This window comes from Thalassophryne amazonica, chromosome 3, assembly GCF_902500255.1.
Source record: "Thalassophryne amazonica chromosome 3, fThaAma1.1, whole genome shotgun sequence".
Taxonomy (NCBI): domain Eukaryota; kingdom Metazoa; phylum Chordata; class Actinopteri; order Batrachoidiformes; family Batrachoididae; genus Thalassophryne; species Thalassophryne amazonica.
Genome location: NC_047105.1, coordinates 94,512,936 through 94,585,024, shown reverse-complemented (window position 1 = coordinate 94,585,024; position 72,089 = coordinate 94,512,936). Strand labels below are relative to the sequence as shown.

The 72,089-nt window shown below is 45.3% G+C and overlaps 1 protein-coding gene and 1 long non-coding RNA gene across 2 annotated transcripts in view; both read left to right on the top strand.

Annotated features, from left to right (window-relative positions):
- Nucleotides 1–27,921, top strand: part of LOC117507286 — a 31,861-nt gene extending 3,940 nt beyond the window's left edge. Inside the window, exons 2-3 of the long non-coding RNA XR_004559668.1 lie at nt 19,837–19,846; nt 27,909–27,921. This is a non-coding gene — a long non-coding RNA (uncharacterized LOC117507286). The remainder of the gene's footprint in view (nt 1–19,836; nt 19,847–27,908) is intronic.
- A 13,383-nt stretch (nt 27,922–41,304) lies between these two features.
- On the top strand, nt 41,305–71,222 carry pcsk1 (proprotein convertase subtilisin/kexin type 1). Its single transcript, XM_034167119.1, has 15 exons — nt 41,305–41,545; nt 45,875–45,979; nt 46,065–46,187; nt 55,797–55,943; nt 57,687–57,763; nt 60,139–60,227; nt 61,502–61,674; nt 61,984–62,196; nt 63,589–63,689; nt 63,774–64,007; nt 66,064–66,221; nt 66,414–66,547; nt 67,887–68,048; nt 70,368–70,885; nt 71,063–71,222. The coding sequence occupies exons 1-14, from the start codon at nt 41,372–41,374 to the stop codon at nt 70,785–70,787; spliced, it is 2,310 nt and encodes a 769-aa protein (XP_034023010.1). The 5' UTR covers nt 41,305–41,371; the 3' UTR covers nt 70,788–70,885; nt 71,063–71,222.
- Nucleotides 71,223–72,089: the final 867 nt, after the last annotated feature.

Genomic DNA, 72,089 nt, shown 5'->3' with positions numbered 1-72,089 from the left:
GTAACACTCACATCAACTATTTAAGATAACTTATTTCTGACTACATAAACTTAAATGTTTTGATGTAGTTATGTTAATTTTTTGAGTTCTGCCAACTTGTTCAGTTAACATTATCTTAAAACCATCTTTTCTGCACAATGGACCAATTTGAACATTTGTGTGAATTGCTGTGAAGTTGGTGCTGCAGGATGTGATCACTCAGAAGAGGTTTTTGAGCAGAAGCTTGTCTGATCAGGCCTATCAGTTCAAACACAAGCACACCCTCACATATAAATACAGTAACTGAGATAATGTGAGCAAACCCTTTTACTATCAAAGGTTATCTTGTGTGGCTGATGCCAAGTCTTTCTCTAATCAATTTGTAAGAGTGCAGATCAGGTGTTTTCAGACTAGTCGCACAGGTTTTCTACTATTAAAGTGCCTCTATTGACAAGTCTCATTGCCAGAGGGGGTCAAAAGAGAAGATCTACTCACAGACATCATGTTTAACCAGAACGCTGCGTACGCCATGGTGATGTTCACCCGTGAGGAACAAACACAAGCTGCCTCTCTCTCTCTCTGTCTCCCTCCTTGTCTCTCTCTCTCTCTCTCTCCTGTCCTCACCCTAAAACGCTGCGCCACTCCCAAATTCACATTATCACACACATGTCGAACCTCCTGACTCAGTCAGTCAGACCGCATTCTTCTCCACGACCCCGTGGCTCTTACGCAAACTGAAACAACAACAATCCTGCACTGTGGTGGTGTTCGTGGCGCGCCCACTCACCCCCACCCACTACACGCGCACGCTTCCGAAAAAGGAACTATGTGGCTTTTCGTCAACTTAAAAAACAAACAAAAAAAGTTTGCATGAGTGTTTGTCTGTCTTCTCTGACAGAAGCCCGCAACTGATCGCCTTTTTTTTGTGCGCAAGAGGTGACGCGCTTTTCCCCGTTGCGCTCTTCGCTTAAATAAAGTTGCGCGGCTCCACTTACCTCCTTTTTGGGGTGGCTGCTGCCACCGCGGCCTTTCCTTTTGTTCGGCATCTTTGACGGGCGAACTTTTTAAGCTTCCTTTCGGCGTCTTGCAGTCTCTCTGATGGGAAGCAGAGCGCGCACGCTGATGTTGCAGCCAAACGAGTTGCCCCTCCCGCTCCGCAGATCGTTTTTGTGTGCCAGATCGAAAGCGCGCAGGCAAAGAGGCCAAAATGTGCACCTCGGGTGCGTGTTTGACAGGGCGCAGCAGAAAGCGATCTTCGTTGACTTTCACGCGAGGCGCAGAAGACAATCAAAAGTTGGGAAGATAAACTTTCGACGAGTTTTACGCACGCAGCTCAGAGGGTTATAAAACCGGAAAAAATCTAAACCTGCCTTTATAAACGATACATCAGGGACAGACTGACGGGGTTTGTGTTTTTGAACATATGTGGGGGAGTTCCCCCCCCGTCATCTGGAGACAGGCAGTAGCCACACTCTGGATTTAGAGAACACACCCGTTTTAGGAAAAACTGACTCACCCCCTCACGTTTGAGCTGCACCGTGCTGCCCCCTGCAGGATGCAACTGCAACAGACGCAAGATGAAACCACAACAGTGACCTACCTCACAGCAAAGAGGGTTCCTCAAATTTTGTTTTGATCTATATCGTCGCCTTCCTAAAATAATGGCCTAAATCATGTTTTCATGTTTTTGAGAAAACACAAGAGCTTCAGTGGCTGAGTAGAGTTTAATTTTCCTGAAGAAGTTGCCATTTTGAAAAGCTTCTAAAATTGCATAAGTCACATACTCTTTTGACTTAGGCAACATAATATGACCTAAGTCACACTCTTGAGATAGGCCATTACACAACTGGAGTGGAACTGCATGATCTCCTCAAGTGAAGATTTAAGAGATTTTACCACAGGTGGCCAGCATCAGAGGGAGACAATTTAGGCAAAAAAAAAAATTACACTTTTGGAAAAAAAAAATGACTTAGACCATTATTTTAGGAAGGTGACAATGTAATACAGTTTGGTAACAGTGTTCCTGAGACATGATGACATTCATCAACTTTTGATACTTCAGTCCCGTTTGTCTTAAGTTAGTGCTGAATGCAGACAAATCAAAGACCACACTGTTTTCAAATGGCAAGCAGCTTCCATCTCACCTTCTGATGTGAACTGTTCATGGGGTTGAAACTGAAATGGTCACATCTTATACATACTTAGGGCATTCTGCTTGATGAGCACCTGTCCTTAAAATTGCACATAGATAAACTTCTTTATAAGGTGAAACTGAAATTGGGGTCGTTTTTTAGAACTAAATCACGTTTTTCATTGCAAGTCAGAAAACATTTGATCACCACAACTTTTTTTTTTTTTTTACCACTGAGTCCTGATCAGTTGTTAAAGAAACTGGATAGTGCACACCTCTGTGCTTTGGGTTTTATTAGGGGTTGCAGCTATCATGTACATCACTGTTCCATGCTGTCACACATTATCCATCTTTGTACGTTCATAGATTCTCTCATCTATTCTTGGACTTCTGTCCACATATTTGTGCTCATACATGTGTGTAGAAACCTCAGCCGATACGGCCTGTGCTCTCAGGACATCATACAGTTGCAGGTCTCGAGAGTCAGAACCGAACTGGGCAAAAATGATTTTAAATTTTCTGCCCCATCTACCTGGAATGGACACATCTTGTATCTCTGGGGAAATTTAAGACAATTATAAAAGACAGAGAAATAAATTCAATTGGATCTTGCAGTGTGTGTGAAGCTGAGACTGCATTTTATTTGTGTTTGTTGTAATCTGTTTTGTGCTGTCCTCTTGCTCAGGTCGCTCTTGAAAAAGAGGTTTTAAATCTCAATGAGTTTTTACCTGGTTAAATGAAGGACATTCATTCATTTATTTCAGTGCTTGCTTTGTTAAATCCTCAAGGGCCTAAAATATAAGGGGTGATTGAAAAGTTTTGAGGTTGACCAAAAAGAAACCACATCTAAATTAATGAAATCCTTTATCTTTCAACAAAATCCCCATGTAAAGACACACACTTTTTTCCAGTGCTGCTGCAGTGCCTTAATACCATTCTCAAAGAAGGTCTTTGTGTGGAAGGATGGTTGAGATGGTTGGTTGAGACCCCAATCCAGAGATGAACACAAAGTAATGCAAAAATACATGACTCACGCAGAGAGGTCAAAGGTCAGTACACAGGAGAGCAGGCCAAACCTGGCAACAGTGTCCATGAGGAGATTTGCAAGAGAGCGGTCAGAGAGGCAGCGAAAGGTCCAAATCACAAGAAGCAATAACAAGTAAAGTGTCCAAAACGGTTGCAAGTGCAGGTTTTCTTTGTAACCACCAACTGCAGCAGGTGATTTCATTGATGAACTCATCCCATCTGCTCAAAGTGATGATAATCAGTGGTGGAGTTGGTGGTTACAAATAAAACCTGCACCCTCTGGGCTCTTTCTAGAATTAGTTTGATACTTATGCTGTAGTGTGAAGCAGGTGAGAGTTTACACTCTAAAACTCAACTTTACAACGTTGTAAAGTTGAGTTCAACATCCAAAACTTGTAAGAGCTCTTTATGTTAAAGAGAGGTAGCAAGTAGACATAACTAAACACAGCTGCAATGTTTTAGAGTCTATGGCGCCTCCTGGAAGCCAGCCCAATGCAGCTTACTTCCTCATCCAAGACCGGTACCCATTTACAGCTGGATCGAGACAAATTCAGATGAAGTGTCTTGTGCAAAAACACAGACAGGCAGTTTTACCAGGACTCAACAACAGCAACAACAACTACACTAAAAACAAGCCACATCTCGGCTCTCCTGGCCTTAGGACAACTGTTCCCTATTAATTTCCCGATTCAAGTCATTATACTCCTGTTGGTTTTTCAAGCACTTAACAGTTGAGCTTCATTCCACATTTTTGACTTCCATACCACCACCTCTAACCACCTCTAACCCACACAACAGGACCCCCCCTCAACCAGGTTTGTCGGGGTGTCGGCGGTAGAAGTCGGCCAGGAGGGCCGGATCCAGGATGAAGCTCCTCTTCACCCAGGAGCGTTCTTCGGGTCCATACCCCTCCCAGTCCACCAAGTACTGGAACCCCCGACCCATCCGACGGACGTCCAGGAGCCGGCGCACCGTCCAAGCCGGCTCCCCGTCGATGATCCGAGCAGGAGGTGGCGCCGGTCCGGGAGCACAGAGGGGTGAGGTGTGGTGAGGTTTGATGCGGGACACGTGGAAAACCGGATGGATCCGCAGTGAAGCCGGGAGTTGGAGCTTCACTGCGGCAGGACTGAGGACTTTGAGGATCCTGAAGGGGCCAATGTACCTGTCCTGAAGTTTTGGGGAGTCCACCTGGAGGGGGATGTCCTTCGTGGAAAGCCACACCTCCTGCCTGGGCTGGTAAGCAGGGGCCGGGGATCGCCGGCGGTCTGCATGGGTCTTCGCCCTCATCCGGGCCTTCAACAAGGCAGAACGGGCGGAGCGCCACACCCGACGGCACTTCCGCAGGTGGGCCTGGACCGAGGGCACACCGACCTCTCCCTCCACCACGGAAAAACAACGGGGGCTGATACCCCAAACACACCTCAAATGGGGAGAGGCCGGTGGCAGAAGACACCTGGCTGTTATGCGCATACTCGATCCAGGCCAGATGGTTACTCCAGGCCGTCGGGTGTGCGGATGTGACGCAGCGGAGGGTCTGTTCCAAGTCCTGGTTGGCCCGCTCTGCCTGTCCGTTCGTCTGTGGATGGTACCCGGACGAGAGGCTCACGGTGGCCCCCAGTTCCCTGCAGAAGCTCCTCCAGACGTGTGAGGAGAACTGGGGACCACGATCAGAGACGATGTCGGAGGGTATCCCATGCAGACGGACGACGTGGTGGACCAGGAGGTCTGCTGTCTCCTGGGCTGTTGGGAGCTTCGGGAGGGCCACGAAGTGGGCCGCCTTGGAGAATCGGTCCACTATCGTGAAGATGGTGGTGTTGCCCTGGGACGGCGGGAGGCCCGTGACGAAATCCAGGCCGATGTGGGACCAGGGGCGATGAGGCACCGGCAGCGGCTGGAGGAGTCCTTGGGCCTTCTTATGTACTGCCTTGCCCCTGGCACAGGTGGTGCAGGCCTGGATATATTCCCGGACGTCGGCCCTCCATAGACGCCCACCAGAAGCGCTGCCGGACAACTGCCACGGTCCTTCGCACCCCTGGATGACAGGAGAGCTTGGAACCGTGACAGAAGTCCAAGACTGCAGCTTTGGCCTCTGGTGGGACGTACTGACGGTTCTTCGGACCGGTTCCAGGGTCCGGGCTCCGTGCCAGGGCCTCCCGGACGGTCTTCTCCACGTCCCAGGTGAGGGTGGCCACGATAGTGGACTCCGGAATGATGGGCTCCGGTGGATCCGACAGCTCTGTTTTGACTTCGTCTTCGTGTACCCGGGACAAGGCATCCGATCTCTGGTTCTTGGTCCCGGGGCGATAGGTGATCCGGAAGTCGAAACGCCCGAAGAACAGTGACCAGCGGGCTTGCCTGGGGTTCAGCCGCTTGGCGGTCCTGATATACTCCAGGTTCCGATGGTCAGTGAAAACCGTGAATGGCACAGACGCTCCCTCCAACAGGTGTCTCCACTCCTCAAGAGCCTCTTTCACCGCAAGGAGTTCTCGATTGCCGACGTCATAGTTCCGTTCAGCCGGGGTCAACCTGCGGGAAAAGTAGGCACACGGGTGAAGAACCTTATCGGTCTCTCCGCTCTGGGACAGCACGGCTCCTATCCCTGAGTCAGAGGCGTCCACTTCAACCATGAACTGGCGGCTAGGGTCGGGCTGCACCAAAACTGGCGCAGTAGAGAACCGTCGTTTCAACTCCTTGAACGCGGCTTCGCACCGATCCGACCAGGTGAAGGGGACTTTTGGAGAGGTCAGGGCTGTCAGGGGGCTAACTACCTGACTGTAGCCCTTAATGAACCTCCTATAGAAATTAGCAAAGCCGAGGAACTGTTGCAGCTTCCTACGGCTTGTTGGTTGGGGCCAGTCTCTCACCGCTGCAACCTTGGCCGGATCAGGGGCGACGGAGTTGGAGGAGATTATAAACCCCAGGAAGGACAAAGACGCGCGGTGAAACTCGCACTTCTCGCCCTTCACAAACAGTCGGTTCTCTAACAACCGCTGCAGGACCTGACGTACATGCTGGACACGGGTCTCAGGATCCGGAGAAAAGATGAGAATATCGTCCAGATATACGAAGACGAATCGGTGCAGGAAGTCCCGCAAGACGTCGTTAACCAAGGCATGGAATGTCGCGAGGGCGTTGGTGAGGCCGAACGGCATGACCAGGTACTCAAAGTGACCTAACGGGGTGTTAAATGCCGTCTTCCATTCATCTCCCTTCCGGATCCGAACCAGGTGATACGCATTCCTAAGATCCAGCTTAGTAAAGATTTTGGCTCCATGCAGGGGGGTGAACACGGAATCTAACAATGGCAACGGGTATCGGTTGCGAACCGTAATCTCATTCAGCCCCCTGTAATCAATACATGGACGAAGTCCACCATCTTTCTTGCCCACAAAAAAGAAACCTGCCCCCTCGGGGAGTGGAGTTCCGGATCAGCCCGGCAGCTAATGAGTCCCGGATGTAGGTCTCCATTGATTCGCGCTCAGGTCGTGAGAGGTTGTACAGCCTGCTGGACGGGAACTCAGCGCCTGGAACCAAATCAATGGCACAATCGTACGGACGGTGCGGGGGAAGGGTGAGTGCCAGATCCTTGCTGAAGACGTCAGCAAGATTGTGGTACTCAACCGGCACTGCCGTCAGATTGGGAGGGACTTTGACCTCCTCCTTAGCCTGTGAACTGGGAGGAACCGAGGATCCTAAACACCCCCGATGGCAGGTTTCGCTCCACTGAACCACCACCCCAGACGGCCAATCAATCCGGGGATTGTGCTTCAACATCCATGGGATGCCCAAAATCACGCGGGAGGTTGAAGGAGTCACAAAAAACTCAATCTCCTCCCGATGGTTTCCAGACACTACCAGAGTTACTGGTTGTGTCTTGTGTGTGAGTAAAGGGAGGAGGGTGCCATCTAGTGCCCGCACCTGCAATGGTGAAGGAAGCGCCACCAGAGGGAGCCCTACCTCCCTTGCCCATCTGCTGTCTAGCAGATTCCCTTCTGACCCCGTGTCCACCAGTGCTCGGGCTTGAAGGGTTAAATCCCCGCTCAGGATTGTGACTGGGAGTCGTGTGGCAATTTGTGTGTGTCTCACTTGGATGGTTTGACCCCTCCTTAGCCCAGTCTCTAAGGGCAGTTGTTGTCGTTTTGGCCGTTTGGGGCAGTTTCTCTGTGTGTGCTCAGTTGAGCTGCAGAGAAAACACTCTCCACGGATCAGCCTCCCCATTTTGGCCCTGTGCGTTTCCCTAACAACGTCAGCAGGGGGAGCTGTTGCCCCACAAAGCGCTCGCCGCCATCTGTGCGGAGAGAGCCTCCACCCTGCGGTTCAGGAGGATGTTTTGCTCAGTCATTTGATCCAACCGAGCCGTAAAGGCGGTGAGAATGTGCTGCAGCTCACCAATCACGTCTCCTGCAGACGCCTGCGCTCCCTGCTCTCCCATTGGTCGTTCAACAGCCAGGTGACGCCCCTCGGAGTCCATGACGCTGGCCGAGATATCCTGTTGGGAAAGTGTAGTGACACGGACCCACAACAGGGGGCGCAAATGAACGGTCAATAGATGAGCCAAAAAGTAACAATTTAATGTTGTGAATGTGCACAACGAACATACAGACAATCACAGAATATCATAACAGTCAATACACAGAGGTGACGTGTGGGCAGGCTCGAGGATAGAAGACGTCTGTCCTGAGAAGAGCCGGAACCACACGATTTCCGCCGCCCCAGAACCTGGTGAATACTGGAGCCGCCAAGTCCCGAATTCCCAGGTGATCACCGTCCCGGACTGTCGGATCTGGTACTGCTGGCGAAGAACAAAGACAGTCAAGTGTGGGTGTGTGTACACCCAGTAACAACAGCGGTGGGAATGCCACCTCCACCTCTCATTCAATATGTTGCAGCGGTCTCAGCTGAAAAGGAGCGCCGTCTTGCACAGCCTCCTCACAAACGACCGGTTCTCCTGCAAATTCTCACAATAACAGAGTTATAAATCTCACAAAAAGGCTGAGAGTATTACCTCCTATGAAGTATGATATCTCGGCAACGAGGTGGAGATGACGTCTGGTCTTTATGGAGTGAGATGATGTTGAGTAGATGGGTGACAGCTGTCAAGAGGTAATGAGCGACAGCTGTCACCCCCGGCTGTGTCCACGGCGGCAGCGCCCTCTCGTGCCTGAAGCCCGCACTTCAGGCAGGGCGCCCTCTGGTGGTGGGCCAGCAGTACCTCCTCTTCTGGCGGCCCACACAACAGATGATTGGATGTCTGTGGTACTACAAGTCTCTTCAGAGGATCCTTGAATACTGCAGGAATGACTATGTCAAAAAGTTACTTAGGACACTGAGTTGAGGCGTACTACTTACACTGTAAGGGAAAGCGTCCGCTTTTCGTAACAGGTTTTTTTATTTTGCTGTTTAGAATCTTCCCCTTCTCCTAACTCTAACCATAACCAGTGTAAGTGTGTACCAACCCCAAACAGTAACCATAACCCCCCAGACGCCCCCTTTCACCCTACATTTTGTGCCCTCTGTCACAAAATGAATTTGTGCCTACATTATGAAAAACACCCCATTTGTGTACCCCCATCACAAACCCATAGATTAATGTACTTTTCGTAACCCAATCTCATGGCAGTTTGTGAGATTGGGTTGTATTATGGTCATGTGACACTTTACTGTCAGCATTATCCATCAAAAATAAAAACAAAATATAAAAAAATTATGTCAGGTCAGGTGTTGAAACATACACCAGTGCCACGCTTTGTGTCCTGTATGGCAGCCACCCAGGCAGACGACCGGTCCATCTTTTTGTCTATTTTTTGAAAAAGATAGTGTCCTAACAGACTGAAAGAAAAGACATGCTGTCCCTCTCTGAATTATGGCATGAGAAATGACTACAATTTTCCTATGTAATAATGAATGTTGATATATTTTAATTAATTTTTCCCATCTGTTGTGGTTTATTCTTGTGTTTGTCAGCATACATATTTTTAACATGAAAATGAATGACTCTTTTGCAAGCATGCAGAAATGATGGCAACAGCATTTAAATTCATTTATTTTTACAACAGCTGGTTACAAAACTAAAAGCAGATAAATTAATTTGCTGTGTAGTTTCTCAGTGATCAGGCTTGTCCATTGACGAGTCCTGATGCCAGAGATGGCAGAGTGATCAGGTCTGAGTGACAGCAGTGTCCATCAAACTGATGCCTTTCAGAGTCTCTTTGACCTTCACACCTGCTGATAAGTATGAACTCAATCCCTCCACATGCAGTGAACCTTTTCCACAGCCTATCTGCAGTCCACTGTGATAACAACCAGGATGACATTTTTACTCCATCTTCTGATAACGTGACATTTTTGTCTCCTTCCATCTTTTGGTGACAGGAATGAATGAGACGGATACTTAACCTTTCCTTGTCAATTCTTCACTTCCACTGTTGCTCATGTTGCAGAAAATGAAATGTTTTATGTTCAGCTGTGATGAGTGTTGTACATCGTGTGAGAGTTTGTGACCTCCAGGGGAGGTGATGGTCAAATAGTTAAAGTCTTGGCCTTGTGACTAGACGATTCTTATTTCAAATACCCATCAGATCAGAAAATCACTTGGACAAGGTCTTGAGTTCCCACGTTGCACTCAGTGTGTATGACAGCACCCTGACATCTGTGTGAATGTGAGGCAACACTTTAAGCGTGAAAACACTGTAAATTTAGCCCATTCACCATCTGCACAATTGAAAGTAACTGAACACAATAAACCATTAACATAATTGCAGTGTTTTATGTTATTGTCAATATACATATTTCAAAGCTATTATTTGAATTAGTTTGGTTTAAAGCTACAGTGTGTAAGATTTAACACAGTTTATTTGCAGAAATGAAATATAGCATTCATAAGCATCTGACCATTAGTGTATAATTACTTGCAACCAGGAATCAATGTGTTTTCATGAGCTTAGAATGAACCCTTCATATCTTCAGGGGAGAGGGCCCCCTCATGGAGGCTGCCATGTTGCAGCGCCATGCTGATGCAATAGCTCAAAAAAGACATACTGTGCTTTCTCTACCTTACTCATTTTGCAGTGCAGGTGGTTTACTGAAGAAAAAAAAAAATAGAAGAGAAATCAGCGGTTGCTCTACCTTGCACACTGTCTAGTAGTTCCTAGTGCCAGCTAACAAGTTTGAGGACCATCATTTTTTGTGACATGGAGGATCATACATATTGTTTATGACAAGAGAAGAGAGTAGGATCACCAAAGAAGTGGAAACAAGAAGGGAAACAAAATCATCACTGGCAATGACATAATGCAATCTACAACCTCACCACTGGGTGACACTAAATCCCACACAGTACAGCGTGTAGGATTTAGTGTCACCCAGTGGCTTTAATCCGATTTCCCACATCTGTTTATTGGAGCATAAAATACATGATACCCCAATGAGTGAAAAGGTAAAGCCTCCAAACATCAGCTGGATATGTAGATGGATAACAAATTAAAGGAAAAATCTAGATAAATGAGTGAGGAAACACACATTTTGATGCAATTACTGTAAACACAACTAAACACATGGACATGTCAGGTTATTTCAGTTGGGGGAAATAGTTGTGAAAAGTACCTATTTCCATTTGCGGATTTTATCAAAAGTTAAAGGGCACTTGGCACGTAAGGATTTTGAGACTGTAATCCATGCTTTTGTCAGCACTCAATTGGATTACTGCAACTCATTGTATTTTGTCCTCGATCGGGCACTAATGTATCGCCTGCAGCTGGTACAAATTGCAGCTGCTTGTCTTCTCACTGGCAAATGTAAATATGACCATATATCCCCTCTCTTGGCTTTCCTGCACTGGCCTCCGGTTGCTTTGAGAATAGATTATAACATTTTATTATTTGTTTTTAAAGCTCTTAACGGTTTAGCCCCAGGGTATCGACTGGCCAACCCATTGTGCCTCCACCGCTGACATAGATTTGAGATCTGCAAATCAGCTGCTACAGGTCACCCCAAAAATGAGACTGAAAACAAAAGGTGACAGAGTCTTTACAGCAGCGGCCCCTAACCTCTAGAACAACCTGCCCTGGCACATTCGCTCTGTGGGATCAATTGAGGTTTTTATATCTTCACTGAAGACACACCTCTCCTCCTTGGCTTTTAATCTAAGCGGACTGTAATTTTAATTAATTTATTTTATTATTTTATTCATTTTATAGTATTGAGTTATGTGGCTTAGTTTTATTGTAATTGCTGCATTTTTGTTATTGTTTTATTGTGTACAGCACTTTGGTTGACTAAGGTTGTTTCAAATGTGCTTTATAAATAAAGTTTGAGTTGAGTTGAGTTGAGTTGAGTTGAGTTGAGGTCATGTCCTCATTGTTGCTCTCTGCCCAGCTAACTAGCTAGCAACTGCGGGGAGAAACATGATGCCAACTATGTGGGCAAATTCTGGACAAAATATAAAACAGAATGAGAAACTAAAATTCAAATTCAACTATAGATAGAATGTGTGGCTGGGGATGATGCCAAAACTTTTCACCAGTACTGCAAACTTGAAGCATTGCTCTGGGGTCACCTGTATTGTTCCCCACCAATTTACCTTACACTGTTTTTGGCACCCTAACTCTAACACCAACCCCAAACCACCTTCCCAGTATAGGCGAGAGAAGGCCACCCAAACCCCCTTCTTAATCATAATTTTTGTCGTGGGGAATAATACAGTCAGTCACTTCTCTGAATGTTTGAAACTTTTTTGAACACTGTTTCAGAGTCTGTATCAAAAAGGAGGATGTCACACGCTGGGCATTTGAAACAAAGCTTCAAAATGTTCCAGTTGATTGCGCCCTCTGGTGTTGAAACATATTAAAACAAGAGAATGATCTAGGATTACACTGTTTTTGAATTTCATATTTAAATTCTGCAGTCAGTGCAGAGTCTGTATGTGCACCAGCACATATATTGCTTGTTCTTTTAGAGAGGGGAAAAAAAGTAATACTTAATATTATATAATTTACCTACCTTTTATGTACAGTGTGCGATATTAACCAGAAACTAAATCCAGTTCAGTAAGTCTGAGCATTCATTCATTCATTTTCTGATACTTATCCTGGACTGTATTGTGGTGACAGCAAATTAAGTAGCTCATTCCACACTCCCCTATCCTTGGCCAAGTCCTCTGTGTCTTCCTGGGTCATCCTGGGGCATTCCCAAGCCATCTGGGACATACAATCTCTGATGGATATTAGAGGGGTTTGGGAGTATGCCCGAACAGTCTACATCTGTTTTGTGGACATATGGTCTCCTGTTCGTGATGTTCGTGGACAAGATTTCAAGACGCAGTCAGAGACTGTTGGGTGTCTAGTTTGGTGACCTCAGAGTTGCATATCTGCTGTTTGCAGATGATGTGGTTCTGCTGGCTTCATCAGACAGTCACCTCTGATGCACACTGGGCAGGTTTGAGACCGAGTGTGAAGCAACCAGGATGAGGATTAGCACTTCCAAATCTGAAACCATGGTCCTCTGTCGAAGAGTGGTGTATTGTCTCCTCTGGGTCAGGGGAGAGTTACTGCTCCACGTGCAGGAGTTCAAATATCTCAAGGTCTTGTTTGCAAGTGGGGGTGAGATGGAGCTGAGCCAGACGGCAAGGCTTTTGATTTACCAGTCAATTCATCCTCCTATGGTCATAAGTGTTGAGTAGTCCCTGAAAGATCGTTTGTGGATATCAACTGCGAAAATGAGGTTCCTCCATAGAGAATCAGGGCTAACACTCAGAGACAGGGTGAGAAGTTCAAATGTTCAGAGAGACTCAGAGTAGAGCTGCTGCTCCTTCATACTGAAAGGGCCCAGCTGAGGTGGTCTGGGCATCTTGTGAGGATGCCCTCTGGTCATTTCCCAATGTAGGTCTTCCACGCACATCCATCTGAGAGGAGGTCCTGGAAAAGACCCCAGGACACAACCTATTTTTCCTGTAGATTCCAAATTTGGTGAAAATATCCTTTCAGCTCAGCACTGGGCTGAAAAATCAAAATTAAACAGCACTGGTCTTCAGAGCAGTTCTTGTTGTTAACATGTTATGAAGATTCGACACACAGTTCTTACAGTCACCGTGGCAGCAAAGATGCGAAAAGGACAACTTGTACTTGTTGAACATCAGAGACAGGAAATGATTAATAGGTGATCAAAATTCGCACCTTTTTCGAGACATAAAATGAGTTATGCTTGTGATCATATTACAGTTTATAGATTACATTTAAAATGCCATTCTTCTTTATTTATTTTATTTCAAAATGAGCAGAAATGGACTTCATGTTTTCACATATTAATTGCACATAATTAACTTTGGCTGAGTTACTGGACATCAGCACTTACTGCAGCTTCATGTGCGTCATCCTTCAGCCGGGGGCTCTAATTCACCTTCTACCTCCCAACCTGCACAGAGCTGGAAAAATAATTAGCTGACGACAAATGGTTAGACCTCTGACCTCGTTTGACAAGCTGACGTATGCATGTTTGCGTGTGTGCACACACTCTTGGCGATAAAGGAAGGCTTTATAAGTGATCTCAGACCACTTTATTGAAATTCCATCAAGCAAACTCAGAGATGATATCAGAGAATCAATAATGACTCAGATTGAGTTTCCTGCCCTCCTGCCACATAAGATGCCCAGTTCACTGTTATTTCTACGTTTCTGGATGCTGCCTGCCTGAGTGAGTGCTCTGATCAGAGCAAACAGTTGTTGCTAGGTAGAGGTGGATTATACTGCACATCCACTGTAGGTCTGTTTACACATCGCCAAATGACCGCAAGTATCACTGCGGATCCATCAACTCTAATTTCACAGATTACAATCTCACTGTATTATAATAAGTAATATTTTTTCATATGCACCTTTCAGTTAAAGTAGAAGATATAATATTCTTAACTGTGGTCTTCTTATCAGGTGCCTTTGTTTTAAATGTACCGAATGTCTTTGTACATGCAAATGAGCTTGAACTGCATTAGTTGCACTTCTACAACGTGTATTACATCAAAGAGGGAAAAACTACTTCCGCTTTATGGTATCTCCATCTGTTGTCATTATACACTCTGCTTCTGAAAACTGAACTGCTTCCACCATGAACAAATGGATGAGATGAGAATGTCAGGAAATATGTAAAAAAAAAAAAAAATAGAAGTCACATGTGGATCCCAGGAAGGACATTTAATCAAGGATGAATAAAACTCATCTTTATTATAATAGCCAAGTGGCCTCAGTGTGACTGCATATGTGTGTGTGTGTGTGTGTGTGTGTGTGTGTGGCTTTGATCACGGAGAGACTAGGGAGAGCTGGCATTTGCCATTTGGTATGCTTATGTATTTTGGATCAAGGATGAATGCTGTGATAGGGAAAGCTTAAAAGAGTAATATTTTTGGAGAAATTTGAAATTTTAGCTAACCAATAAACATTGGATGTTATGCTGTAGTGCATGATGGGAGTTTGGGGTATTGGGGTTGTAAATGTTGTTATTGTGGTTCATATTAATTTAACAGTGATGTTAGTGTTATTGATTTATTGTGTTTTGTAGTTCAATAGGTTTATTCAGTTTAGCTAAGTGTCATGTTGCTGGCACCATGAGTGCAAAGTGTACTGCTTTTGATGTCTTCCGTCACCATCTCTGTTTGTGCATGTTTAAAAATAGAAGCACCTGCTTGTGGCAGAATGCAGAAAAGCCAAAAAGCTCTCTGTGAGTGTGTGTGTGTGTGTGTGTGTCTGTCTGTGCGTGCACATGCGTGTGCATGTGCGTGCACACGCGCGTGTGTAACTTTGATCATGGACAAACTGGGAAGGCTAACATTGCCGTTTGGTATGCTTAGCATTTTGGGTCTTGGATGAACGTTGCAAGAACGGAACGTTATAGGACTAATATTTTGGAGAAACTATGGGTATTATCTAATGTTGCTAATTACATTCTGGACTACGCCATTCCACAGGGTGCGGTAAATCATCTTTATGTTAAAAGCGTGAGTGTGTGCATGTGTGATTTTGTTTAGTAAGTTTAATCTAAGTACATAATATAATTGTAAATACATGGATGGCATAAGAAAATGAAAACACTTATTTCCATTGTGATCCATTTTAAAATCAAATGACAAAACAGAAGTAACAATAAAATATATGATAACAAGAACCTAAACAATTTCTACATACATTAAGACAGTAAATTAGCACAAAGAAAATTACGTAATTAACAGGAAATAAAAGGGTTGAGTTCTTCTTCTAAAAACTGTTGAGGTCCAAGGTCTAAGCTTCTAAAAACATTCTGGACTCACATGCCATTCCAAACTCATTATAGAAACACTGAAAAAATTTATTACGTCTTAGGGACAGCTTAAGAAGGAATCTAAAAAGATACTGGTGAATGAGGTTATTAAGATGCTTGATGTTCAATAAATTATGTCAATAGCAGCATCAGAGTGATGCTGAAAAACTAATTCATGCATTTATTTCCTCTAGGCTGGACTATTGTAATTCATTATTATCAGGTTGTCCTAAAAGTTCCCTAAAAAGCCTTCAGTTGGTTCAGATGCTGCAGCTAGAGTACTGACGGGGACTAGCAGGAGAGAGCATATCTCACCCGTGTTGGCCTCTCTTCATTGGCTTCCTGTTAATTCTAGAATAGAATTTAAAATTCTTCTTCTTACTTATAAGGTTTTGAATAATCAGGTCCCATCTTATCTTAGGGACCTTGTAGTACCATATTACCCCATTAGAGCGCTTCGCTCTCAGACTGCGGGCTTACTTGTGGTTCCTAGGGTTTGTAAGAGTAGAATGGGAGGCAGAGCCTTCAGCTTTCAGGCTCCTCTCTTGTGGAACCAGCTCCCAATTCAGATCAGGGAGACAGATACCCTCTCTACTTTTAAGATTAGGCTTAAAACTTTCCTTTTCACTAAGGCTTATAGTTAGGGCTGGATCGGGTGACCCTGGACCATCCCTTGGTTATGCTGCTTTAGACGTAGATTGTGGGGGGGTTCCCATGATGCACTGTTTCTTTCTCTTTTTGCTCCGTATGCATCACTCTGCATTTAATCATTAGTGATCGATCTCTGCCCCCCTTCACGGCATGTCTTTTTTTCCTGGTTTTTTCCCTCAGCCCCAACCAGTCTCAGCAGAAGACTGCCCCTCCCTGAGCCTGGTTCTGCTGGAGGTTTCTTCCTGTTAAAAGGGAGTTTTTCCTTCCCACTGTGGCCAAGTGCTTGCTCATAGGGGGTCGTTTTGACCGTTGGGGTTTTTCATGGTTGTTGTATGGCCTTGCCTTACAATGTGGAGCGCCTTGGGGCAACTGTTTGTTGTGATTTGGCGCTATATAAGAAAAAAGTTGATTGATTGATTGATATTAAACTATACACTCATGTTTTTATGGATATAATACTGTTATAGTACTATTCTGTTTGTTTTTGTGCTTGAATTTAGATATAATCATTTTTACATCGTAATGTGTTACATTATATATTTAATAATATTTTTAGTGTAATAAATGTATGTTTTAACATTGTAACAAACAAATATGTTTTTGTCTCAATTTCTTTTATTACACCATGCATGTATGGCAAATAATAAAATAATCCATCAGTCTGAACCTTTTTTTTTAGCATGTGTTACCTGCCTGAAGAGCAGGAATATTAATAAATTAAATAAAGTTGACTACACCCATCCATTTTCAATACCAGCTTACTCCAGTTAAGGGTCACAGGGGGTTGGAGTCTATCCCAGCAGTCACAGTACAAGAGGCGGGGTTACACCCTGGACAGGACGTCAGTCTATAGCAGGGCCACACACAGACAAACCTCACAATACATGAAATCAGTATTTTCCATACTGTCCTTGACTCAAAATATGTTATTCTCTTCATGAATATTTTCTCTTCCCTATGACTTTACATGACAAATCAATTTCAATTTCAATTTATTTTCATTTATATAGTGTTGTGTGGGCCGCTGAAGAGGAGGTACTGCTGGCCCACCACCACAAGAGGGCGCCCTGCCTGGAGTGCGGGCTCCAGGCACCAGAGGGCGCTGCCGCCTTACGGGAGCAGCCAGGGTGACAGCTGCCTCCCATCACTGGACACAGCTGTTCCACTCAACACAGAGGTATATCAGCAGAACAGCGTCTCCACCTCAGTGCCGAGATATCGCCTTGAGATTAAGGTAACCTTCTCTGCAAGCATATATTGAAGACTCTGATAACCTTGTTAAACCTTTTCAGGACAGCTGACTACAGAAAGCTACTTGCTTGGATAAGTACTCACCTTCCTGTTCATTGTGACAAGAGGTGGAGGCGGCTTCTCCCCTCTCCGTCTACTGGGTGCTGTCGCATCCATACCTGTGTGTTTGTGCTCTTTCCCGCCAGCAGTACCGGATCCGACGAGCGGAGGCAGTGGCCACCTGGGAATTCGGGACTTGGCGGTTCCAGTACTTCTGGGGTTCGGTGGCAGAGGAGATCTGGTGGTTCCGGTTCGACTAGGACGGACGTCTCCTACCTTCGAGCCTGCCCACACGACACCAGCAGATTTCGGCTTAAAAACTCCAAATTATTAATTGTTGTATTGGTTGTGCTCTTTTCACAACAGTAAAACTTGTTATTCACCTTTCTCCATTGTCCGTTCATTGCGCCCCCTGTTGTGGGTCCGTGTACCTACACTTTCACAACAGGATATCTCGGCCAGCGTCATGGATCCCGAGGGGCGTCAACCGGCTGTTGAACGGCCAATGGAAGAACAGGGCGCATCGGCGGCTTCGGGAGGGGTAATCGGTGAGTTGCAGCGGATCCTCACCGCTTTCACCACTCGGATCGATTTAATGACCGAGCAGCACGTTCTCCTAAACCGCAGGGTGGAGGCTCTCGTCGCACAAGTGGAAGCGCGCCCTCCGGGCGCCGCTGCGGCTCTCCCTCCCGAGGACCCTGCGCGTGAGAGTGACGTTCCACTGGTCGTTCAACGGTCCCTTCCTCCGTCCCCAGAAGCTTACATAAGCCCTCCAGAACCGTACGGAGGCTGTGTGGAGACATGCGCGGATTTTTTGATGCAATGTTCGCTCGTCTTCGCACAGCGTCCCGTGATGTACGCGACTGACGCTAGCAAAGTAGCTTATGTAATAAACCTGCTTCGCGGGGAGGCACGCGCTTGGGCTACAGCGCTCTGGGAGCAGAACTCACGGCTCCTTCATACATACGATGGGTTTGTGCGGGAGCTCAGAACGGTGTTCGATCATCCCAATAGAGGAGAGACCGCTTCAACCGCGCTACTGTCAATGAGACAGGGGCGTCGGAGCGCAGCTGCCTATGCAGTCGCCTTCCGCATCGCGGCGGCGAGATCCGGCTGGAATAGCACTGCCCTCCGCGCCGCCTTTGTAAACGGACTGTCACTGGTCCTAAAAGAGCACCTGGTGGCGAAGGACGAACCGCGGGACTTAGATGGGCTCATCGATCTAGTTCTACGACTCGACAACCGGCTAGAAGAACGCCGTCGGGAACGAGGCGAAGGGCGCGGCCAGGCACGCGTCGTCCCTCTCCCTTCCGGTTCCGACCGAGCTCCGCCCTCCCCACGCTCCTCTGTTCCTGCGCTCCGTGCGCCTACGGCTCCCCCTGCTGACAAAGCTATGGACACGAGCAGGGCAACATTTAGGGCACCTGGAGCACAAAGGAGGCGGGCCTACGGAGCTTGTTTTGTTTGTGGCTCGAGTGAGCATCTTGCAAACGACTGCCCCGAGCGGTTAAACTCCAACGCCCGCCCCTAGAGACTGGGCCAGGGGTGGGCCGAAACATTCACGTGGGACACACCCACATTGCCACACGACTCCCAGTCACGATCCTGTATGAGGATTCAACCCTGAAGGCCCCAGCACTGGTGGACACGGGCTCTGAGGGGAATCTGTTAGATAGCAGATGGGCCAGGGAGATAGGGCTCCCTCTGGTGGCTCTTACCTCGCCTGTACAGGTTCGGGCACTAGATGGCTCCCTACTCCCACCAATCACGCATAAGACACCTCCAGTAACTCTGGTGGTGTCAGGTAACCACCGGGAGGTGATCGAGTTCTTTGTGACTCAGGCCACCTCCCGTGTGGTTCTGGGTTTTCCCTGGATGCTAAAGCACAATCCCCGGATCGATTGGCCGTCCGGGGTAGTGGTTCAGTGGAGCGAAACCTGCCATCGGGAGTGTCTAGGTTCCTCGGTTCCTCCCGGCTCCCATGCTAAGGAGGAGGTCCGAGTCCCACCCAATCTGAAGGCGGTGCCGGCGGAGTACCATGACCTCGCGGACGTGTTCAGCAAGGATCTGGCTCTCACGCTTCCTCCCCACCGCCCGTATGATTGTGCCATTGATTTGGTTCCAGGCAGTGAGTTCCCGTCCAGTAGGCTGTACAACCTCTCACGGCCGGAACGCGAATCAATGGAGACCTACATCCGGGACTCATTAGCTGCCGGGTTGATCCGGAATTCCACCTCTCCGATGGGTGCTGGTTTCTTTTTTGTGGGTAAAAAGGATGGCGGGCTTCGTCCATGCATTGATTATAGGGGGTTGAACGAAATCACGGTTCGCAAACCGATACCCGTTGCCCTTGTTGGATTCAGTGTTCACCCCCTTGCATGGAGCCAGAATCTTCACCAAGCTTGATCTTAGGAATGCGTATCATTTGGTTCGGATCCGGAAGGGAGACGAATGGAAGACGGCATTTAACACCCCGTTAGGTCATTTTGAGTACCTGGTCATGCCGTTCGGGTCTCACTAATGCTCCCGCGACTTTCCAAGCGTTGGTAAACGATGTCTTGCGGGACTTCCTGCACCGGTTCGTCTTCGTGTATCTGGACGATATACTCATCTTTTCCCCGGATCCTGAGACTCATGTCCGGCATGTCCGTCAGGTCCTACAGCGGTTGTTGGAGAACCGCCTGTTTGTGAAGGGCGAGAAGTGTGAGTTCCACCGCACTTCTTTGTCCTTCTTGGGGTTCATCATCTCCTCCAACTCCGTCGCCCCTGATCCGGCCAAGGTTGCGGCGGTGAGAGACTGGCCCCAACCCACAAGCCGTAGGAAGCTGCAACAGTTCCTCGGCTTTGCAAATTTCTATAGGAGGTTCATTAAGGGCTACAGTCAGGTAGTTAGCCCCCTGACAGCCCTGACCTCACCAAAAGTCCCCTTCACCTGGTCGGATCGGTGCGAAGCCGCGTTCAAGGAGTTGAAACGGCGCTTCTCGTCTGCACCAGTTCTGGTGCAGCCCGATCCTAGCCGCCAGTTAGTGTTGAAGTGGACGCCTCGGACTCAGGGATAGGAGCGGTGCTCTCCCAGAGCGGGAAGACCGATAAGGTCCTTCACCCGTGTGCCTATTTTTCCCGCAGGTTGACCCCCGCCGAACGGAACTATGACGTCGGCAATCGAGAACTCCTTGCGGTGAAAGAGGCCCTCGAAGAGTGGAGACATCTGTTGGAGGGAACAGCCGTGCCATTCACGGTTTTCACTGACCATCGGAACCTGGAGTACATCAGGACCGCCAAGCGGCTGAACCCCAGGCAAGCCCGCTGGTCACTGTTCTTTGGCCGTTTTGACTTCCGGATCACCTACCGTCCCGGGACCAAGAATCAAAGATCGGATGCATTGTCCCGGGTACACGAAGACGAAGTCAAAACGGAACCGTCGGATCCCCCGGATCCCATCATCCCGGAGTCCGCTATCGTGGCCGCCCTCACCTGGGACGTGGAGAAGACCGTCCGGGAGGCCCTGACCCGTGACCCGGACCCCGGAACCGGACCAAAGAACAGACTCTACGTCCCACCGGAAGCCAGAGCTGCAGTACTGGACTTCTGTCACGGTTCTAAGCTCTCCTGTCACCCTGGGGTGCAAAGGACCGTGGCAGTCGTCCGGCAGCGCTTCTGGTGGGCGTCCCTGGAGGCCGACGTCCGGGACTACGTCCAGGCCTGCACCACCTGCGCCAGGGGCAAGGCCGACCACCGAAGGACCTCAGGGTTGCTACAGCCGCTGCCCGTCCCACATCGCCCCTGGTCCCACATCGGCCTGGACTTTGTCACGGGTCTCCCGCCGTCCCAGGGAAACACCGTCGTCTTCACGATAGTGGACCGTTTCTCCAAGGCGGCCCACTTCGTGGCCCTCCCGAAGCTACCAACGGCCCAGGAGACCGCGGACCTCTTGGTCCACCACGTCGTCTGTCTGCATGGGATACCATCAGACATCGTCTCCGATCGCGGTCCCCAGTTTACCTCGCACGTTTGGAGGAGCTTCTGCAGGGAACTGGGGGCCACGGTCAGCCTCTCGTCTGGGTATCACCCCCAGACCAACGGGCAGGCAGAGCGGGCCAATCAGGAACTGGAGCAGACACTACGCTGTGTGACAGCCGCGCACCCGACGGCCTGGAGTAACCACCTGGCCTGGATCGAGTACGCCCACAACAGTCAAGTGTCATCAGCCACCGGCCTCTCCCCTTTTGAGGTGTGCTTGGGGTATCAGCCCCCCCTGTTTCCGGTGGTTGAGGGAGAGGTCGGTGTGCCCTCGGTCCAGGCCCACCTGCGGAAGTGCCGTCGGGTGTGGCGTGCCGCCCGCTCTGCTTTATTGAAGGCCCGGACGAGGGCGAAGAAACATGCAGACCGGCGGCGGGCCCCGGCCCCCAAGTATCGTCCTGGGCAGGAGGTATGGTTGTCCACCAAAGACATTCCTCTGCAAGTGGACTCCCCAAAACTCCAGGACAGATACATCGGACCCTTCAGAATCCTTAAAGTCATCAACCCCACCGCAGTGAGGCTCCAGCTCCCGGCCTCGCTGCGGATCCATCCAGTTTTTCACGTGTCACGGATCAAGCCCCATCACACCTCACCCCTCTGCACCCCGGGTCCGGCACCACCTCCTGCCCGGATCATCGACGGGGAACCGGCTTGGACTGTGCGCCGGCTCCTCGACGTCCGTCGAATGGGCCGGGGTTTTCAGTATCTGGTGGACTGGGAGGGGTACGGTCCAGAGGAACGCTCCTGGGTGAAGAAGGGCTTCATCCTGGACCCGGCCCTCCTGGCCGACTTCTACCGTCGCCATCCGGACAAGCCTGGTCATGCGCCGGGAGGCGCCCGTTGAGGGGGGGGTCCTGTTGTGTGGGCCGCTGAAGAGGAGGTACTGCTGGCCCACCACCACAAGAGGGCGCCCTGCCTGGAGTGCGGGCTCCAGGCACCAGAGGGCGCTGCCGCCTTACGGGAGCAGCCAGGGTGACAGCTGCCTCCCATCACTGGACACAGCTGTTCCACTCAACACAGAGGTATATCAGCAGAACGGCGTCTCCACCTCAGTGCCGAGATATCGCCTTGAGATTAAGGTAACCTTCTCTGCAAGCATATATTGAAGACTCTGATAAACCTTGTTAAACCTTTTCAGGACAGCTGACTACAGAAAGCTACTTGCTTGGATAAGTACTCACCTTCCTGTTCATTGTGACAAGAGTGGAGGTGGCTTCTCCCCTCTCCGTCTACTGGGTGCTGTCGCATCCATACCTGTGTGTTTGTGCTCTTTCCCGCCAGCAGTACCGGATCCGACGAGCGGAGGCAATGGCCACCTGGGAATTCGGGACTTGGCGGTTCCAGTACTTCTGGGGTTCGGTGGCAGAGGAGATCTGGGTGGTTCCGGTTCGACTAGGACGGACGTCTCCTACCTTCGAGCCTGCCCACACGACACCAGCAGATTTCGGCTTAAAACTCCAAATTATTAATTGTTGTATTGGTTGTGCTCTTTTCACAACAGTAAAACTTGTTATTCACCTTTCTCCATTGTCCGTTCATTGCGCCCCCTGTTGTGGGTCCGTGTACCTACACTTTCACAACATATAGAGCCAAATCACAACAGAGTTGCCTCAAAGCCCTTCACACAGGTAAGGTCTAACTTTACCAACCCCCAGAGCAACAGTGGTAAGGAAAAACTCCCTTTGAGGAAGAACCTCAAGCAGACCAGACTCAAAGGGGTGACCCTCTGCTTGGGCCATGCTACAAACATAAATTACAGAACAATTCACAGAACAATTCACGGACGAATATACAAGAAATGCTATTGGCGCACAGGAGAGGAGGGTCGCCAACACGAATACAACTCCCATCTCTGGATGGAGCTGCACCTTAAACAGAGAGAAAAAAGCAGAATCAGGCATCAGAAAGACAAAAAATACTGTATAATTTGCCAGCATTAAACAACAAGAAAAACAGAGAAATACTAAGGTGGTCGCCGGCCACTAGCCCTAAACTTCACTAAAAGACCCAGAATTTAGGTAAAGTTGAGGCCGCGGCCCGCTCCAATTACTAATAAATGAATTAAAAGAGTAAAAAGCGTAAAACAAAACTGTACCAGTATGCTAGCCATATGAAAGGGAAAATAAGTGCGTCTTAAGTCTGGACATGAAAGTCTCTACAGAATCTGACTGTTTTATTGATGCAGGGAGATCATTCCACAGAACAGGGGCACGATAAGAGAAAGCTCTGTGACCCGCAGACTTCTTATTCACCTTAGGGACACAAAGTAGTCCTGCACCCTGAGAACGTAAAGCCCGGGCCGGTACGTAAGGTTTAATTAGGTCAGCTAGGTAGGGAGGTGCCAGTCTATGAATAATTTTATAGGTTAGTAGCAGAACCTTAAAATCTGGTCTCACTGAGACAGGAAGCCAGTGAAGGGATGCCAAAATGGGTGTAATGTGGTCGAACTTTCTGCTTCGTGTCAAAAGTCTGGCTGCAGCATTTTGAACCAACTGGAGACCCCTAATGCTAGACTGCGGTAAACCAGAAAAAAGAACATTGCAGTAGTCCAATCTAGAAGAGATAAATGCATGGATCAGGGTCTCAGCATCAGCCATAGACAGGATGGGATGAATCTTTGCTATATTTCGCAGGTGGAAGAAAGCAGTCCTAGTAATATTTCTAATATGGAGGCCAAAGGACAACGAAGGATCAAAAATTACCCCAAGGTTCCTCACTTTGTCAGTGTGATGTATGACACATGAGCCGAGGCTGAGCGATAACTGGTGAAATTGATGCCGATGTCTCACTGGACCAAGAACCATCATTTCAGTCTTATCAGAGTTTAAAAGTAGGAAGTTTCTAGACATCCAACTTCTCACTGCTGCAAGGCAATCTTCTAAGGATTTTATGTGAATGAGATTACCAGCAGTTATCGGCATGTATAACTGAGTATCATCTGCATAGCAGTGAAAGGTAATCCCAAAACACCGCAGTATGTGCCCAAGGGGTGCTATATAAAGGGCGAAAAGCAGGGGGCCTAAGCGGACCCCTGTGGAACCCCAAATTTCATGTCACTAAGGTTAGAGGTAGTGTTACTGTACAAAACACAATGAGAACGACTGGTCAAGTATGACGTCAGCCATGCAAGGGCACTCCCAGTAATCCCAAAATGATTTTCCAGCCTATCAAGTAGAATATTATGATCCACTGTATCAAATGCAGCACTGAGATCTAACTCAACAGAACCGTAGTGGTGTCCGAATCCATTGTAAGCAGAAGATCATTCACCACTTTAGTGAGAGCCGTCTCTGTGGAATGATATTTTCTAAAAGCAGACTGCAGTGGCTCAAAGAGATTATTCTCAGTAAGATAGTCTACGAGCTGCCGTGACACCACTTTTTCCAGAATTTTAGAGAAAATTATAGATTTGATATTGACCGATAGTTTGTCAATACACTAGGGTCAAGATTAGGTTTCTTAAGTAATGGTTTAATCACTGCAGATTTGAAACATTTAGGAACAGATCCAGAAGTTAAAGAAAGATTAATAATTTCCAGCACAGTCGGCCCAAGAGTGGGCCACAGGTCCTTAAACAGTTTTGTTGGTATAGGATCAAATAAACAGGTTGTGCTTTTTGTTTACATTACGAGTTTTGTCAGCATGCCTAGTGAGATACTGTCAAATTCTGTAAATCTAGGTAATACCTCAGTAGTGGCGCCCACATCAATAGCAGGGTGTAGTGCCTGGATTCAGGCATGCTGGGATATGTTTAACCTGATGTCTTCTATTTTCTTCCCAAAGTAATCCAGGAAATCTTGTGCTGTAAAAGGAGAGCGAACTACAGGTGGTTGTCCATGCAAAAGTGTTGCCACCATGTCGAACAAGAACTTTGAGTTATGCTTGTTTTTGTTGATCAAATCAGAGTAGCAAGTCCGCTTTGTAGCCAATAATGCATGCTTATAGTCTAAGATAGCATCACGCCACGCAAGGTGAAATACTTCTAATTTTGAATGACGCCATTTCCGTTCTAGACCTCTTGCTTTATGCTTGAGGTCACGCAGATAATCATTGAACCAAGGTGACTGTGATTTGGGGGAGCGCGGTTTTAACACAGGTGGTGAAATCATGTCAAGTGTAGTTTTGAGCACTGAGTTTAAACTATCCATAAGTCTGTCTACTGACTGGGTATTTGTCAAATGTGAAGCTAAGACATCAGGCAGTCTAGCTTCGAGTTCAGTCTTAGTTGAGGAGTTGATGCATCGCTGTAATGATATATAAGGTTGTTGTTCCACTAAACACGGCAGCAAAACTGTAAACTTAATAAGTGAGTGATCAGACACCACTGATGTAAGAGGCATGATGTCAATATTCGTGACACCAATACCACATGCGAGAACCAGATCCAGGGTATTTCCACTAATGTGCGTCGAATCCTGAATGCATTGCCGAAATCCTAATCATTAGGATTTCGGCAATGCATTCGGGATTCGACGCACATTTATGGAAATTGTGGATGCATTAGGACCTAATGCATCCACAATTTCCATAAATGATTTGCAGAGGGGATCAGAAGGCTTATTTATATGAATGTTAAAGTCACCAATGATCAGAATGTTATCTACACTAGCTGACAAGTTAGAGATGAACGCACCAAATTCATCTAAGAATTCAGAATATGGGCCAGGAGGCCTATATACAGTGACAAAATAATATGACTGATTTCTAGTCTTCTGACCTTGGCAATGTGTAATATCCTGAGCAGAGCGGAGAATCCAGTGCTCAAACGAGTGATATTTGTAACCCCCAACAGCTAATAAGGTAAACCTAGATTTATAAATAAGAGCAACACCCCCGCCTTGCTTCACATTACGAGGGACGTGACTAAATGTATATGTTGGTGGGCAGCCTCATTTAAGGGGAGGACAGCTGTAGGTTTAAGCCAGGTTTCACATAGCCCAACCATATCTAAGTGATGATCAATAATTAGATCATTGATCAACAATGATTTTGAGGACAGTGATCTTATGTTAATGAGACCCAGTCTAAGGACCTCAGTGGGGTTGACAGTTGAACTGTTTGGGTTTAGGGGTGGTTCCAGAGTAGCATATATAAGATGCCTAGAAGTAGGTTTAGGTTTAAGACATTCCACACGCGTTATAGGTAGCAGACACGAAATCTTTGCTATTGCTGGAACAACCACTGGGCCATCCTCAATTTCAACATCATCCAATATAGTAATGGGTATTAAGTTTGGAAAGCATATCCCTATATGATTTTTATGGACACGACTACGGAAGCAGGCCACAGTCTCATCTTGTTGAAATTCCCTCCTTGGCAAATAAACTGCACTATCACCATAGTAGATTTTCTGCACTAAATTCCCCGCTAAGCTAATGGATTCCACACCCACATTTGTCATAAGCCTTGCAGGGTCTCTAATCACCTGCTCCATGGCCTGCTGTAGATTCCTAATGTTACCCTCCCTGGTGGATTTTCTGTTTATAGTGTATGTAAAACACACACACACACACACACACACACACACACACACACACACACACACACACCACACACACACACACACACACACACACACACACACACACACACACACACACACACACACACACACACACACACTCATCTTCAACCGCTTAGTCCAATCAAGGGTCTGGAGCCTATCCCAGCAGTCATAGAGCGCAAGGTGGGGTACATCCAGGACAGGGCGCCAGTCTGTTGCAGGGCCACAAACAGACAAACAAATACAAGCACACCCACTCGCACACCTATGGACAATTTAAAGTTTCCAGTCCATCTAACCCGCATGTCTTTGGACGTGGGAGGAAACCGGAGCACCCGGAGGAAACCCACGCAAACACAGGGAGAACATGCAAACTCCACACAGATTGGCCACAGGCGGGAATTGAACCCATGACCTTCTTGCTGTGAGGCAACAGTGCTAACCACTAAGCCACTGTGTTGCCCCTGTATGTAAAACATTGATGCATAAATGAATCTACAGTATAAATGCTGTAAAAGTGTATATTCTTTTGTGTGTGTGTGTGTGTGTGTGTGTGTGTGTGTGTGTGTGTGTGTGTGTGTGTGTGTGTGTGTGTGTGTGTGTGTGCAGTACACCATTGTGCAAATTGCCCCATTCAACTTTAATTTTAATCATTTTAAAAGGTTGTTTACTAATAGGAAAATTCAATATTGTGTGACTCTATTTCTATTTGATGATCACTGCAGTAGTTTTGAGTGCCAAATGTTTAGAAGTATCTTTCTAACCCTTCATAACCCTTCATAACCCTTCCAAGGTTCATGTATTTTAGTCACATTCATCCTCATTCCTTTTGGATTTATCATTACATAGTGTGCTTCTGGGTGAGACTTTGCATGTTCACAGTGCTGAAACAGTTCTATTTAACTGATGGCTTAACTGATGGCTATAATGAGATCGTCCCAGGTTACCCACTGCTACTTTTATAAATGTGCATGTTTCAGAAGGAACCTTTACCTACTTTGTTCCAATTTTGTGGAACAAAGTAAAAAGTTATTATTAACTGTGACTAACTACAGTAACTATATTCATAAAATCACATAACTATTTTGTTCCTTCAGTCTTGTGAATATCTTACAATAAATTATTGAAATATGATGATGGCTAGACAAATATAGTGGGCATTAATTTGAACTGCCATACTTGCCAGTAGGGTCAGTCTAAAGCCCCATATACATTACAGCAATGCTGCACCTTAGCATCGCTTTTGCCCAATGTAGGAAAAGGAACTATGGATAATCAACCAGCATACAGCCTTTTGGAAGTTATAACTGACTGACTAATGTGACAGTTGCAGACAGCTGGTGTTCTTGAACCATGATCTTTGTTTTTATATATTATCACCGTGGGACAGATAAGATGTGGAGGAAAACAGTTTCCACACTGGACTTTTCCTACGCTGTGCTATCTGGTAAGGCAGACATGCACATGCGGGTCAACATCACACTATCATGTAGCATTTCTGCACTCTACCCAGGTCTTATCTCTTCATTCCTGGTGCAAATATACTGTGGCCATTTGTCCCTTTAGACAGTTCTATTCTTGCTGTCTGTCTGGATTATGAAATGGTACAAAAAGAAAGTAGGAAATAAAAAGACATCTTTGATGATGATGATCATTGATCAGACTAGTCACTACCAAGCCCAGGAGCTGAAAAGCTGACCGAAGACCAAGAGAATGTTTGCCTGTTGCTATGTGCATAACATCCTGCATGTTGTGAAGATACATGTATGTGTGAATCTGTGTCTGTATGTTTTTGGTCTTGTATATTACATTTGTGTAATTTTGTATTTTGTGTGCTGGAACTTGAGGAGGGTTTTGCTTTTATGTAAATTAAATTATCTTGTCTCTGTCTAGGCAATGCCTCTTCCCAGATTTCATTACGAGCCAGACAATGCCCACTTCAGATTGTGTCAAAATGTGGTTATAACTGTAACTCTGAGCTCACAGAAGACTTTATGGATCAGAATGACCATCTTGGATCTCTACAGACCAAGAACATCAAAGGAATTTTTGTTGGAGTAGGCAAAGTTTTAGCAATATACAACTCCAAATCACAAAAAGTTGAGATTGGATGGGAAATACAAATTAAAAAAAAGGCAGTGATTTTGGCATTTCAATTTATTAATTTACTTCATTTATATAGCGTCAAATCACAATAAAGCTGTCTGAAGGTGCTTCACACAAGTAAAGTCTAACCTTACAAACCCCTAGAGCAAGCACACAGGGGACAGTAGTAAGGAAAAACTTCCAATGATGACTGGAGGAAGAAACCTCAAGCAGACCAGACTGAAAGGGATGACCCTCTGCTTGGGCCATGCTAATGACACAACTGATAATGCAAATATACAGGAAATTTTGTTGTGTGGGCCGCTGAAGAGGAGGTACTGCTGGCCCACCACCACCAGGGGGCGCCCTGCTTGGAGTGCGGGCTCCAGCACCAGATCCCGAAGAAGTGACAGCTGTCATTCTCTCCCTGCACCAGCTGTCACTCGTTTATCATCATCAACATCACACCATAAAAGCCGGACTGCAACTCCACCTCCTTGCCGAGAATCGACTACCATTCCTGAGGTAATCCTTCTCTGCAGTATTTGGATTAATCCACATTTTGATCTCTGTTTGCAGCCGTTTATTCCTGTGGGACAGTTTTGTTGGAGCGGCGTGTTGTGGGAACCGCGACGTCTTCGCCTCCCACTCCCTCCAGACAAGTGACTGACAGGAGCTGCTTAAGTGTATGATTGGAGGTGGAGGTGCTCCCTCCCATCAGTGTTGGACTGTGTATTACTGAGTGTGCGGACTCACACTCACACATCCTGTTTTTGCTCTCTGCCAGCAGTACCAGGGTCGACAGCCGGGAACAGAGGCCACCTGGGGACTCGGGACTTGGCGGCTCCGGTGTTCTTCAGACCGTTGGTGGTGGAAGCCGTGTGGAGTACGGCTTCTCTCTCGTCGGGGGGGTCTCCTATCTTCGAGCCTGCCACACGTCACCTGGTGCTAATTGACTGTGCATATTTTCTGTATCTTTTCGTTGTGTAGTGTCACAACATTAAATTGTTACCGTTTGGTTTATTCATTGTCCGTTCATTTGTGCCCCCTGTTGTGGGTCCGTGCTACGACACCTTCCCAACAAATTTTTGGGTGTCCATGCTGGTGTACAGGACAGGAGGCTTGCAGAAGAAGACGCACACTCCCACTTCTGGATGGAGACGCACCTCAAACATTATTGGATAAATTATGGAAGTATGGCATCAGAGGATTAGCTCATGATTGGATAGCCAGTTATTTGTACAATAGATATCAATGTGTACACATTGGTGGGATGAATTCTGAATTTTTGAGGTGCACTTGTGGGGTGCCCCAGGGCTCAGTCCTTAGGCCTTTGTTGTTTCTTTTATATATTAATGACATACTGTATGTTTAGTTTCTAAGTTGGTGAACTGTATTTTATTTGCTGATGACACAAATGTGTTTTGTAGTGGGGATCATTTGGGACAGGTTCTGGACACAATAGAGAGTGAACTACAGAAGTTTAAATAATGATTTGATTCAAACAAATTGTCACTTCACTTTGGTAAAACAAAGTGTATGATATTTGGAAATAAGCCCAGGAATTTATGTAGAAATTTACTAGTACACAATGCTGAAATTGAACTTGTAAATTAAAGTAAATTTCTTGGGGTCCATATTGACAAAAATCTTGGTTGGAAAACACATATAAATTATGTTAAACCTAAAATATCAAAGATCACTGCCATTTTGTATAAAGTACAAGGCTTCCTCTCCCAACACTCATTAGTTACCTTATACCATCATTACTTGTTCCATACATGACCAACTGCATTGACGTTTGGGGAACTACCTGCAAAACTAATACAAATCCTATATTTTTACTTCAAAAGAAAGCTGTAAGAATTATTAGTAAGAAACCTTATTGTGAGCCAACAAATCCATTGTTTGTCTGTTTGCATATTTTAAAATTTGGGGATTTGATTGATTATATCACAATACAAATGATGTTAAAGTAAAAAATAAATTTTTACCATAACATGTCCAGGAACCTCTTTAAAATGAGGGACTCCAGTTATAATTTGCGAGGTACATTATTATTCAGAAATCAATGATTGGAACTAATGTAAAAAGTCATTGTGTTTCTGTTAAGGTGTTAAGATTTGGAATAATTGCCCGGACAACATGAAGTCACTCGGTAATTTGGTTGGCTTTAAAAGGCTGTACAAAAATTATTTGATTACTTTTTATAGCATGATGAATTAGGTTTACTGATTTTGTTTTGTTTTGGGTGCATTGCTGTTTGCATGTTTGTGTTTTTGAAATTTTAGTTCAGGGATTAATTTATACTTTGTATTAGTTGTCATGGGTATATGTATAATTTTATATACATATGTATAATTTTTATTTTTTGGTTAAAGAGGTGGGTATTTACAAGCTTTTACTTCTGCTTACACCCTTTCGTGCGCACGGTGCGTTGTTGGATTATGTTCTTTTCTTTTCTTTCCTTGTAAGTTTCTTGTTATTTTTCGATCTGTTTGTGCCAAATAAATTCATTCATTCATTCAACAAAGAGAAAAAAAAACATTCAAGTGGCAGAAAAACAACAAATAAGATATAATTCGTCAGCATTAAGCAACAAGAAAAACAGAAGAAATGCTAAGGTGATCGCCAGCCACTAGCCCTAAGCTTCACTAAAAGACCCAGAAAAGTTGTACCCGCTGTGCTTACTAATAAAATGAATGTAAAAACATAAAAAGCATAGTAACATACTATGCCAGTATTCTAGCCACTAATGACCAGAGTAAGGACCTAAGTGGGGTTGACAACTGGACTGTGTGGGTTTAGGGGTGGTTCCAGAGTAGCATATATAAGATGCTTAGAAGTACCTTTAGGTTTGACACATTCCACACAGGTTGTAGGTAGCAGATACAAAATATTTGATATTGCTGGAACAGCCAACAGGCCATCCTCAATTTCAACGTCATCGAATGTACAACCCCAATTCCAATGAAGTTGGGACATTGTGTAGAATGCAAATAAAAACAAAATGCAATGATTTGCAAATCCTCTTCAACCTATATTTAACTGAATACACCACAAAGACAAGATATTTAATGTTCAACTGATAAACTTTATTGTTTTTGTGCAAATATTTGCTCATTGTGAAATGATGCCTGCAACACGTTTCAAAAAAGATGATGTAACACAGTGGTAAACATGCCACTGTCCCAACTTTTCTGAAACGTGTTGCAGGCATCCATTCAAAATGAGCAAATATTGCACAAAAACAATAAAGTTTCTCAGTTTGAACATTAAATATCTTGTTTTTTCTGGTGTATTCAATTGAAAATAGGTGAAGAAGATTTGCAAATCATTGTATTCTGTTTTTATTTACATTTTACACAACGTCCCAACTTCATTGGAATTGGGGTTGTAGTTTGTTATGCACAATGGCGGGATAACATAATTCATTAAAGCAGAAGATGTACATTTCCTACAAAAGCATTCATCCTCTTGAGCTTTTATACATTTCTTTGTCATTAAAAAAAACCTCTTTTCTGATCTCTCTGTATAATAATAATATTTCTAAAATTATCCTCTTTAAATTCTATCCAAAACCAAATCTCCATAACATGACATAAATCAAATAAAATTATCAAAGCCCAAATGATGGGTTACATAAGTAATGCCACACATTAGAATAACACAAATAATCATCAATTTTGCAGCCAGTTTTCTTCAGACAAGTCAGGGTATGGATAGTCTTACATCCAATAAGCAAGACAGGAAACACCAGGACCCAAAAGATTTGGACCTTGGACTTGGACCTGATAATGATGCAGCAAATGATGATGATCAACACCACAATAATGACAATAATAATAACTGCCATGATGATGATGATGATGATCACCATATTGATAATAATGACCATCATGATAGTGATAATAATGATCACTATCATGGGCAGCACCATGACTTAGTGGTTAGCACTGTTGCCTCACAGCAAGAAGATCCAAGAATTGTTTCTTGCCTGGTCCTTTCTGTGTGGAGTTTGCATGTTCTTCCCATATTTGTCTAATAGATTACAATTTATTCATGTAAATGGGGAATCTTCTTCACAGACTAAGGTTAATTATGGAGTTCCACAAGGTTCTGTGCTAGGACCAATTTTATTCACTTTATACATGCTTCCCTTAGGCAGTATTATTAGACAGCATTGCCTAAAGTTTCATTGTTACGCAGATGATACCCAGCTTTATCTATCCATGAAGCCAGAGGACACACACCAATTAGTTAAACTGCAGGAATGTCTTTCAGACAAAGACATGGATGACCTCTAATTTCCTGCTTTTAAACTCAGATAAAACTGAAGTTATTGTACTTGGCCCCACAAATCTTAGAAACATGGTGTCTAACCAGATCCTTACTCTGGATGGCATTACCCTGACCTCTAGTAATACTGTGAGAAATCTTGAGTCATTTTTGACCAGGATATGTCATTCAATGTGCATATTAAACAAATATGTAGGACTGCTTTTTTGCATTTGCGCAATATCTCTAAAATTAGAAAGGTTGTTGGGAAAGTGTAGTGACACGGACCCACAACAGGGGGCGCAAATGAACGGTCAATAGATGAGCCAAAAAGTAACAATTTAATGTTGTGAATGTGCACAACGAACATACAGACAATCACAGAATATCATAACAGTCCATACACAGAGGTGACGGTGGGCAGTCTCGAGGATAGAGACGTCTGTCCTGAGAAGAGCCGGAACCACACGATTTCCGCCGCCCCAGAACCTGGTGAACACTGGAGCCGCCAAGTCCCGAATTCCCAGGTGATCACCGTCCCTGACTGTCGGATCTGGTACTGCTGGCGAAGAACAAAGACAGTCAAGTGTGGGTGTGTGTACACCCAGTAACAACAAACGGTGGGAATGCCACCTCCACCTCTCATCAATATGTGCAGCGGTCTCAGCTGAAAAGGAGCGCCGTCTTGCACAGCCTCCTCACAAACGACCGGTTCTCCTGCAAATTCTCACAATAACAGAGTTATAAATCTCACAAAAAGGCTGAGAGTATTACCTCCTATGAAGTATGATATCTCGGCAACGAGGTGGAGATGACGTCTGGTCTTTATGGAGTGAGATGATGTTGAGTAGATGGGTGACAGCTGTCAAGAGGTAATGAGCGACAGCTGTCACCCCCGGCTGTGTCCATGGCAGCAGCGCCCTCTCGTGCCTGAAGCCCGCACTTCAGGCAGGGCGCCCTCTGGTGGTGGGCCAGCAAGTACTCCTCTTCTGGTGGCCCACACAACAGGACCCCCCCCTCAACGACCAGGTTTGTCGGGGTGTTGGCGGTAGAAGTCGGCCAGGAGGGCCGGATCCAGGATGAAGCTCCTCTTCACCCAGGAGCGTTCTTCGGGTCCATACCCCTCCCAGTCCACCAAGTACTGGAACCTCCGACCCATCCGACGGACGTCCAGGAGCTGGCGCACCGTCCAAGCCGGCTCCCCGTCGATGATCCGAGCAGGAGGCGGCGCCGGTCCGGGAGCACAGAGGGGTGAGGTGTGGTGAGGTTTGATGCGGGACACGTGGAAAACCGGATGGATCCGCAGTGAAGCCGGGAGTTGGAGCTTCACTGCGGCAGGACTGAGGACTTTGAGGATCCTGAAGGGGCCAATGTACCTGTCCTGAAGTTTTGGGGGAGTCCACCTGGAGGGGGATGTCCTTCGTGGAAAGCCACACCTCCTGCCCGGGCTGGTAAGCAGGGGCCGGGGATCGCCGGCGGTCTGCATGGGTCTTCGCCCTCGTCCGGGCCTTCAACAAGGCAGAACGGGCGGAGCGCCACACCCGACGGCACTTCCGCAGGTGGGCCTGGACCGAGGGCAACACCGACCTCTCCCTCCACCACGGGAAACAACGGGGGCTGATACCCCAAACACACCTCAAATGGGGAGAGGCCGGTGGCAGAAGACACCTGGCTGTTATGCGCATACTCGATCCAGGCCAGATGGTTACTCCAGGCCGTCGGGTGCGCGGATGTGACGCAGCAGAGGGTCTGTTCCAAGTCCTGGTTGGCCCGCTCTGCCTGTCCGTTTCGTCTGTGGATGGTACCCCGGACGAGAGGCTCACGGTGGCCCCCAGTTCCCTGCAGAAGCTCCTCCAGACGTGTGAGGAGAACTGGGGACCATGATCAGAGACGATGTCGGAGGGTATCCCATGCAGACGGACGACGTGGTGGACCAGGAGGTCTGCTGTCTCCTGGGCTGTTGGGAGCTTCGGGAGGGCCACGAAGTGGGCCGCCTTGGAGAATCGGTCCACTATCGTGAAGATGGTGGTGTTGCCCTGGGACGGCGGGAGGCCCGTGACGAAATCCAGGCCGATGTGGGACCAGGGGCGATGAGGCACCGGCAGTGGCCTGAGGAGTCCTTGGGCCTTCTTATGTACTGCCTTGCCCCTGGCACAGGTGGTGCAGGCCTGGATATATTCCCGGACGTCGGCCTCCATAGACGCCCACCAGAAGCGCTGCCGGACAACTGCCACGGTCCTTCGCACCCCTGGATGACAGGAGAGCTTGGAACCGTGACAGAAGTCCAAGACTGCAGCTTTGGCCTCTGGTGGGACGTACTGACGGTTCTTCGGACCGGTTCCAGGGTCCGGGCTCCATGCCAGGGCCTCCCGGACGGTCTTCTCCACGTCCCAGGTTAGGGTGGCCACGATAGTGGACTCCGGAATGATGGGCTCCGGTGGATCCGACAGCTCTGTTTTGACTTCGTCTTCGTGTACCCGGGACAAGGCATCCGATCTCTGGTTCTTGGTCCCGGGGCGATAGGTGATCCGGAAGTCGAAACGCCCGAAGAACAGTGACCAGCGGGCTTGCCTGGGGTTCAGCCGCTTGGCGGTCCTGATATACTCCAGGTTCCGATGGTCAGTGAAAACCGTGAATGGCACAGACGCTCCCTCCAACAGGTGTCTCCACTCCTCAAGAGCCTCTTTCACCGCCAGGAGTTCTCGATTGCCGACGTCATAGTTCCGTTCAGCCGGGGTCAACCTGCGGGAAAAGTAGGCACACGGGTGAAGAACCTTATCGGTCTCTCCGCTCTGGGACAGCACGGCTCCTATCCCTGAGTCAGAGGCATCCACTTCAACCATGAACTGGCGGCTAGGGTCGGGCTGCACCAAAACTGGCGCAGTAGAGAACCGTCGTTTCAACTCCTTGAACGCGGCTTCGCACCGATCCGACCAGGCGAAGGGGACTTTTGGAGAGGTCAGGGCTGTCAGGGGGCTAACTACCTGACTGTAGCCCTTAATGAACCTCCTATAGAAATTAGCAAAGCCGCGGAACTGTTGCAGCTTCCTACGGCTTGTTGGTTGGGGCCAATCTCTCACCGCCGCAACCTTGGCCAGATCAGGGGCGACGGAGTTGGAGGAGATTATAAACCCCAGGAAGGACAAAGACGCGCGGTGAAACTCGCACTTCTCGCCCTTCACAAACAGTCGGTTCTCTAACAACCGCTGCAGGACCTGACATACATGCTGGACATGGGTCTCAGGATCCGGAGAAAAGATGAGAATATCGTCCAGATATACGAAGACGAATCGGTGCAGGAAGTCCCGCAAGACGTCGTTAACCAAGGCTTGGAACGTCGCGGGGGCGTTGGTGAGGCCGAACGGCATGACCAGGTACTCAAAGTGACCTAACGGGGTGTTAAATGCCGTCTTCCATTCGTCTCCCTTCCGGATCCGAACCAGGTGATACGCATTCCTAAGATCCAGCTTAGTAAAGATTTTGGTTCCATGCAGGGGGGTGAACACGGAATCTAACAATGGCAACGGGTATCGGTTGCGAACCGTAATCTCATTCAGCCCCCTGTAATCAATACATGGACGAAGTCCGCCATCTTTCTTGCCCACAAAAAAGAAACCTGCCCCCATCGGGGAGGTGGAGTTCCGGATCAGCCCGGCAGCTAATGATCCCGGATGTAGGTCTCCATTGATTCGCGCTCAGGTCGTGAGAGGTTGTACAGCCTGCTGGACGGGAACTCAGCGCCTGGAACCAAATCAATGGCACAATCGTACGGACGGTGCGGGGGAAGGGTGATTGCCAGATCCTTGCTGAAGACGTCAGCAAGATCGTGGTACTCAACCGGCACTGCCGTCAGATTGGGAGGGACTTTGACCTCCTCCTTAGCCTGTGAACCGGGAGGAACCGAGGATACTAAACACCCCCGATGGCAGGTTTCGCTCCACTGAACCACCACCCAGACGGCCATCAATCCGGGGATTGTGCTTCAACATCCATGGGATGCCCAAAATCACGCGGGAGGTAGAAGGAGTCACAAAAAACTCAATCTCCTCCCGATGGTTTCCAGACACTACCAGAGTTACTGGTTGTGTCGTGTGTGTGAGTAAAGGGAGGAGGGTGCCATCTAGTGCCCGCACCTGCAATGGCGAGGAAGCGCCACCAGAGGGAGCCCTACCTCCCTTGCCCATCTGCTGTCTAGCAGATTCCCTTCTGACCCCGTGTCCACCAGTGCTCGGGCTTGAAGGGTTAAATCCCCACTCAGGATTGTGACTGGGAGTCGTGTGGCAATTTGTGTGTGTCTCACTTGAATGGTTTGACCCCTCCTTAGCCCAGTCTCTAAGGGTGGTTGTTGTCGTTTTGGCCGTTTGGGGCAGTTTCTCTGTGTGTGCTCAGTTGAGCTGCAGAGAAAAGACTCTCCACGGATCAGCCTCCCCATTTTGGCCCTGTGCGTTTCCCTAACAACGTCAGCAGGGGGAGCTGTTGCCCCACAAAGCGCTGCGGCTGTGGAGCGTGGGGAGGGCGGCGCCTTAATCGAAACCCGGAAGGGAGAGGGGCGGCGCGTATCCGGTCACGTCCTTCGCCTCGCTCCCGACGGCGTTCCTCCAACCGATTGTCTAACCGTATAACGAGATCGATAAGCCCATCTAAATCCCACGGTTCCTCCTTAGCTACCAGATGCTCCTTCAGAACCAACGACAGTCCGTTTATGAAGGCGGCGCGGAGCGCAACGTTATTCCAGCCGGACTTCGCAGCCGCGATGCGGAAGTTGACTGCATAAGCGGCTGCGCTCTCGCGTCCCTGTCTCATTGACAGCAGCACAGTTGAAGCGGTCTCTCCTCTGTTAGGGTGATCAAACACTGTTCTGAACTCCCTCACAAACCCAGTGTATGCTGATAACAACCGTGAGTTCTGTTCCCAGAGCGCCGTAGCCCAGGCGCGTGCTTTACCCCGAAGCAGAGCAATCACATAAGCTATTTTACTAGCATCTGACGCGTACATGACGGGACGTTGTGCGAAGACGAGCGAACACTGCATAAGAAAGTCCGCGCACGTCTCCACACAACCTCCGTACGGCTCAGGAGGGCTTATGTATGCTTCAGGGGATGGTGGGAGGGGTTGTTGAACCACCACTGGAACATTTATATCCTGCACAGGGTCGGCAGGAGGACGAGCTGCAGCAGCGCCCTGAGCGCTCGCCGCCATCTGTGGCGGAGAGAGCTCCACCCTGCGGTTCAGGAGGATGTTTTGCTCAGTCATTTGATCCAACCAAGCCGTAAAGGCGGTGAGAATGTGCTGCAGCTCACCAATCACGTCTCCTGCAGACGCCTGCGCTCCCTGCTCTCCCATTGGTCGTTCAACAGCCGGGTGACGCCCCTCGGAGTCCATGACGCTGGCCGAGATATCCTGTTGGGAAAGTGTAGTGACACGGAACCACAACAGGGGGCGCAAATGAACGGTCAATAGATGAGCCAAAAAGTAACAATTTAATGTTGTGAATGTGCACAACGAACATACAGACAATCACAGAATATCATAACAGTCAATACACAGAGGTGACGTGTGGGCAGGGTCGAGGATAGAAGACGTCTGTCCTGAGAAGAGCCGGAACCACACGATTTCCGCCGCCCAGAACCTGGTGAATACTGGAGCCGCCAAGTCCCGAATTCCCAGGTGATCACCGTCCCCGACTGTCGGATCTGGTACTGCTGGCGAAGAACAAAGACAGTCAAGTGTGGGTGTGTGTACACCCAGTAACAACAACGGTGGGAATGCCACCTCCACCTCTCATTCAATATGTTGCAGCGTTCTCAGCTGAAAAGGAGTGCCGTCTTGCACAGCCTCCTCACAAACGACCGGTTCTCCTGCAAATTCTCACAATAACAGAGTTATAAATCTCACAAAAAGGCTGAGAGTATTACCTCCTATGAAGTATGATATCTCGGCAACGAGGTGGAGATGGAGTGAGATGATGTTGAGTAGATGGGTGACAGCTGTCAAGAGGTAATGAGCGACAGCTGTCACCCCCGGCTGTGTCCATGGCGGCAGCGCCCTCTCGTGCCTGAAGCCCGCACTTCAGGCAGGGCGCCCTCTGGTGGTGGGCCAGCAGTACCTCCTCTTCTGGCGGCCCACACAACAAAGGTCTTGTCTCAGAGTGATGCTGAAAAACTAATTCATGCATTTATTTCCTCTAGGCTGGACTATTGTAATTCATTATTATCAGGTTGTCCTAAAAGTTCCCTGAAAAGCCTTCAGTTAATTCAAAATGCTGCAGCTAGAGTACTGACGGGGACTAGAAGGAGAGAGCATATCTCACCCATATTGGCCTCTCTTCATTGGCTTCCTGTTAATTCTAGAATAGAATTTAAAATTCTTCTTCTTACTTATAAGGTTTTGAATAATCAGGTCCCATCTTATCTTAGGGACCTCATAGTACCATATCACCCCAATAGAGCGCTTCGCTCTCAGACTGCAGGCTTACTTGTAGTTCCTAGGGTTTGTAAGAGTAGAATGGGAGGCAGAGCCTTCAGCTTTCAGGCTCCTCTCCTCTGGAACCAGCTCCCAATTCAGATCAGGGAGACAGACACCCTCTCTACTTTTAAGATTAGGCTTAAAACTTTCCTTTTTGCTAAAGCTTATAGTTAGGGCTGGATCAGGTGACCCTGAACCATCCCTTAGTTATGCTGCTATAGACTTAGACTGCTGGGGGGTTCCCATGATGCACTGAGTGTTTCTTTCTCTTTTTGCTCTGTATGCACCACTCTGCATTTAATCATTAGTGATTGATCTCTGCTCACCTCCACAGCATGTCTTTTTCCTGGTTCTCTCCCTCAGCCCCAACCAGTCCCAGCAGGAGACTGCCCCTCCCTGAGACTGGTTCTGCTGGAGGTTTCTTCCTGTTAAAAGGGAGTTTTTCCTTCCCACTGTCGCCAAGTGCTTGCTCACAGGGGGTCGTTTTGACCGTTGGGGTTTTTCCGTAATTATTGTATGGCTTTGCCTTACAATATAAAGCGCCTTGGGGCAAATGTTTGTTGTGATTTGGCGCTATATAAATAAAATTGATTTGATTTGATTTGATTTGTTTGCGTGGGTTCCCTCTGGGTGCTCCAGCTTCCTCCTATTTCCAAAAACATGCAGTTTAGGTGCACTGATGACCCTAAATTGATAGTAGGTGTGCATGCCAGTGTGAATGTGTTTGTCTGTCGTCCTGTCCAGGGTGTAGGCTACAGTACCCCGCGACCCTTGATTGGAAGAAGCGAGTTTAGAAAATGATCACTATCATGATGGCTGATGATGATGATGAAGAACAGCTCACAAAGCAGCTGCACGGCTGGTTTTGAGGTTCAGACTCCCAAAAATAGAGGACATTATAAAAATGATAGAAAACCATGTCAGTGTCCAGATGAATGACGAATAATTAAACTAATCTTCAGCTTCATGCACGTTTGTATGAATGAATTCGACTTCAGTTCAAAGTCATCTCTGTGAATTTCCACTGAGGAGCTGTCTGTGGTGCTGAAACAGATTTCTCATTACCACTCGGCCTCTCTCTCCCTTTCTTTCTCTCCCCTTATCAATTCCATTAAAAATGTAATTTAATCTACGAGTTCTTCTGTATTTACGAGGTGGGGGGGTGGGGGGTTCGCAGCTTCATAATAATCCACGGCTTGTCCCACGATGATTAGAAACAAGCAGCACGACGTCCGTATTACAGTGATAAAACTCTCGTAATCACTCGTGATCCTGTCATGTTTGCTCCATTTCATTGTTTTTCTCTCGCCATGTTGTTAAAAACAGCAAGATATTTTTAGCACCCCTCCTCCCCTCTTCGTGTTTTTTTTATATAATTTCGTGGGACTTTAACTCACATCTTGCTGAAGGTAGACGCCAGAGTGACGTCAGAGCACCCGTGATTTGACGTGGGAAGTCGCGCAGATAACCCTCCCCATCAGCACCATCTCATTTCCTTGGCGGACCAATAACGCGCACAGACTGTGTTCCTCAAGGAGCTGAGCGCAAAAACAAAGCCTGATTTCTTGATTATCACCTCGCTTTTCTTCAGCATCCACACAGTGTTGACTTTGTGCCGACCCGGCCGCGTCTTTATTTCCTGCTCTGGCTGAATCTCCTGTGAGATGGAAGTGGGATGTGGTCCAGCGGTGGTGTGTTGTGTTTTTTCCTTCCTGTGCGCCGTGCACGCCTCGTACAGGGACAGACAGTACCTCAACGAGTGGGCAGTGGAGATCCCAGGCGGACTGTCCGCGGCACAGGCGATCGTCAGAGACCTGGACTACGACCTGATCCGACAGGTAGGCTGGACCACTCCAAAAGCCGAGTTCAACAGATCCTCCAGTGGGCTGATCTCTTCTCACAGTTTTATTTTACTATCTAACATGTCGCTTCACACTCACCAAAGCCGAGGCATTTAACTAAATGAATGGTTCAATGATAATTAGGTTGCAGCTGCCTACTGGCTTTGGACACTTGGAACAGCAGATTGGCCAAAAGCTCCATCATACGTTTTACCTTAAATAGTCATTTTATTGGAAACTGAAGTTTGTATGATGTAGATCAAAAGCACACATTGCATTCAACAATGGAACTGCAACAATTAATTAATTAATTGACTATTAATCGATTATTAAATTAATCGGCAACTATGTGGATATTTGGTTAATCGGTTTGTCCAAATTATCTGATTTCAGTTATCTGATTTCAGCTTCTTCAATGCGAATATTTTCTCTTTTTTTAATATAATACCTTTATATATATATATATATATATATATATATATATATATATATATATATATATATATACTTTCTTTTCTCAACTCTTGGTAGTAAACCGAATATCTTTGGGTTAGGGCAACAGAAGACATTTGAGGATATTATCATTGATTACCATTAATAATGAAAATAATCACTCACTGCAGCCTATACTTCACTATATATATATATATATATATATATATATATATATATATATAAAACACTTAGTGGTTAGCACTGTTGCCTCACAGCAAGAAGGTTGTAAGTTCAATTCCCACTTGGGGCCTTTCTGTGTGTCCCCCTGTTTGTGTGAGTTGTGTTCTCCGGGTTCTTCAGCTTCCTCCCACATCCAAAGACATGCAGGTTATATGAACTGAAAACTTTAAATTGACCTTAGGCGTGCATGCGGGTGTGAATGTGTTTGTTTGTTTCTATGAGGCCCTGGGACAGAATGGCATCCTGTCCAGGATGTACCCCACCTCACTCCCTACGACTGCTGGGATAGGCTCCAGCCCCCTGTGGCCCTTAATTGGAGTAAGCAAGTATACTGTAGAAAATGGATGGATATTGTAGACAAAATATTTGACTACAACATTTAAAGTTATTGCTAGAATGTATGGTTACGATTTTGTGGCAAGTTATGAAAAGGATGAATCAACTAATCAGAAAATAATCCATAGATTAATTGAAAAAAAATAATTGTTAGATTATTAATAGATAAACAGCAAAAAAAATATCAATCGATTAATCGACTGCACACTGAAAAAAGTGAAACACAGTGCACTTCATTCAAAGTACTTATTTACATTGGTCTAATGGAAAATTGTGGTTTCCAGTTTAAATCTGTTGGAATCACTTTACAAAATGATAAATATACATTGTGAGAAACTAAAAAAATTAGCTGTAACAAATTACATCAATTTTTTTAAGCTGATCCAAAGTAGCATTTTTTCAGTGCAAGAATACTGGTTCGTTGCAACTCCATTCACCAGTGTCAAATTAAAGGAGGATTTAATTCATGTGTGACTCAGTGTTTGCACACCTATAACAATGTGACCCTGATTTTCCATTTCCCTGCAGTGTCCGTCATCATGGTTTCCATAGTCTGACAATAAACACACATTCTGTTTCGTATGAGTGTTTTTAACAGCTGCATAGTCAATAATTGACTGAGCTTTGAGGTGTAGTGGATACAAGGATTCACTGTTCATAGAGTTAGAATGTGTGAAGATACATTGTGAGATTAAAGGGGTCATATTGTGCAAAATTAGTTTATATTTGCCTTTTATGCTTATACATGATAATTTCATGATAAATGTCAGAAAAATCTCACGATTCTGTGACTGCATATAAAAATTCTTCAGATGAAAGCAAAATTAAAGTCTGAAACAGTTCATTTTAGACTTTTGTAACAAGTGTAATCAAAATCTCTATCTGGTGTCCTGCAGTTTGTGACCCCCACAATGAACCAACCTATGGTCAGTATGACAAGGGACAGAGGGCGTGGCAAGCAGAAAGCTTTGTAGAATGCATTATCTGAGTGTCTACATGGGATATTTTCCCTTTTGGTATGAATTTCAAAGAGGTCTTATTCTAAGTCCCTTCAGCTGCTTCCTTGTTTTCATTCGGGGTCGCCAAGGTGGATTTGCATGTTGATTTAGCACAAGTTTTATGCCGGATGCCGTTCCTGACACAACTCCACATTATGTGAAGTAATGTGGCAGGGGTGGAGTTTGAACCGTGAACCTTCTGCACTGAAACCAAGCGCACTAACCTCTTGGCCACCGTATTAAATAATTGCAACCCCCATGTTGACGTGTGTGTGTGTGTAAATGGTTAAATGTGAAACATCATTGTAAAGCACTTTCAGTGGATGCTGAAATCTATATCATAATTGTCAAGCAGTCTCTGTGTGCGTTTGTGTGTGTGCATGGCTTCGATCACGCAGAAACCGGGGAGAGCTGACATTTGCCATTTGGTATGCTTATATATTTTGGGTAGAGGATGAACGGCACCAAAATAGAACTAATTACATTCTGGACTAACACGCTATTCCAGCAGTGGGTGGTAAATCATCTTTATATTAAAAGCATGAGTGTGTGTGTGCATAATTTTAGTAAGGTCAATGTAAGTATGTAATATAAATGTAAATCTGTTAAAAATACAAGGATGACACAAGAAATTGAAAACACTTATTTCCATTGTGATCCGTTTAAAAATCAAATGACAAAATAGAAGTAATAATAATAATAATAATAATAATAATAATAATAATAATAATAATAATAATAATAATAATAATAATAATAATAGTGTGTATATGATAACAAAAACCTAAACAATTTATAAATACATTAAGACAGTCAAGTAACATTACAAATTACACAATTAACAGGAAAAAAAGGGTTGAGTTCCTCTTCTAAAAACTGCTGAGGTCTAAGGTTCTAAAAACATTCTGGACTCACATGCCATCCCAACTCATTATACAAGCTTTACTTAATTTATTGCCATCCTTGAAAAATGTCAGCTACCTATTTTCCCAATCTAGAACCCATGGATCCCCACGGGCAACACTCTAGTTTGTCAAAGTAGCTACGGCCTATCATCAAAATGTCTTCTCCATTATGAGATCCCAAAGGTCTGAACTGATCTTGGCGCAATTGTATTTAAGTATGCTGATTTCACCACGTGGAATAAACTGGATAATATTTTAAAATGAATAAGAAGTTTACTTTGGGGAATTTAAAAATAATTTGCCAGACAGGTTTTGTGCTGTGAATGCTTCAATTAATATTTCAGACTTTTATTTTTATATTTTTATTCTTTTATCTTTTGTTTTACTGTCTTAGTGTTAAGTTTGACTTCACCAGTTTTATGTAACTATTGCTGTGTCTCAGGTGCTCAGATCCGGATTCTGGATCTAGATAGCACTTGATATATGCTTTGAAGGGTTACATCAAAACTACTTCACAAATTCTCACCAAATTTGCACCACAGATAGATATTATGGCTTGGAAGACTCTACTGAATTTTGGAGGTGATCCAGATTGGCAGACGTCAGAAATCTCAGATTGCTTTTGTTTGATTTTTTGTAACTGGTAGTCTGGCCAAAGCAAAATATAAACAAACTGATTTGAAATTGATTGTAAAGCTCCACCATCATTAATGTGACCATCAGGCTCTGATTGGCTGAGCGCTCCTATGTTATCATTGCAATTAAGTTGTCACCCAAGCAAGCTGGACATTGGAGGAGAAAAATAATTTTGCCCGTTCATTCTTCAAAACTTTATCACCAAGTACCATACACTTAAAACCAAAATAACTTGAATACTTACAGCTTTTGTGGAAGCATTTGTCCTGCAACAACTGCATCACCATTTCAGCACCGCTCTCTGGTGGTCACAATCAAAAATTCATGTGTACCAACAGACTGTTGTATCCGACACCTGTGGTGGAGGTCTCACAGACTTCATGTGTGGGGAAGAAATGGACACATGGTTTGTCTGCATACACATTGTTTATGCTTATAGTCCCAAGTGTCTTCAAACCAGATAATAAAGATTTTAGCAAAAAGCCCCATTAAAAACTAAGGTGATCATTCCAAAAACTCAAAAGAAAAAAGAAAAGGAAATAGTAGCTCTTCAAGAAATTACCTTTTTTTTATGTGCGTGTTGCTTTAAATGGAAAGGAGCTGCTGCTTGCCACACCTTATCTCCTTATATAGGTACAGACCAGCTCACTAAGTGTGTCTTGCAGAGTAAGTACAAGCCCACATATGTCTCAAGACCTCTATGACCGGTTGGAGTGACCATATGTGTTGGGTTTTGGACCAAATGTTCATCATCTCGTATTGTTTTCCCACTGTAGATCGGGGCCCTGGAAGACCACTTCTTGATCAAACACCGCAATCATCCAAGCAGAATGAAACGAAGTGCAGATCATATCACCAAACAACTGTCGGAGGATGATCGGGTGAGTGGCTTTTCGCGGTCATGAGCATCACTTCTCATCCAGAATGGTTCGAGTCACCTGCTAACCTCCACCCGTCTGTGTTCAGGTGCTGTGGGCCGAGCAGCAATACGAGAAACTCCGCAATAAACGAGCTTCTCTGCGTCAGTGCAGAGACTGCCCGGTAGACAAGCTGTTTGACGACCCCATGTGGAACCAGCAGTGGTACCTGGTGAGTCCTCAACAAGGTTTGAGCACCATATAAAAAAGACACAAGACAAACACATAAAGGTGGATTAAACTTTTTGTTTCATGCTGGTTTAAAGCTGCAGAAAGTTTTGGGAAGAATAATTTAAACCCATAAACAATGACAGAATTAAGCTGCCTAAAGCCTAAAGGAGTGCAGGCTGGACACAGAGTCAGCCAGTGTAGCATCTTCCTCAACTGGCAAACACAAAAACTAACAAAACAACAAATAAGCCAAAGTGCATAAAACCTGACAGTAATGAGCAATCTAATGGCTGGTGTAGTGCAGATCGCATTGTCAACCAACAACACAAACACTGTGTACTTTCTGCGTTTGACCAAACTGGTCAGACGTCCCATGCAAACAGGCATATTTGCATGGAACCGGCCTGTTCTCTCCTGGGATGTAGTGACAGCACAGAGTGCGCTGGCCAGCTCCACACTATGACAGCTATATGTACAAATATGTAAATACATGCCCTGTGTAAACGCACATCCTCATTGTGTACAGCCAAAATGCAACTGATAAAATAAATATGTACTTAGAACTCAATGACTTCCCACTACCACTCAAAAAATAAAAATAAATTAAAAACCATGCTATTAAGCATTCAAAGCCAAAAGAGCCATTTGGTTAATTGGTAACAGTCTGCGTGGAGCTGAGAGGAATCTAGGGGCAGTAATCCAGCCGGATGGAGTAGAGCACTACACATTAAGTCCCAATCTACCCCGAATGGAGTGTTTTAGTCCATTGAGTTTGCGTAATGCTGCGCAGCACTGACTGTCACATCTCTGCATCTTGAGGACAAAAACAACTAACACATTCAACTGATTCTGACCGGAAGCCCTCACCCCCACCACCTCAAAGCACATCTTTGCTGATTTCTGATCTGTGACCCTTATTGAAATACATGAATTTTAATAAAACCAGTCCCACAATTTGGAACAGTTTGCCAAATTTAAAGGTGTTTACAGAGTATAAAGGTATCTTAAGAATGCCTCATTTGATTCGGCTCAACCTTGCCATATCTGTGGGTGGAAAGAACTGATTTGATTTTGTTTGGGATTGGGTAATAATCAAGGTCAGATGTCAAGGTCAAATATCAGGCCCCATGCTAATATACAGAAAAATGGCAAATGGTACATTAAATGTGGGTGTGACATCGCTGTGCTCTCGGAGCACTTTTCTTCAAGTGTTTCATTTGTTTCAGCTGAATAACAAGTGTCATTTTCGTATTTAGGTGACAGTTGTATCACTCAGACAAGATGTCGTAGTCCAGGCATGTTTGTTGTCATGGACTTGGAAAATGCACAACCACTCCAGAAATGTTTTTTTTATATTTTAGTGTTTGTGTCCTGGATAGGAGGCAGGAGTAAGAAAGTCACGTGATCACTTCCCACCTGGTTCTTTCAGGGTGAAGTGTTCGCCCCATGTTTGTTCCTGTGGGTTCCCTCTGGGTGCGCTGGCTTCCCCCACCTCCAAAAATAGGCCGGTTAGGTGAATTGATGACTTGAAATTGACCGTGTGTGTGTTTTTCTATATGAGGCCCTGTGAGAGAGTGGTGTCCTGTTCAGGGGGTACCTCACCTCACGTCCTGTGAGTGCTATAGGTAACATCTATCTCTCTCTCTCACTCTATCGGTCAGTCAGACCCTTTGTCTACCTTTGCCTACCTAAGTACCTACCTACCAATATATATATATATATATATATATATATATTTATATATATATATATATATATATATTTATTTATATATATATATATATATATATATATATATATATATATATATATATATATATATATATATATATATATATATATATACATACAGTATCAATCTGCCTACCTACCTACATGTCTGTCTGTCTTTCAGTTGGTTCTTTTGGATGTTACCTGTTGCGGAAAGTGTAGTGACATGGACCCACAACAGGGGGCGCAAATGAACGGTTAATAGATGAGCCAAAAGGTAACAATTTAATGTTGTGAATGTGCACAACGAATATACAGACAATCTCAGAATCTGATTATAGTCAATTCACTAAGGTGACGTGTGGGCAGGCTCGAGGATAGAAGACGTCTGTCCTGAGAAGAGCCGGAACCACACGATTTCCACCGCCACAGAACCCGGTGAATACTGGAGCCGCCAAGTCCCAAATTCCCAGGTGATCACCGTCCCCGACTGTCGGATCTGGTACTGCTGGCGAGGAGCACAAACAGTGAGATGTGGGTGTGTGCACACCCAGTAACAAAAACAGTCAGAAGGTGGAAAGTCACCTCCACCTCTAATCACACACACGTGCAGCTCCTGTTGAAGCACTTATCTGGAAGGAGTGAGAGGAGAAGACTTCGGCACTCTCACAAACCACCAATCAGCTGACAAGGCTCCACAGGACAATGGCTGCTAACAGAGCACACGTAAGTTATAATTCCTTGAGTACGGCAGAGAATATTACCTTCACAGGTAGATGATATCTCGGCAATGAGGTGGAGATGACGTCCGGTCTTTATGGAGTGAGATGATGTAGAGTAGATGGGTGACAGCTGTCAAGAGATAATGAGTGACAGCTGTCACCCCCGGTTGTGTCCGTGGCGGCAGCGCCCTCTCGTGCCTGAAGCCCGCACTTCAGGCAGGGTGCCCTCTGGTGGTGGGCCAGCAGTACCTCCTCTTCTGGCGGCCCACACAACAGGAACCCCCCCTCAACGGGCGCCTCCTGGCGCCCGACCAGGCATGTCCGGGTGACGGCGGTAGAAATCGGCCAAGAGGGCCGGATCCAGGATGAAGCTCCTCTTCACCCAGGAGAGTTCTTCGGGTCCATACCCCTCCCAGTCCACCAAATACTGGAACCCCCGGCCCATCCGACGGACGTCCAGGAGCCGGCGCACCGTCCAAGCCGGCTCCCCGTCGATGATCCGGGCAGGAGGCGGTGCCGGTCCGGGAGCACAGAGGGGCGAGGTGTGGTGAGGTTTGATCCTTGACACATGAAAGACTGGGTGGATCTGCAGTGAAGCCGGCAGTTGGAGCTTCACTGCGGCAGGACTGAGGATTTTGAGGATTCTGTATGGTCCAATATACCTGTCCTTGAGTTTTGGGGAGTCCACCTGGAGGGGGATGTCCTTCGTGGATAGCCACACCTCCTGCCCGGGCTGGTAAGCAGGGGCCGGGGATCGCCGGCAGAATGGGCGGAGCGCCACACCCGACGGCACTTCCGCAGGTGGGCCTGGACCGAGGGCACACCGACCTCTCCCTCCACCACGGGAAACAATGGGGGCTGATACCCCAAACACACCTCAAACGGGGAGAGGCCGGTGGCAGAGGACACCTGGCTGTTATGCGCATACTCGATCCAGGCCAGATGTTCACTCCAGGCCGTCGGGTGTGCGGATGTCACACAGCGCAGGGCTTGCTCCAATTCCTAATTGGCCCGTTCTGCCTGTCCATTGGTCTGTGGGTGATACCCGGACGAGAGGCTCACAGTGGCCCCCAGTTCCCGGCAGAAGCTCCTCCAGACATGTGAGGAGAACTGGGGACCACGATCAGAGACGATGTCGGTAGGTATCCCATGCAGACGGACGACGTGGTGGACCAGGAGGTCTGCTGTCTCCTGGGCTGTTGGGAGCTTCGGGAGGGCCACGAAGTGGGCCGCCTTGGACAATCGGTCCACTATCGTGAAGACGGTGGTGCTGCCCTGGGACGGCGGGAGGCCCGTGATGAAATCCAGGCCAATATGGGACCAGGGGCGATGAGGCACAGGAAGCGGCTGGAGAAGTCCTTGGGACCTTTTGTGGTCTGCCTTGCCCCTGGCACAGGTGGTGCAGGCCTGGATGTACTCCCGGATGTCGGCCTCCATAGACGCCCACCAGAAGCACTGCCGGACAACTGCCATGGTCCTTCGCACCCCTGGATGACAGGAGAGCTTGGAACCGTGACAGAAGACCAAGACTGCAGCTCTGGCCTCTGGTGGGACGTACAGACGATTCTTCGGACCAGTTCCGGGGTCCGGGCTCTGTGCCAGGGCCTCCCGGACGGTCTTCTCCACGTCCCAGGTGAGGGTGGCCACGATAGTGGACTCCGGAATGATGGGCTCCGGTGGATCCGACAGCACAGTTTTGACTTTGTCTTCGTGTACCCGGGACAAGGCATCCGATCTCTGGTTCTTGGTCCCGGGGCGATAGGTGATCCGGAAGTCAAAACGTCCGAAGAACAGTGACCAGCGGGCTTGCCCGGGGTTCAGCCGCCTGGCGGTCCTGATATACTCCAGGTTCCAATGGTCAGTGAAAACCGTGAACGGCACAGACACTCCCTCCAACAGGTGTCTCCACTCCTCAAGAGCCTCTTTCACTGCAAGGAGTTCTCGATTGCTGACATCATAGTTCTGTTCCGCGGGGGTCAACCTGCGAGAAAAGTAGGCACACGGGTGAAGAACCTTATCGGTCTCCCCGCTCTGGGATAGCACGGCTCCTATCCCTGAGTCAGAGGCGTCCACTTCAACCACAAACTGGCGGCTAGGGTTGGGCTGCACCAGAACTGGTGCAGACGAGAACCGGCGCTTCAGCTCCTTGAATGCGGCTTCGCACCGATCCGACCAGGTGAAGGGGACTTTTGGAGAGGTCAGGGCTGTCAGGGGGCTAACTACCTGACTGTAGCCCTTAATGAACCTCCTGTAGAAATTTGCAAAGCCAAGGAAATGTTGCAGCTTCCTACGGCTTGTTGGTTGGGGCCAGTCTGTCACCGCCACAACCTTAGCCGGATCAGGGGCGACGGAGTTGGAGGAGATGATGAACCCCAGGAAGGACAAAGAGGTGCGGTGAAACTCACACTTCTCGCCCTTCACAAACAACCGGTTCTCCAACAACCGCTGCAGGACCTGACGTACATGCTGGACATGAGTCTCAGGGTCCGGGGAAAAGATGAGTATGTCATCCAGATATACGAAGACGAATCGGTGCAGGAAGTCCCGCAAGACATCATTTACCAAAGCTTGGAATGTCGCGGGGGCGTTGGTGAGGCCGAACGGCATGACCAGGTACTCAAAATGACCTAATGGGTGTTAAATGCCGTCTTCCATTCGTCTCCCTTCCGGATCCGAACCAGGTGATACGCATTCCTAAGATCCAGTTTGGTGAAAATTTGGGCTCCATGCAGGGGCGTGAACACTGAATCCAACAGGGGTAAAGGGTATCGATTGCGAACCGTTATGTCGTTCAGCCCCCTGTAATCAATGCATGGACGGAGTCCGCCGTCTTTCTTGCCCACAAAAAAGAAACCTGCACCCATCGGGGAGGTGGAATTCCGGATCAGCCCGGCAGCCAATGAGTCCCGGATGTAGGTCTCCATTGATTCGCGCTCAGGACGTGAGAGGTTGTACAGCCTGCTGGACGGGTACTCAGCGCCCGGGACCAAATCAATGGCAAGGTCGTGGTACTCAACCGGCACCGCCGTCAGATTGGGAGGGACTTTAACCTCCTCATTAGCATGTACACCGGGAGGAACCGAGGATCCTAAACAATTTCGGTGGCAGGTTTCGCTCCACTGAGTCACAACCCCAGACGGCCAGTCAATCCGGGGATTGTGTTTGATCATCCATGGGAAGCCCAAAATCACGCGGGAGGTAGAAGGAGTTACAAAAAACTCAATCTCCTCCCGGTGATTCCCAGACACTACCAGGGTTACAGGTAGTGTCTTGTGTGTGATTAAAGGGAGAAGGGTGCCATCTAGTGCCCGCACCTTCACTGGGGAAGAAAGCGCCACTAGAGTGAGCCCTACCTCCCTTGCCCATCTGCTATCCAGCAGATTCCCTTCTGACCCTGTGTCCACCAGTGCTGGGGCTTGAAGGGTTAAATCCCCACTCAGGATTGTAACGGGGAGTCGTGTTGAAAGATGAGTATGACCCACGTGAAGGTTTTGACCCCCCCCTCAGCCCAGTTTCTAAGGGCGGGCGTTTGTGTTTTGGCCGTTTGGGGCAGTCTCTCTGCTGATGCTCACTCGAGCCGCAGAGAAAGCACTCCCCGTGGACCAGCCTCCTCAATCTGTCATCTGATCTAATTTTGGCCCTGCTCGTTTCCCTAACAACGTCAGCAGGGGGAGCTGTAGCCGCACGGAGCGCTGTGGCTGTGGAGCGTGGGGAAGACGGCTCCCTTTCGGACCCGGGAGGAAGAGGGACGGCTTGTGCCTGACCGCGCCCTTCGCCTCGCTCCCGTCGGCGTTCTTCTAACCGGTTGTCCAACTGTATAACCAAATCGATAAGCTCAGCCAAATTCCGCGGTTCCTCCTTAGCCACCAGGTGCTCCTTCAAGACCGACGACAGTCCGTTTATGAAGGCGGCATGGAGCGCAGTCATATTCCAGCCGGATCTCACAGCCGTGATGCGGAAGTCGACTGCATATTCGGCTGCGCTTCGGCGCCCCTGTCTCATTGACAGCAGCACGGTAGACGCGGTTTCGCCTCTGTTAGGGTGATCAAAAACAGTTCTGAGCTCCCTCACAAACCCAGTATAAGAGGCAAGGAGCCGTGAACTTTGTTCCCAAAGTGGTGTAGCCCAAGCGCGTGCCTCACCTCAAAGCAAATTAATCACGTAAGCCACCTTGCTGGCATCAGACGCGTACATCACGGGACGTTGTGCAAAGACGAGCGAACACTGCATAAGAAAGTCCGCGCACGTCTCCACACAACCTCCGTACGGCTCTGGGGGGCTTATGTATGCTTCAGGGGATGGTGGGGGGGGTCATTGAACGACCAGTGGAACGTCTGTATTCGGCACCGGGTCGGCAGGAGGAGGAGCTGCAGCAGCGCCCTGAGCGCGCGCTTCCACCTGTGCGGTGAGAGCCTCCATCCTGCGATTAAGGATGATGTGCTGCTCGGTCATCAGGTCCATCCGAGCGGTAAAGGCGGTGAGGATGTGCTGCAACCCACCAATCATGCCTCCAGCCGACGCCGGTGCACCCTGCTCTTCCATTGGCTGTCCAACAGATGCTTGACGCCCCTCGGGATCCATGACAGTGGCCGAGATATTCTGTTGGGGAAAGTGTAGTGACACGGACCCACAACAGGGGGCGCAAATGAACGGTCAATAGATGAGCCAAAAGGTAACAATTTAATGTTGTGAATGTGCACAACGAATATACAGACAATCTCAGAATCTGATTATAGTCAATTCACAAAGGTGACGTGTGGGCAGGCTCGAGGATAGACAACGTCTGTCCTGAGAAGAGCCGGAACCACACGATTTCCACCGCCACAGAACCCGGTGAATACTGGAGCCGCCAAGTCCCGAATTCCCAGGTGATCACCGTCCCCGACTGTCGGATCTGGTACTGCTGGCGAGGAGCACAAACAGTGAGATGTGGGTGTGTGCACACCCAGTAACAAAAACAGTCAGAAGGTGGAAAGTCACCTCCACCTCTAATCACACACTCATGCAGCTCCTGTTAAAGCACTTATCTGGAAGGAGTGAGAGGCGAAGACGTCGGCACTCTCACAAACCACCAATCAGCTGACAAGGCTCCACAGGACAACGGCTGCTAACAGAGCACACGTAAGTTATAATTCCTTGAGTACGGCAGAGAATATTACCTTCACAGGTAGATGATATCTCGGCAATGAGGTGGAGATGACGTCAAGAGATAATGAGTGACAGCTGTCACCCCCGGTTGTGTCCATGGCGGCAGCGCCCTCTCGTGCCTGAAGCCCGCACTTCAGGCAGGGCGCCCTCTGGTGGTGGCCCAGCAGTACCTCCTCTTCTGGTGGCCCACACAACATTACCTCCCTCTTTAGCATATAACAGCACAATTAAATCATTTTCTGATTTAATCACAAATCACAAATCCATCAATAGATTTCTGTGATACATGTCGGGAATTAATTGGTATTTTTATAATATTATCAATTAAATAAATGGCAACTTCACACAGATTAAAAAAAATGCAAACAACAGTAACTATGTACATTTAATTATAACAGCATTAAGTCTGAGAAAAATAAATCAGAACAGATCCAGCAGATCTGTGCAAGGTGGATTTCATACTACATCATTAATAATTTATTCGGGTCACGTGTGGTCAGCTTCCAAACTGATGGTGTTTTTTCAAAGTGGGCAGCTGCTCCAGCCAAAGGTGACAAAGTACACATAGATTAATACTGCACCAGAGAGAGCGAGGGAGAGGGAGAGAGAGAGAGAGAGAGAGAGAGAGAATTCCATGTTCCATCCTCTGTGCTTTCTCTCTCAGTGAACATGCGTCACACAATCTGGGGAATAACAAACAAATTGAGATGATTCATTTTTGCTGACTTGAAGTGATGACATTAATGGAATTGGCCATAAAGTGCCGTTTACTCCATTTTTACATCAATCGATTTGTGTACCACAAGCAAAGGCCACATTCTAGCTCATATAGAGCCTTTTACTGCTAAACAGCGTGACCTCACCCACTCATCAGAGCTCATATGTGAAAAACAAAAAACCGAGCTATGATGATGATGATGTAAAACTCATTTGCAGTGAAGACAGATCTGCTCTGTGTTTGGTCACATTCACATTTAATAGTGGAGATGAAGCCATAAAGCATGTAAGGGACTATAAGGGCTGATGGATGTGGACAAGGAGGTGCAGCAGGTGATTGTCAGCATTATTACAACTGCTGTGAGCGCACAGAGACAAAGAGATGCACAATGATGACAAAGAGATGCACACAAGTGCTTTTATCCACGAGTGGGTGACTGTTCAATGAATCAGACAGTGACTCATGCCGTGTTTGTGGTTCAGAATGTCTCCTGCATGCCGTGCACAGCAGCTCAGTGTTTTGTTCATTGTGTGTGTGTGCTCACGTTTTATGAGACTTGCCCACACGCCATCGTGTCCGTTCAGTGAGTATCAATCAAATCTGTGCTGCTGACAGCAGCGGCCTGAAATCAACAAGTGACTCACTTGGTGTTAAAAGTTAACTGTAGATGTGACAGACAGAAGAATAAATCCTCTTTAGGGGTGTGGGTTTGAGGCAGATATCAATAGATAGTTTGCAAATTGTGCAAAAACAAACAAAGGAAGGTAAAATCATCACACGTCCCAGTGAGAGGACGGAGTTAAAGCATAAGAACGGGATGATGAGGAGAGAGAGAGAGTGAGAGAAGACGGCCGATCACAGGGATGACTCACGTCTTCAGGTGGTGTTCTGCAGTCTGTGCATAGTGTGCAAAGAGCAAAGCAGGATCTTTTTTTAGTCTAGGCTGTCTCCAGCTCTGAATCACACTCCTCTACTTTTCTCAAACACATAACCACACATGAGCTGCAAACAATCTGGAGTGACATCACAAAGGCTGTGACCCTTTGATCTCCCCACAAGTGTCCACAGGAGTGGACTGTCACAATTAGAGCAAACACTCTGCTAATGGGTTTGTGTAAAGGTCAGTGAAGGAGTCTGCTTCGGCTGCTGCGCTCAGCTGACCTTTTCATCATATGTGATAATAGCTGACGCGCCTCTTTAGCTGAAGTGTATCAAATCGATTTGAATTAGGGAAGCGTAACTGTGTAATCACACAAATAAAGCCGGCCAACAGCAGAGCTTGCTGACAAATCCAATCCTTCCTGTCTTCCAGCAAGACACGCGGACCTCTTCGTCCCTGCCGAAGCTCGACCTGCACGTCATCCCCGTGTGGCAGAAAGGCATCACGGGGAAAGGCGTGGTCATCACGGTCCTGGATGATGGACTGGAGTGGAACCACACAGACATCTACTCCAACTACGTAAGACAGTGTTTCCATGGAGACAGGCTTTTGGTCTGGGTCTGTTGTTCCCATAGCAACTCTGCTAGTGACACCTTACAAGGCGATTCATAAAGATGGTGATGAATCTATATGATAACATCTGATTTCCCGAGTTTAGAGTCTCACATGCATGCTGTGTTTTTTTCACTGTTGGCACAGGAGTTAAAGCTCCTCCTCATTTTATTTTTGAAAGGCTGAATGTGGAGAAAACCTTTAAAAACTCAAACAGTGCAGCCTCTCACAGATGTCAGGTACAGCTGTCATGCCAGTACAGGAGAAGCAGAGAGAAGAAGAGAAAAGCTGTACAACATCGTGGCTGATAGGAAGAACTCCTCCTGTAATTAAGGGAAGATGAAGCAAAGAGGCTCAGTCAACCTAGAGCTCCATCCTTAACAATTAAAGCATCTGAGCAGCTTTCATTTGTATGCTTTCATAAGGAAATAACCTGTTGCTGTGGCCTAGAATTAAAACAACAATTTTCTGGTTTTTAAATTTTATTTAAAATTTTGAAGAGGGGAGCAGATACAAGTTATTTTAGCTGTGTATCACAAGCAACACAACTGCCAGTGAACATACAGACTCTGCACTGAAAGTAGCCTTTAAATATGAAACTCACAATATTTTTATCTCTGCCAACAAAGTTGGAGGAAGTTATGTTTTCTCCCCTGATTGTTTGTTTGTCTGTTTCTAAACAGCCTGGAGCCCACAATTTTTCATATATCATTATGAAATTTTTACTGAAGATTCATATCCTGAGAAGCAAGAAGCAATTCAATTTTCAATGTCAAAGGTCAAAATCAGGAAAAATCTTGGAAAATTGGAAAAAAAAAAAACCCCTATCTTTAACATTGAATGTTGTTCATTGAGCTGCTCCCGTTTTGTATTCGGGGTCGCCACAGTGGATACAACCAGATCTGCATTGATATTTGGCACAGGTTTTACGCCGGCTGACCTTCCTGATGCAACTCCAGTGTTACCTGGAGAAACACACAGCCGCTGGTGATCCAAAGAGGTCTCCCATCCAAGTACTAACCAGGTCCCGCACTGCTTAGCTTTTGAGATCTGATGGGATCAGGCTGAGAAAGAGCAGATCGGCTGCATCTTTAACATTGAATGAATGTTCAAAAATTCATAACTCAGTCAAAAAAGATGAAATGTATTTCATATTTGGGAGTGTTATGTAGGATGGTATCCTTTATCCACTGACAAAGTTTGATCTGGATCTGACCCAGATTACAGATTTTGTAGCCATTTAAATTTAACATTAAAACCCCGCTTTAATATATATTTTACATTATTGCTTAAACAAACATGCCCCAATCACACTCATATTTGAAAGTAAGGTGCAGACTGGCACTCACTATCGCCTGTCAAAGTTTGATCCAGATCTGATCCAGATTGTGGATTTTGTGGACAGTTGTTGTTGTTTATGCACTCTAAAAAAGGAGCTGCTGTCTCAACGAGAAAAAAAAATTGATGTAACAATTTGCATAGATTTTTTAAAGCTATTGCAACTTTCAACTGAGTTAAAGCCACAAGACTTCTCTCGTTAAGTTGAAATACTTTTACTTTTTCTTGAGACATTTTTTACAGTATGGTTAAAAATCAACAAAAAAAAGTGCCATATGTATCTACATGGCAGCAGGATATGTTACTGATGTGCACTGATTCCATTATTCTAAATGATGATTGAAAATAAGTATCATGTTTGTTTGATCAAAGGATGCAGCGGCCAGCTACGACTTCAACGACAATGATCCTGACCCTTTTCCCAGATACGACTCCACAAATGAGAACAAGTAAGTTGCAAACGTGCAAGAATATCACACCCTCACAAACATTTTACAGTGACTATTTAATTTGAGTTATATATGTGTGCAGCTTATTACATATTACACCCATGCACAGTGGCAGTGCAGGCAGCAGTATTGCTTTTGATGTGTTGAACAAAATAACTTGGAGGGTTTTGATGGAATTTGGACCACACTTGGTGGAATATTTGAGGGTTAGACAAGGACAAAGTGATATGATTTTGAGAAAAATTGGTTCAAAGTCAAGAGCACAAGCCAAGTTCAAAACTTTGGACCAGTGCTTATATGTTATGGATACTTAGAATAGCTATGTCAATGAATTGGTTAAAGATACATCAATGATCATATTACACACTAATATTAAGTCATATATAACATTTCTATTGTTCACATGACTTTTGATCTTGTGTAACCTTGACAGGTCAACTTAAACAGTTTGGAGCCAATATGGATTAAACATTATGGAATGGTTGTGTGTCAGTCAAAGTTAAAGTGGTTCAATTTTGGACAGAATTGATCAAATGTCAAGGTCACTCAGAATCATATATTGTGGTACCACTGAAATACAAATAATTAATTTGCAAGAATCTGTGTCAAACATGTAAAGCGCAGGTGGTCCACTCTCTGAGTGCCTCTTCACAGTCAAACCACATTTAACTGTACACAGATGTGCAATAAATGCAATACTTTTTCTATTCAGTGCTACAAATGTGCTTAACACCTCAAGAAGACTCGAATACGTAAAACAAAAAAGTAGAAAAGAGAGGCATAAAAACATAAAACATATAAAATTTAAAAAGCAAAACATCCATACAGTAAAACACAACACTCAACCTCTGCACTGTGTTCTTATGTGATCACAGTGTTCACTGGTTCAAAGCCTCTCACACATGAATAATTGCACACAAATAAATTACTTTATTTTCTGATGGCACATGTACACCCACCTCAGAAACAATACATTATGCTCTGAATGGTACTTCTGCAGGGAGTTTTTTGTCAGCTGTACCAAAACCAGTCTGAACAGCACCTAATAAATAAATTTAAATTCCTGCCAAATATTTAAAATACATTTAATACCAAGCTTTGCAAATTCACATGTACTGTAAATAGACTGCATTTATATTGCACTTTTACGGTCAAAGTGCTTTACAGTGATGCCCCACATTCATCCAGTCATATACCAGTGTCAGCATGTTGCCATGCAATGCACTCAACTGCACTGGCAGCAGATATAACATTTATTTATTTATCTATTTTATTTCATTCTTGGGGTTGGGGTGATCTGGACAAAAGGGTGCAGAGAGCAAATCTTAAAACTTTGTTCAAAACATTGCATTTTTTTTTAAAACAAGGCTGAAAATGGCCTATTGTGTTAAGTTTGGAACCAAGAACTAAGTCAGTTTGAACCCCAAAAGCAAGTAGCCATGACTCAGATGTAGGGATACAAAAACCAAGGTGTTTTAATTATCCAATGTGACACAAAATACAACATACTGTGAGGTTGCAGACAAAAGGTGAGGGAACCCGGAGTAAACAACTAACAAAAATACAGGAACCAGGCGGAGAAAGAAGACACCAAAAAATACTTACAACCAGTGATCAAAAAGGGAGATGACAAACTCTCATACTGACAACCTTAAAACCGAATAACAGACCCGCACCTGAACAGGAAACAAAGATTGGCTTAATATGACTAAACTAAAGAATAACAGGTGTGTGAAAACAGTGAGCCGGAATTAAAGACGCACGTGATAATTAACAGAACATAAGGTGACAAAAAACTAAACAGACACCTGAGGGTGAGTGAAAAATAAAATATAACCGAAGAAGAGAAATCACAAAACCACAATACAGATCAGAAAATACATAATGCAGAAACAAACGTAGAACTCAGAAGTGAACAAAGTGCAAGAGTGTAAAAACTAACATGAAAACTAAGAACAAAATTAGGAAGCAACCAAAACACAAATGACAACAAGAACTAAATAATAACCAAAGCCCAAATCAAGAACTCAAGCAAAACAGCAACGTGGAACTCAGAAATAAATACAGTGCGCACACGGGGGAAAAACCAAATAACCCAAAAGACAAATGAAAGGCAAATGACAAAACACAGAGACACTGACCGGGGACTGATCACAAAGACAGAGACCAAGGACCGACACGCACAAGAATGACACAGAGACACATATCAATGGCACACAAAAAGGCAGAACGCCACCACAGGAGTGACAAAACATGAAACATAGCACAAAAACAAATAAAAACCCACGATCAGATACTCCCACAACATATTGTGCACTATGATGAGTGCTATTATAGTTAAATGCATTCAAGTGTTCCAATGTATTCATTGACAGGCATGGAACCAGGTGTGCAGGAGAGATCGCTATGCAGGCAGACAACAATAAATGTGGTGTTGGGGTCGCATACAACTCCAAGGTTGGAGGTAAGAATTGATTTTGTTTTAAATGATATGTTTATATGCAGATGTGTTTGGGTTTATTTCCATATATTCTAGTCTCTCTTTCTCTTTCTCTGTGTTTGTGTGTGGTTGTTGTATGCTTTGTGAAAACACACCAATCAGTCATTAACCCTATGACCACCTGCATAATAATGTGTAGGCCTCCCTTTTACTACCAAAACAGCCCTGACCCATTGATGCATGGACAATACAAGACCTTTCCATCAGAACCAAAATGAACTTTTTCAGCAATTTGCTGGGGGGAAAAAAAGATCTCTAAAACACAACCTATTTATGTTTCTGTCGCTTTAAATGGAAAGCAGCTGCTGCTTACTACAGTTCAGCTGAATAGGCATGTCCCTGAATGCAAGTAAGAGTTTAAATATGGTCTTCCTGACATATGTCACAGACATCTCAACATGAGTCATTTCAGTAAACCTTTGGGACATTCACTGTTATGGTTAGAGGTCCAGATGGGACCGGACTGGTCAGGCGATGGACTAAAATGCTGGGAGCAATGACGAGAACAGGTGTGAACGGAAGGAGATTTATTTACAATAATGAGTAACTAAGGAATAACAATGCTGAAGCTGGTGATGGTGCCTGCAGAGCCGAGACAGGGCCTGCTCGGAGCGGTGGAAAGCTGGGAGCTGCAGTGCAAACCAGGTTTGGGGGTTAAAGAGTGGGTTGAAATCCAGGACAGGACAGGACAGGAACCGGAGCCAGGTGGCCGCAGAGAGCCGAGGACGGAGGAATGCTCTTTGATAGAAGCTGTGGGAAGGTCAGAATTCACACTGAGGGCATCTCAGGATAATCTCTCAGAAGACAGAGTTTGAGGTCGAGGTAGCTCATGGAAGCATGGAAGCATTGGTAGCATCTGGCAGGTAGCAAGGTCAAGGTAGATTCTGGCAAGGAGCCGGGGTTTAAGTAGCCCGCTCATGATCAGGAGCTCATGAATCACAGGTGCAATTTCTGGTGCGCCTCGGCTCTGCAGCACGCCACCTGGAGGGAAAACAGACAAACAACACACAAGAGGAGAGACAGGCCAAGGGCAAAGGTTGACCACAACATTCACAATATTTAACACATCTTAATGATAATAATTAGCTATAAAATAGCTATAATTAGCTATAAAACATTTATATAAACAGATTGTGAAGATTACAACAACTACAAGTCATTACTTTTCCCTGTAAATACAGTGAATAATAACCAGAGGAGCGCTCGGCCTAGGAGTTATGATTTTTTTCTCTTCTCAGGGATTCGAATGCTGGATGGAATTGTTACTGATGCTATCGAAGCAAGCTCTATTGGCTTCAATCCTGACCATGTAGACATCTACAGTGCCAGCTGGGGACCTAATGATGATGGGAAGACGGTGGAAGGTCCCGGCCGACTGGCCCAGAAAGCTTTTGAATACGGGATCCAGAGGGTAACTCATAAAACAAATGATCTCTGCATTCAGTTCCTAATGGGAGCTGATACCTGCAGCGGTAATGGAGATCAGACAGGACGGAATCAGTAATGACAATGAAGACTGCTGTCAGGAATAAAGCTTTTAACGATCATGTGCAATTAGTTGGAGAAAACACCAAAAAAATTATGTGACAAAGCCATACATTTGTTCAATCCTATTTAATGTTTAAATTCCTTCGGCAATGTGTTTGCTAAAGTGTGAGGCAGTGTTTGATATTGTAGTATTTCTTCCTGCCTTCAGTTCTCTCCATGATGTCTTTCTCAGGGCCGTGGTGGGAAAGGCTCCATTTTTGTTTGGGCATCAGGTAACGGTGGGCGCCAGGGTGATAACTGTGACTGTGATGGCTACACAGACAGCATCTACACCATTTCTATCAGCAGTGCCTCCCAACAGGGCCTCTCACCGTGGTACGCAGAGAAGTGCTCCTCCACCTTGGCTACAGCGTACAGCAGTGGAGACTACACCGACCAGAGGATTGTAAGCATGCATTATGTTGTGTTACTTTATTGTATTTTAATTCCCCAGCAATTGTGTCTGTGGACATCAAGACAATAAAGGTTTATGGCAGACAGGTTCAGATTTGGGTTTGGATGTGTTCACCATATCTAGCACAGAATTTTTAAGAGGAAACTATACCATTCATTGCCAAGAGGAAATCAGATCTTAGACAATGCCCCAATCACCTTGACCTTCACCCAAGTAATTGACCTTTGACTGACATTGCATCGTTCTTGAAACATACCATTATGACCTACGGGATTCAAAAGTACTAGAGACTCGCTGTAAGTGGTTGACACATAACTACTAGAGCTGATTTTTGTTACCCGTATCAAAGGCAAATACATCATCTCTGAATTTTGTGCCTGACAACCTCCAAGTATTAATGATTATCTTGGTACATTTCCACTCTGGGGAAACAATAACTAGAGTGTCACACTCATAGAGCGCAAACCCCCTCCAAGACTAGTTTCCAATTCCACAAATTTTAACCTTGGAAAAAAGTCTTGTTAGAAGTGACTATTTATAAGTTAAAAATATAATACAAAATCTAGATCAAAAGGGCTTTTCAGTGTTAAAATAAAATATCCGCTAAATCCACAATACGGATCAAATTTACTCTGTTCATTGAGAGTCCCAGTTTGCACCTCATTGTCACAAATGAGAGTGATTGAGGCACTTTTGATTGAGATATAATGTAAAATGCACACCAAATGGGCTTTTCATATTAAATGTCCACAAAAATCCACAATACGGAATCAGATCTGGATCAAACTTTTTCAGGCGATAGTGAGTGCCAGTCTGCACCTCACTTACAAATACGAGAGTGATTGGAGCACGTTTGATTAAGATATAATGTAAATATACATTAAATGGTGTTTTCAATGTTAAATTTAAATGGCCACAAAATCTGTTTTCTGGATCAGATCCAGATCAAACTTTGACAGTTGATAAAGTATACCACTCTCAAATATAACAGAAATTAAATATTTTTTGTCAGTTATGAGTTTTTGAAAATTTGTTCAATGTTAAAGATAGGGATTTTCCAAAATTTTTCCTGACTTTGACCTTTGACCTTGAAAATTGAATCAGTTGTTGCCTATCAGAATATGAATCCTGTGTAAAAAAAAATCATAATGATATATGAAAAATTTTGGTTACAGGCTGTTCACAAACAAACAAACAGACAAACAAACAAACGGCAAAAACATAACCTCAACTTTGTTGGCTGAGGAAAGAAAATTATGGTACATAAATTAAGTTATATACGTTTTGATGGAGAGATGTTATTTTACAGTATTCATTGTCATTTAAGGTTGTCTAAACCTGTCAAACTTAACTTCATGTTTGTCTTTGCCTGCTTGCTATCAGACGAGTGCTGATCTACACAACGAGTGCACTCAAACTCACACTGGAACGTCAGCCTCTGCCCCGCTGGCTGCTGGAATATTTGCCCTGGCACTGGAACAGAAGTATGCAGCGCCACAATAAAACACCTGCCACAATTTTTATTCACTGTACTTTACAGCTAATTTAATGGCATCTGTCTTCCGCAGTCCAGACCTGACCTGGAGAGATCTGCAGCACATTGTGGTCTGGACATCTGAGTATGATCCTTTGGCCAATAATCCGGGCTGGAAGAGGAATGGTGCAGGCCTAATGGTCAACAGTCGCTTTGGGTTTGGCCTTCTGAATGCCAAAGCCTTGGTGGACCTAGCTGACCCTGTCACCTGGAAGCATGTGCCAGAAAAGAAGCAATGTATTGTCAGGGATGACTCCTTCCAGCCCAGGTGATTTATGTGAAACTCATACGCTGCTCTTCTAAATCGTATTAGAATGTGGCTGCTGGTGTTTATGGTTCAGCTTGTTGTCAGGCTTTATCTCTGGAGCACAGTGCAATAACGAGGGCATAAACAGCAAAATGGAAGGACTTAAAATTAGGCTGTGATGCTCATTTATTGCAGAGAGCTGGGGGGGGGGGGGGGGGGGGGATTGTGTGTGTGAACCTGGGCATACTCCATGTCGTACTGACATGGAGTATGCCCAGGAGGAGGATAATTCTTGTATTGTCCGCTCTTTATTACATGAATTAAATATTAAAAAGTGCGGTTGTGTTTTGTGTGTGTGTTTTGTTTTTACAGTGAGAACAGAATCATGGGAAGTAACATGATTGTCTTACATGTAAATGGTGTATTCATTGTTCTTATGATATTCTGTGCACTCACATTATTTTATGCTTTCACGTTTCTGTCGATTTATGCACAGCATAAATATGTCCAGCATGTAATCGCTGCTGCCTGAGCGCGATGTACGTCCTCACACTGTGTTCATGCACATGCACACAAGCATGCATGAAACCGTCGCCGCAGGATTGTTCATGACTGTCAGGCCTTGTGTTAGCAAGGCCAAACAGCAGGCCAAATTTTTTGCGATTTTTTTGTGGTTTGAAGTTGCTTCCGAACAAAGTTAACATGAGGTTTCTTTATAGCACAATAAAGTTTTAAGTGGCATTTGTGAATGTATCACTCTATTGTAGTGCTTGACTGTTTTCCAAAGTAATTTCTTGACCATGTGGTTATATCAGCTATTGATGAATGACAGTCCTTGATGCAGTGCTGTATCTGAGATCAGGGGCATTCAGCTTAGGCTTTGAAGAACATTCTCTTCAAATAGTTCACTAATTTTCTCACATATTTCTTGACAAATTAGGGACATCCTCTGGCCATCTTTGCTCCTCCAATACTCTACCTTTCATGGATCCCGCTTTTCCACCAAATTGTGATTGCAATCACCAGTTGGCATTGCCTGCTTGAAACAACAACATTATAGATTTTTTGTTTATGTTTATCTCATTACTTGCCCTAGAATCCCCTCCTCTCAGGTTTTTTTTTTTTTTTTTTTTTGGTGGGGGGGGGGGGGGGGTGTTGCAGGCCTGAAATTCAGGAAATGGGTATATATTAAGACATTAAATGCTCTTTATTGCATAAAACATGAAATATCTTGGATTCAGAATGTCTACAATGAAGCAGAAGTCAAAGCAAGTGTAACAATCACTGAGGTGCTTTATTTACATTTTGCATATCATCCCAACTTTTCCTGATTTGGGGTTGTACTTATGGTCTCTGAAAATGGGAAAACCCACCCTTTAGAATAACTTTTAGGATTAATGAGCCAAAAACAACAACAAAAAACAAAACCAAAAAACAAATAAGGATGCTACATTTTGTCACTGAAACAACCTTTAAATTAGCCTTTTGTCCATCACTCTGTAGTAGATATAACATACTAATACTAAAGTGACCATTTATAATTTACTTTAGCTTATGAGACCCAGTAGCACAGGCACCCAGCCTCCATTGTCTTGCTGCATCTCTCTTTAATCCTGAGGATTTATCTCTACATTCTGTCAGTACTCAGCTTTATGCCAGCTTCAACACAGAAATCCTTTTCATTCATATGTGGGAGAGATAAGGATGAACTGTTTTCCAAAGGAATGACAAAAGGCATCTAAATCCACCTGTGCATTTCATGTATGTGGAATTTTGCTCTAAATTCTCTCACATTTTGTGGTTTAGAATATCAAGACCCCCCCCCCCCCCCCCCAAAAAAAACACTTGGATGGTTTACTTGATGTTTTCATTGCAAAGTATTCCAAATTCTGTTTGTTCCAGCTTTTCAGAATGAAACTGAAAGTGACACCGACCACACAAAAAACACACCTCTCTGTTTATATTGTGGTGTTGATGTCCAGACTTATATCACGGGAAACTGTGGATGTGACGGACTACTGTCGTCATGGAGAACTGTTTGTGTGGCTCATTCCCTCTTATTTTAACACACCCGCAGGGAGCTGAAAGCAGCAGGGGAAATCACTATAGAGATTCCCACCAAAGCCTGTGTGGGCCAGGAGAACGCAGTCCACACACTTGAACATGTGCAGGTGGAGGCAAGCATCGAATACACCAGGAGAGGAGACCTACACATCACCCTCACTTCACCCGCTGGTCAGAGGCTTGGACACACACACACACCACACACACACACACACACACACACACACACACACACACACACACACACACACACACACAACACACACACACACCACACACACACACACACACACACACACACACACACGTTTGAATACAGTAACAAAGCTGTGAACTGAGCTGTCACATATCCGTTTCACTCAGGTACCAACACTGTGCTGTTAGCTGAGCGAGCGAGGGACACATCCTCTAACGGCTTCAGAAACTGGGACTTCATGTCTGTCCACACGTGGGGAGAAGACCCTGCTGGAACATGGACTCTAAAGATCACAGACACTGTGAGTTACTTGCATATTTGCTGGGCAAACACCTGTCACATTCTTATATTTGCATGAAGAAAACACTTAAAAGTGTAGCCCCCTTACATTTGTTTAAAACATTTAAGTCATAAGAAGGATTGTCTTGTGCACCACTTTAATTTTCTTCTTAAGTATAAAAATAAAGGATTTACAATCATATTGCCAACTGGCACGTTGCTCGTGGGGATCCATGGGTTCTGGATTGGGTCGTGTTTATAAAATAGGTAACTGACATTTTTCAAGGGTGGTAATAAATTATGCAAAGTTTCTACAATGATTTTAACTGAAAATGCAGGAAATTAAAATGAGAAAGTTTTGTGAATAATTGTATTTATTATTTGGCACATTTAGTTGATGTCATGTTTTACAACTGGCAAGATCCAGATATTTCCTTTGTTCAGAGCTTGTTTGGTTACCAGGGACTGATTAATGGTGATATCAATGACAACTGTTCACTGTTGTTACCTAATATCCCTAATTTCTCCAAAAATATTAGTCCTATCAACTTTCTGTTTTTGTGGAGTTTATCCTTGTCCACAAGTACATAAACATAATACAAATGCCAGCTCTCCAGTTTCTCCATGATCAAAGTTACACACACATACACAGAGACCCACTTGGCTTTTAATATAGATATGACCAAAATTCAACTTTTCTATAAAATGATTATGACTTTGACCAGAGGGATTAAAAGATAGTGACAAGACACCATGACACGCATCATAAAAAATGACTGGGGGGGGAAGCTTTCCCAACCCTCAAATGGCAAATTTGGTCAGCATCACTATCATGTTGTGAAAAAACATGGTAGACATTCAAATGTGGCAAAAAGTGCCAAAAAAGAAAAGAAAAAGGACATAAAACAGAAACAGAATGACATTGATGGAGACAGGTAAAGAATAGACCACCAAATATGGCATCAGGAAGAAAATAAAAAAACGTAACATTTTTCACACAAAGGTTTTTTTGGATAACTGGACAACTAAAACAGCACTCCAACAGGTCGACTGTGTCAGTTATTAATAGTAACAGTAGTTACAGTTATAATGTTCATACTTGTTTTGCCCCCCCCCCCAAAAAAAATAAAGCCTTTGTCAGCAACGAAATTAGTTGTAATTTGGCAATATACCACAGATATAGGGATGCTTTGCAATAACTAGCTTTCACAAAGTAAATTTAGTGGAAAACTGAAGAGGAATACACCTTTAATTGGAAAATGGGAGACCATTTTTTTAACATGTATGAACATATGTTGATGCAGAAAAATGCGTTGGCTTATTCTTTCCGATTATAATCCCAGAGGATTTTTTCCTCACAGTCTGGACGCATGGAAAACGAGGGTCGGATTTTAAACTGGAAGTTGATTCTTCATGGAACATCAGAGAAGCCAGACCACATGAAGAAACCAAGAGTGTACATTCCTTACAACGCTGTGCAGAATGACCGCCGTGGTGTGGAACATATGGATGATATGATGGAGGTAAGTCCATCACAGCCCCCAGCCCTTATCTCAGACTGGTGTCAATCCCTAACCATCAATATTTTCTGCATTAATCAAATACTGGGAGCAATGAAAAACATTAGTGAAAATGAGAAACTGGTAGCTCAATAGATAAGGAGCTGGGCTTACCAATATGTAGATCTGGGTGTGATTCCCAGCTATGCTACCTGTCTGTGTTGTTGGACAAAAATTCATCTGCACTGTCGCAGTACCCAGCAGTAAATGGGTACCGGCCTCTGCTGTGGAAGTAACCTGAGTTGTACTGGCTTCCCCTTTATCCTAGTTTATGCACTGTTACCTGCCCATTTCAAGTTCCAGACATGTCAAGGGCTCAGAAAAATATAGTGAAGTCAAGTTGGGGGTGGCATACTTAGCCCATGGACTATCTCTATTGAATCTGCAATTGTGCCTTGAATATTGGTTCTGTCAACTTTTCAGATTTTAAATAATGTCAAGTCTTACTGTCCCTAGATTTTTTAAAATAAATAAATACATTAATTCATTAATTTATTTTTATAAAACAGGTTGTTCAGTTGCTTCTGATAACTTGAATCTTTTGGAGATGGCTCTTCCATAAAGTCACAGGTGGCCCAATTAATCTGTAATTATTCCAGTTAGTCATTCAAAATTTTAAGAACATAATTATACCAACTATACCAATTATACCAATCCTCTGTAGTCTTCGTTACTGTTCAAAGAGACAGTCAATAGGAAATTTGGAAATCTCAATCTCTATCTATCTCTTGCTTTTAAATACCTTTTTATGGAAATGAAGTAAAAATGCTCTAATTAGTTAATTAGCATTGAACTGCAAAAAAAAAGTTTGAAAGTTTTTAGGCAAGGTTTATGTAACGCCCAGAGCATCAATTGTAGACTAGACGCACACACCAAGTAAAAAGACGTCCAACAGGCCAACGGAAAAGTCTTTCAATACAAGAATGAAGATTTGGCATCAGGAAAATGTTTGTTTTCGGTCTGTAAAATGACACCAGTGCAGTGGTTATAAAGCCTGATGGAGCTCAACTCTTCATTATCAAACTGTAATGGGCCTATTATGTCCCTCGTACACTGAGAATAATGCTTTATTTTAAACATGGCTCTGTTACAGACGGACCTTAATTTCTGACATCTCACATTTTATTATAAACAAAAATAAATCAATGTTTTCTGTTCTGCTTTTGTTTTTATATAATGGCTGAGTGGATCCTTGTCATTTGATTGGTGCTTTGTATGTCACGTGACATGGATTATTCGTCCCATTTGTGTTGTATTGCATTTAGAGTGCAATTTGGTTCCATTTAGCATGCAAATTTGGTTCCATATGTATACAGACCCACTAGTGCGGGCAGCATTTAGCTAAACACGCGGAGTTTGTTCTGCTGACGGACGACAATTTGGAGGAGCTAACTGACAGTGCTAATTCTCCAAACACACACACACACACACACACACACACACACACACACACACACACACACACACACACACACACACACACACACACACACACACACACACACACACACAAAAACAATTCCACTGCGCTGGAAGCCGTCTGGAGGCATGAAGAGCTGTTAGGAGGAAGTTAGAATGAAAAGCTGAAGTAATTTCTGACGTGATTTTTTCGCTTATTTTTGGACTCCTATTTAAAGTTCATGTTGGATTGTTGATGTCAGAGCAGCAGTGATCCACCAAAGCTGGACAAATTTCTGATGTGATTTCTCGCTGAAGTGAGGCGATACACAAAGTTTTTTTTTTGGAAGTACACAAAGTCAGTGCAGTGACACACCAAAATGTATGTCCCTTTTCTGTTGTTTATAAATTAATAATATAATATCAAATGACAAGGATCTATTTTAGCCAGTATATAAAACAAATATTGAATGTTTTTTACATTATTTCAAGGGTACAAATATTTCATTTGATGAAAGCTGGAACATACCATTCAATGAGGCAAAGCCTTGTGAAATATTTGTACCATTGAACTCAAACATTCATTATTGGTATAACATTACATTCTGTTGGCTGTTGACACAAATGCCTCCTTTCTTCCACTGGCTTACAAAGATCTTGTACATTTTCATATTGTTATACCACAGAGTCATAAATTCGTCATTCGTCATTCAATGTAACTTAACACAGACTGAATGCATGACAAAGCAGAATCAAAGGGACTTATTCACTGAATGGAAACAATATTTCTGTTCATTGAATGTAGATGTGAAACAAGCAAACTAAGTGATGAATAATTTTGCGTCATTACAGTAACCCGGGTCTCATCTCTGTGTCATGATACAGGAGCCCACAGACGCACGGCCTCCTCCAAAGGCAGTGACTGCACAAACCCCTTCTGCAAACCCAGACAAAGGACCTAAAAAGTTCCACATAAATTCCCACTTTCCCTCTGAGGCTCTACTGCGTCTCCTGCAAACAGCCTTCAACAGGCAGTCTCCAGCTTTGCAGCTCCCGTCCTCTGCTCGGGCCTCCACTATTTGGAGGAAGGAGCAACCAGACAGGAGTATTCCTCCTCCTCCGTCTACAAAACTCCCACCTCAGAAGCTGTACCAGGCTCTGGACATGATCAACAAGTACAGGAATGGAGTGGACAGTGTGTATAGCGACTACAGTGACGGCTTCTACAACGCCAAGCCATACAGGCACAGAGATGATCGACTGCTACAGGCGCTGCTGGAAATGATAGGTGATGACAGCCAGTGAAGAGTGGAGGAGGGAGATACATGGAGTGAAGCGTGCGTGGGTTGGGGAGCAGAGGAACAAGGAGAAGGGAGGGGCAATAGCTGAGGAAGGGATATAGCCAGGCAAGCACTTAACTGGTACTCATGGTGCTTACATGAGATAAAAATAAATAATGCACAGCAGAAAACACAAGAGAAGCACTTCATATTAGGAAAGCAATGACAGATTGTAGGAAAAGTGTTTCCCTCTGCTGTGCATCAATGATGTTTAGCGCACACAAGCACAATGAGTACCAGTTATGTGCACCAGAGGATCAGAGAAGGAATGCAGGAAACTCTTCTACTCTGTTCTGTTTTTATTTTCCCCCAAAATGCTGCATTTCTGATCATCATACCTACACACAGCGATCATTGTTCATTTGTGAGTTCTTTCTGTCAACTAAACACACATTCAACAGAAAATTTATTAACACTTTGTTGCTCAAAACGTGGACTGCTGGATCCAGAAAGGGTCCCGTGCTGCAAACTAGTGATTATGAACAAATTTTGACCATGTCAGACGCAGGGGTGGGTCCGATCTTTCTTCTCTCCACTGCTTGCTCAGGCACACCACCTTTAGAAGATACAGTTTCTAATCGTATTACTGTAACATTTAAATATTATTCAAATACAATGATTGAAATGTGGTTCAAAAATCTTGAGTTTCTAATGTAAAAATGTGGGCCCTCATTTATGATCTGTTGGTACGCATAGATTTGTGCTTAACCCATCCACGCGAACATTTCTCCACAAAGTATAGAATTAACCACCTTTTATGTTTAATTAGAAATGTGTATAAATATACACCCAACTCTGTCCATGGGTACACATCTCGTAGTAGAAGAGGGAAACTGAACTAAAAAGCATTGCTGCTGTCACAGCATGAACCTCATCCACATATGTTCTTTATTTACTCAAATTAATAAGTAGACAATTAGTAATCATGTCAAGTTAGAAACAGATCTGTGGCCTCATTTTGTCCAAACCTACAAAAGATACCTGTGCAAACAGTACTATAAGGCATAAATCAAACCGTTTTCTTCCTGCAATTTTATACAGCCCAGTCTTTTTTTTTTTTTTTTTTGGTTTCTTTAGTGCTTCTGTCACAAAATGATTAAAATGTTTATGACAGGGTTTTTTTTTAACTTACTATTACTACCCCTGCCCCCAACCATAACCTAACCCTACTCCTTCCCTTAACCCTAACCATAACCATCCCGACCCCCGCTTTTAATTTTGTGCAGCCGTCACGGAATGTATTAGAATAAATTCATGCTCCTATGAT

Coding starts and splice junctions, on each gene's coding strand:
- pcsk1 (XM_034167119.1), top strand. CDS start 41,372: ATGGAAGTGGGATGTGGTCCAGCGGTGGTGTGTTGTGTTTTTTCCTTC. Junction 41,546..45,874: donor ACTACGACCTGATCCGACAG/GTAGGCTGGACC, acceptor TTCCCACTGTAG/ATCGGGGCCCTGGAAGACCA. Junction 63,690..63,773: donor GCCCTGGCACTGGAACAGAA/GTATGCAGCGCC, acceptor TGTCTTCCGCAG/TCCAGACCTGACCTGGAGAG.